The sequence below is a fragment of the Mus musculus genome, chromosome 1 (genome assembly GCF_000001635.26).
Source record: "Mus musculus strain C57BL/6J chromosome 1, GRCm38.p6 C57BL/6J".
NCBI classification, from domain to species: domain Eukaryota; kingdom Metazoa; phylum Chordata; class Mammalia; order Rodentia; family Muridae; genus Mus; species Mus musculus.
Genome location: NC_000067.6, coordinates 148,463,301 through 148,535,389, shown reverse-complemented (window position 1 = coordinate 148,535,389; position 72,089 = coordinate 148,463,301). Strand labels below are relative to the sequence as shown.

Below are 72,089 nucleotides of genomic sequence, written 5' to 3'. Positions count from 1 at the left end.
AAAGAAAAGCAAAGGAACGAAAAGAAAAGAAAAGAAAAGAAAAGAAAAGAAAAGAAAAGAAAAAGAAAAAGAAAGCAAGCTGAGCAAGCCAGAGGAAGCAAGCCAGTAAATATCGTCCCTCCCTGGCCTATGTAACAACTCCTAGTTTCTGACTTACTTGAGTTCCAGTCCTGACTTCCTTTGATGAACAGCAATGTGAAAGTGTAAGCTGAATGAAACCCTTTCTTCCCAAACTTGCTTCTTGATCGTTATGTTGGTGCAGGAATAGAAACCCTGACTAAGACAAATACATATTGTATGAAACAATTTCATTTCTTATCTGATAAAGTACATGCTTGAGTTTACAATAATAGAAATAGTTTGGAGTAATATAAAATGAAAAATATAGTCCTAGAACACAAATTCAATTTATTTTATTCTTAAGAAATTTAATGCATGTATGTAATAAAAATGTTCATAATTAATATTTATTTTACTTCTCCCACTCTTCTCCTAACTTCACAACAGTTCTTTCTCCCAAGTCTAATAATATCCCATTAAGATCACTTAGTGATGCTTACATGTTTTTGATTTTTAAGAAATCTAAAGATCTTTTTAAAATTCATTTTCTATCTTAATTTTATGGCTTTTTGAAATACTCAACTTAGTAAAGAAGTTATCCATATATATTGACTATGATTAGATATGATATAGAAATATGTGGTTTTTTAATGATTTACTGATAATGATAATGATATCTATGATTGAGTGAAACAATACTGGCATGCTTGATGGAAACTAAAATAGACAGAAAAAATACAGGTGAAGAAACATACCATGTGTGTTCAGAAAATATGACATTTACATGTTATTTTATTTGTAAGTAGACCTTTAAAGTAAAGACCAACTGCCTATTGCTAATTAAAACAAAGGGTTTTTAAATTCCTGAGAACATGAGCTCTATATAACTACAAAAGATCATTAATAGACTACTAATTATTGAGCTAAATTATATGAACAAGGCAATTTCAAGACTGAAGAATCTAATTTTGCATTCACTCAATGAAGACTATTGCAAAAATTATGAGAAACTCGCCAGGAAAATGTAGTTATGTTTGGTTCACAATTGACCACATTCACACTTTTAAAAGCAAACTTGAAATAGTAAGTAAAAAAGGGATACAATTTAATGCATACTATAATATCTTACTTTGAATTTTTTGAGAAATAACATAATTTCACTGTTGTTTCATTCTGTGCTAGCATCAGGTTTGGTATATTTACAACATGAAGTTGATTTTATGAAATAGAATTCAAATTTATGTTGCTTGTGTGCAAGAATAATGCAATTAAATTAGTTTCCTAGGATCAACTTCCATATTGCTAACACACAGAACCCAGATGTGTGTGATGTGCCAATTTACAAGCCAAATAAGACAACATAAATGGAAACCCAAACACATTTTGTTACAAATATTCTGGGAACAGCTATAACTTACAGTTTGGAAGGAATTTATTGTACTTATGTAAATGTGGTATTCTGAGTAATACTAGTCATTAAGAAGCCATGAGGCCCATAGTACCACAATTTACCAACTTTAATAGAGCATAAAATTACTAATGTAATAACATATTGTGAATATTTGTAAATAGCAGACAAAATGGCCAAACAAATACAAAAGTTATTGGTATGTGATATTCCAAGCCAGATATAGAAGGAATTTTAAGCAACATTAATGAAAATGCAAGCTAAAATTCATATATATATATATATATATATATATATATATATATATATATATAACATTTTAACATGACTTATATTAACATTAAAATATAATAAATGTGTCTATATCAGTACATAAATATTGATTCAATTCTTAGATATCTGCTTATATAAATAAATAGAAGACAGATAGGTACCAACAAATATTGATTTAATTCAAAGTGTACTCATTAACTCTAAAGTTCTGATCATATTATTAATAAATTTTGTTTTACCATTTTAGATTAACTTCAAACAAACCTTTCACTGACCTTGTGAACTACAACTTCATACACATTTAAAATTTTCTAGCATTATATTTTATCTGTTATGATACTCTTGCATTAGGAAATACATAGCCCTAATTGTTAATAGAGTCCTGTCAGAATTGATTTCTCTTAACTTAATATTAATCTAATTTTCCTCCATTTTCGCTTGTAATGGTCACTAAATATAATGAGCTCTGCACACGATAGTATGAGTTGGTGTGAAACTGCCTTAAAAGCTATTTCATTGTCTTGTCATTCATAGTAAGTAAAAGATCTTGGTTTATAGACAATTGACTGTGATAGCCTAGCCACTTTTAATCTGTCACTCAGAAGCAACTTTGCCTAGTGATCCAAGTGAAAACTGAGGTATACAATCCAGAGAGAGACAATAGGGCTTATAACCTATCAATAACCTACCTTGCCTTGAAAATGAGAATAGATTCAGAATGGTTCTAGACCTATTTTGTCTCTGTATGTGTTTCTATTTCTAAGCTGTAAAGTTGCTTTATACACCTCATGTGTAAATCAGCATATCAGTTACTTTTCTATTTATTTGAAAAATGGTCATATCCAAAGTTATCTTAGTTCCACCTAGGGTCCCAGAAGGACAAAAGACTTGTATAGTAAGATAGAGTCGTGAAAGCAGGAGACAGGCATCAAGGCAGGAGCAGAAGGCAGAATGATCATATCTTTAACAGCAAGCACTGAATAGAGAGAGGGATATGAACACTCAAAGCACACCCACAGTGACAACTCTCTCTTGCTTGGCCACATGTTGTGAACCTTTCAAAACATTACCAACAGCTCTGGGCAGTGGGAAAGTGTTTAAATATCTGAATTTATAGGTTGGATCTCTCATTAAAAACACCACATTTAGGTTTTATAAAACTCAGAATAATTGGTGATCAGTATATAGTGAAGAAAGGCAGTGGTTAAGAATGCAGAAAGTGCTGTGCTTAAACTCCTTCTCTGAGGTTGCTTAGTGAGGGTCTCAGCTTGGTTTCAGTAAGACAGATCCTCTCTTGGGTTTAGAGATTGATGTTTTTATTGGCAAGGCATGTAGTGATTGTGTGTACAGACATACCATAATTATGATTAAAAATACCAAAGAAGTATTTTCCCAATATGGAATTGTAATGTGTTTAGTTAAAAAAATTATTTGTGTACTATCAATCCATAAATTAGTTTTATTTTCATGTTTCCTGTTTTTGGAATAGGTGATGTTTATATGCAATTTAATTAGAAGCCTATTTTACATTTTTTTTTCTGTTACATTTTCAACTTTACTTCTCACTTTCCAGATCTCTTAGTTTGTGCCATGGGTGTGCTTTGTGCTTATTTCCAGGTAGAGTGAAACTATGCACTTAATGATACATATTTTAGTCTAGCTTTTAAAGATATGGAAAGTGTCTCTATATTTTACATTTCTTCTTTGCCTTTTCTAGTCTTAATTATGGTATGTCTATACCATAAACATAGTATCTTTGTACAATCACCATATGCCTTACCAATGAAAACATCAATAACTCAATATCCTCTGCTTATGAATTCGCCATTTTTCTTTGGGTGATGGCATGCTCTCCTGTTTCAAAGCATCCTCACTTCGAATTCAAATGAATATTTTAGTAAACCACGGCTGTCTGTCTAGAACATTCCTCACAGCTGTGTTTGAAACTTAACCCAGATTGTTAAGCATTTATTATGTTACACATCTCATTCCCTGAAGATTGTATAGGTTGTTTTACACCATCATTACAACATTCATATTTCAGTGGACAAAATAAAGATCACACTGTGTTTTTCACATATGAGAAGAAAATCAAATATTTTGTTCATATATATGAAATTTGAAATTTAATTGACTTACTTTATTCAGTCTGCCCAGAAAAAGAGGGGGGAGAGAGAGAGAGAGAGAGAGAGAGAGAGAGAGAGAGAGAGAGAGAGAGAGAGAGAGAGAGAAAGGAGAGGTTAGAAGGAAGGGAGAGAGGGGGCAAGCAGATAGGTATATGCAGCAGTATTGTTTATGTGGTAATCAGTTCATAATTTCTGGAGTTGGTCCTTGCTTTTGTAAACTGGTTTTCCAGTCAGAAGCTCTTTAAGTTTAGCAGATAGCTATACCTGGCTAGCTGAGTGGCAAACCATTAGGAAATTCTCTTGTTTAACTTCCTATTTTCTTATAGACCTGATGATAATGAACATGCTAGCTATCACAGTCAGAATTCATGTCAGAATTGCAGATCTAGCCCAGGTTATAAAACTTGCACAAGTACTTTTACAAAATGAACCATCTTCCTCACTCTGAATTTGCAATCTTGAAGATAAGACATAATGACAGCTTATATGTTTTACCTATGCTATTTATTTGAGTGTGTTGGATGTGCTTCCATAAGATTGTGTCCAAGACTCCAGCACTGGGGTGCCTTGTCCACAGAGTCTCTGGACACCCGCAAGGACCCACACAAGATCCCCCACTGGATCTTAAGATCTCTGGTGAGTGGAACACAGTATCTGCTCCAATCCAATCATGCCAGACCTGAGAGTGCATTAACTAGGGAAGCAGATAACCTTGCCTGATCAGGGGCACAAGTCCCTTCGGGTCCACTCCAGCACCAGGGTTCCTTGCCCACAGAGTCTCCAGACATCCACAAGGACCCACACAGGATCCCCCACAGGATCCTAAGACCTCTGGTGAGTGGAACACAACTTCTGCCAGGAGGCAGGTTCAAACACCAGATATCTGGGCACCTTCCCTGCAAGAGGAGAGCTTGCCTGTAGAGAGTACTCTGACCACTGAAACTAAGGAGAGATCTAGTCTCCCAGGTCTGCTGATAGAGGCTAAATTAATCACCTGAGGAACAAGCTCTAACCAGAGACAACTATAACAACTAGCTTCAGAGATTAACAGATGGCGAAAGGCAAACGTAAGAATCTTACTAACAGAAATCAAGACCACTCACCATCATTAGAACGCAGCACTCCCACCCCACCTACTCCTGGGCACCCCGACACACCCGAAAAGCAAGACCCGGATTTAAAAGCCTATCTCATGATGATGATAGGGGACATCAAGGAGGACTTTAATAACTCACTTAAAGAAATACAGGAGAACACAGCTAAACAGGGAGAAGACCTTAATTAGGAAACACAAAAATTCCTTAGAGAATTGCAGGAAAACACAACCAAACAGGTGATGGAATTGAATAAAACCATCCAAGACATAAAAAGGGAAGTAGACACAATAAAGAAAACACAAAGTGAGGCAACACTGGAGATAGAAACCCTAGGAAATAAATCTGGAACCATAGATGTGCATCAGCAACAGAATACAAGAGATGGAAGAGAGAATCTCAGGTGCAGAAGATTCCATAGAGAACATCAGCACAACAATCAAAGAAAATACAAAATGCAAAAAGATCCTAACTCAAAACATCCAGGAAATCGAGGACACAATGAGAAGACCAAACCACGGATAATAGGAGTTGATGAGAATGAAGATTTTCAACTTAAAGGGCCAGCAAATATCTTCAACAAAATTATAGAAGAAAACTTCCTAAACCTAAATAATGACATGCCCATGAACATACAAGGAGCCTACAGAACTCCAAATAGACTGGACCAGAAAAGAAATTCCTCCCGACACATAATAATCAGAACAACAAATGCACTAAATAAAGAGAGAATATTAAATGCAGTAAGGGAGAAAGGTCAAGTACCATATAAAGGCAGGCCTATCAGAATTACACCAGACTTTTCACCAGAGACTATGAAAGCCAGAGGAGCCTGGACAGATGTTATACAGACACTAAGAGAACACAAATGCCAACCCAGGCTAATATACCCAGCAAAACTCTAGATTACCATAGATGGAGAAACCAAAGTATTCCACAACAAAACCAAATTCACACAATATCTTTCCAGAAATCCAGCCCTTCAAAGGAAAATAACAGAAAAAAACGAATACAAGGACGGAAATCACACCCTAGAAAAAGCAAGAAAGTAATCCCTCAACAAACCCAAAAGAAGACAGCCACAGAACAGAATGCCAACTCAAAAATAATAATAATAATAATAGGAAGCAACAATTACTTTTGTTTAATATCTCTTAATATCAATGGACTCAATTCCCCAATAAAAAGACATAGACTAACAGACTGGCTATACAAACAGGACCCAACATTCTGCTGCTTACAGGAAACCCATCTCAGGGAAAAAGACAGACACTACATCAGAGTGAAAGGCTGGAAAACAATTTTCCAAGCAAATGTTCTGAAGAAACAAGATGGAGTAGCAATTCTAATATCAAATAATATTGACTTCCAAACCAAAGTTATCAAAAAAGACAAGGAGGGACACTTCATACTCATCAAAGGTAAAATCCTCCAAGAGGAACTCTCAATTCTGAATATCTATGCTCCAAATGCAAGGGCAGCCACATTCATTAAAAACACTTTAGTAAATCTCAAAGCACACATTGCACCTCACATAATAATATTGGGATTCTTCAACACACCACTTTCATCAATGGACAGATCTTGGAAACAGAAACTAAACAGGGACACAGTGAAACTAACAGAAGTTATGAAACAAATGGACTTAACAGATATCTACAGAATATTTCATCCTAAAACAAACGGATATACCTTCTTTTCAGCACCTCATGGTACCTTCTCCAAAATTGACCATATAATTGGTTACAAAACAGGCCTCAACAGATACAAAAATATTGAAATTGTCCCATGCATCCTATCCGGCCACCATGGACTTTGGCTGATCTTCAACAACAACATAAATAATGGAAAGCCAGCATCCACATGGAAACTGAACAACACTCTTCTCAATGATACCTTGGTCAAGAAAGGAATAAAGAAAGAAATTAAAGACTTTTTTAGAGTTTAATGAAAATGAAGTCACAACATACCCAAAACTATGGGACACAATGAAAGCATTTCTAAGAGGGAAACTCATAGCTCTATGTGCCTCCAAAAAGAAACTAGAGAGAGTGCACACTAGCAGCTTGACAACACATTTAAAAGCTGTAGAAAAAAGGAAGAAAATTCACCCAAGAAGAGTAGACTGCAGGAAATAATCAAACTCAGGAGCGAAATCAACCAAGTGGAAACAAGAAGAACTATTCAAAGAACTAACCAAATGAGGAAGTGGTTCTTTGAGAAAATTGACAAGATAGATTAACATTTAGCTAGACTCATTAGAGGGCACAGGGAGAACATCCTAATTAACAAAATCAGAAATGAAAAGGAAAACATAAAAACAGATCCTGAAGAAATCCAAAACACCATCAGATTCTTCTACAAAGGCTATACTCAACAAAATTGGAAAACCTCGATGAAATGGACAAATTTCTAGACAGATACCAGGTACCAAAGTTAAATCAGGATCAAGGTAATGATCTAAACAGTCCCATATCCCCTAGAGAAATAGAAGCAGTCATTAATAGTCTCTCAACCAAAAAAAAAAAAAAAAAAAAAATCCCAGGACCAGATGGGTTTAGTGTGGAGTTCTATCAGACCTTCAAAGAAGATCTAATTCCAGTTCTGCACAAACTATTCTACAAAATTGAAGTAGAAGGTACTCTAGCCAACTCATTTTATGAAGCCACAATTACTCTGATACCTAAACCACAGAAAGATCCAACAAAGATAGAGAACTTCAGACCAATTTCCCTTATGAATATAGATGCAAAAATCCTCAATAAAATTCTCGCTAACCGAATCCAGGAACACATTAAAGCAAACATCCATCATGACCAAGTAGGTTTTATTACAGGGATGCAGGGATGGTTTAATATACAGAAATCCATCAACGTAATCCATTATGTATACGAACTCAAAGATAAAAAACACATGATCATCTCATTAGATGCGGAAAAAGCATTTGACAGGATCCAATACCCAATCATGATAAAAGTCTTGGGAAGATCAGGAATTCAAGGCCCATACCTAAACATGATAAAAGCAAACTACAGCAAACCAGTAGCCAATATCAAAGTAAATGGTGAGAAGCTAGAAGCAATCCCACTAAAATCAGGGACTAGACAAGGCTGCCTACTTTCTCCCTACCTATTCAACATTGTACTTGAAGTTCTAGCCAGGGCAATTCAAAAACAAAAGGAGATCAAGGGGATACAAATTGGAAAAGATGAAGTCAAAACATCACTTTTTGCAGATGATATGATAGTATATATAAGTGACCCTAACAATTCCACCAGAGAACTCCTAAACCTGATAAACAGCTTCGGTGAAGTAGCTGGATATAAAATTAACTCAAACAAGTCAATGGCCTTTCTCTACACAAAGAATAAACAGGCTGAGAAAGAAATTAGGGAAACAACAGCATACTCAATAGTCACAAATAATATAAAATATCTTGGCGTGACTCTAACTAAGGAAGTGAAAGATCTGTATGTTAAGAACTTCAAGTCTCTGAAGAAAGAAATTAAAGAAGATCTCAGAAGATGGAATGATCTCCCATGCTCATGGATTGGCAGAATCAACATTGTAAAAATGGCTATCTTGCCAAAAGCAATCTACAGATTCAATGCAATCCCTATCAACATTCGAACTCAATTCTTCATGAATTAGAAAGAGCAATCTGAAAATTCATCTTGAATAACAATAAAACCTAGGATAGCAAAAACCCTTCTCAAGGATAAAAGAATCTCTGGTGGAATCACCATGCCTGACCTAAAGCTTTACTACAGAGCAATTGTGATTAAAAAATGCATTGTACTCGTATAGTGACAGACAAGTAGACCAATGGAATAGAATTGAAGAGCCAGAAATGAACCCACACACCTATGGTCAATGGATCTTCGAAAAGGGAGCTAAAACCATCCAGTGGAAGAAAGACAGCATTTTCAACAAATGGTGCTGGCCCAACTGGTGGTTATTATGTAGAAAAATGTGAATTGATCCATTCCTATCTCCTTGTACTAAGGTCAAACTTAAGTGGATCAAGGAACTCCACATAAAACCAGAGACACTGAAACTTATAGAGGAGAAAGTGGGAAAAGGCCTCGAAGAGATGGTTCAGGGGAAAAGTTCCTGAATAGAACAAAAATGGCTTGTGCTGTAAGACTGAGCATTGACAAATGGGACCTCATGAAACTTCAAAGCTTCTGCAAGGCAAAAGACACCATCAATAAGACAAAAAGGCCACCAACAGATTGGGAAAGTATCTTTACCTATCCTAAATCAGATAGGGGACTAATATCCAATATATATAAAAAACTCAAGAAGGTGGACTCCAGAAAATCAAATAAACCTATTAAAAAATGGGGCTCAGAGCTAAACAAAGAATTCTCAGCTGAGGAATACCGAATGGCTGAGAAGTACCTGAAAAAATTTTCAGCATCCTTAATCATCAGAGAAATGCAAATCAAAACAACACTGGGATTCCACCTCACACCAGTCAGAATGGCTAAGATCAAAAATTCAGGTGACAGCAGATGCTGGCATGGATTTGGAGAAAGAGGAACACTCCTCCCTTGTTGGTGGGATTACAAGCTTATACAACCACTCTGGAAATCAGTCTGGTGGTTCCTCAGAAAATTGGACATATTACTACTGGAGGATCCCGCAATACTTCTCCTGGGCATATATCCAGAAGATGTTCCAACTGGCAAGAAGGACACATGCCCCACTATGTTCATAGCAGCCTTATTTATAATAGCCAAAAGGTGTAAAGAATCCAGATGCCCCTCAACAGAGGAATGGATATGAAAATTGTGGTACATTTACACAATGGAGTACTCCTCAGCTATTAAAAAATGAATTTATGAAATTCCTAGGCAAATGGATGGAAATGGAGGGCATCATCCTGAGTGAGGTAACACAATCACAAAAGAACTCAAATGATATGTACTCACTGATAAGTGGATATTAGCCCAGAAACTTAGTATACCTGAGATATAAGATACAATTTGAAAAACATATGAAACTGAAGAAGAACGAAGACCAAAGTGTGGACACTTTGCCCCTTCTTAGAATTGGAAACAATCACCCATGGAAGGAGTTACAGAGAGAAAGTTTGGAGCTGAGAGAAAAGGATGGACCACCTAGAGACTGACATATCCAGAGATCCATCCTATAATTAACCTCCAAACGATGACACCATTGCATACACTAGCAAGTGTTTGCTGGAAGGACCCTGATATAGCTGTCTCTTGTGAGACTAGGCCGGGGCCTAGCAAACACATAAGTTGATGCTCATAGTCAGCTATTGGATAGATCATAGGGCCCCCAATGGAGGAGCTAGAGAAAGTATCCAAGGAGGTAAAGAGATCTTCAACCCTGCAGGTGCAACAACATTATGAACTAACCAGTACCCCAGAGCTCTTGACTCTAGCTGCATATGTATCAAAAGATGGCCTAGTAGGGCATCACTGGAAAGAGAGACCCACTGGACACACAAACTTTATATGCCCCAGTACAGCGGAATGCCAGTGCCAAAAAGTTGGAATGGGTGGGTAGGGGAGTGGGGTGGAGTTCATGGGGGACTTTTGGGCTAGCATCGGAAATGTAATTGAAAATATGTAATTAAAAAAAAAGATTTTGTCCAAGTTCATGCTTGAATATTCATTTCTACATTCATTATTTGAACTCCTAAACTTGCTTTTATTTTGGACATCAGAGACTTGATATAAAGTTGACTTTATATTTTTTATTTCCATTTTATTTCTATCTATTTTATATTGGTATTCAAAGCACATTCAAGATAAAAACCATTGTCTATAAACTAATACATTTTGTCAGAAGCTATGGGTTTGTGATACCCCATTGACTTTGGTGTCAACGAATACCAGAGTGAGGAAGAATTTTAGAAATCCAAGGAAGATCCAGCTCTCTGAATTCCTCTCAAGAAACATTAAATTCATGATGGATATGATCCAGCAGATGTTCTACTTTGCCCTAGTAGAAATCGCCACAATGGAGATTCTTAAAGTGTCCATTCACAAGCTTACGCATGTTTCAAGTTTACCAGAAAGAGAGGGTAACAAAGAAAATTTGTTTGTAACAAAGAAAATTTTCCTTTATAAGGAGTGAAGACTATGCATATTTGTAAATGTAAGAACAAATATTTATAATGTAGTTAAGGATTATGACAATTTTCAGGTTGTAGGTTCTCCTGCTAGATTCATGACTGCATTAGCCCTGGCTAGTTTAGACTAGGTTTCCAGTACCAGTTATGATTTATTTCATGTTGAGTGTGCGTTAATGCAAATTAGAGAACTGTTGTTTATTCTCAAGGTATGCATATCATTAATTTACCCCGAGGGTTGTGATGCCATGCTTATTATTGTAATTTATAGGCATCCCATCAAGGTAGGGCTGTTGGGTGTTTTTATCCATTGGAAGCCTGTTTGGAAGTTTCTGGTACCATGAAAGCTAGTCGTCATCAGAGGAGGCATCCATGATAGTTCCTTTCAGGGGCCTCTGGGCCCTTTTTCTGAAATGCATGGTGTCTTCAGCAAGAGGGACTGAAACTTTTACTCTAGTAGGCCATCAAGGCTAATACCAACTACCTCCAATGATTTAGATGTCTCTTCCACATCCCTGACACTTCAAGTTGACTAACAATTCAAATGAAGTTTCTGATATTTTGTGCTATAGAACTTTTTTTTTAAAGATGTTTTTGGGTTCTTGAATTATGCATTGTGCAATTATATCTTCTAGTTAGGGCAGAAGGTACATCCATGAAATCTTATTGTAATGTAACTGTTTAAACATGAACTGAACAAACATAACAGTAGACATGATAAGGTAGACTGGGAAAATCTCAGGAGACATCAACTCTATGCAAAGAACGATGGGTAACTAAGTAATGCAGAGAATGGGAGAAGTAGTATTCCTCAGAGAAGAGTACAGTGATAAGTTATCTAATAACAAAGAGTGAAACTTGAAAACATGCATACTAGGAACAAAGAGAATGAATAGGTTGTATTTGTATATTTAGAAATATACAAATATATGCATATATATATATATATATATACATATACACAGACATACACACACGCACACACACACACACACACACACACACACACACACACACAAAGCACATAAAACAACAGTTAATGAAAACAGATGCTATGGATTTGAAAGAGAGTAAGCGTGTATTGCAGGGCTGTGGGTGTGAGGGAAAGAGGAGGGTGGGAGAGAGAGCCTGCATCCTGCTAGAATGCTGGATGCTTTCCACTTGTCCCCCGGTGGGCATCTGGCTGTATTAGACCACTGACCCCACACGGTGGGTGCGGGACAAGGGGTAGCTCCCCGGTACCAGGTTCTCAGTCTTCAGCATCTCACACTGGATACAGCGGAGGAGATGAGAACAGAATAGGTGTCCCAGGGCAGCTCTTGCCCCAGAGATATAGGAAGAGAGGGCAGGAGGAAAAGAGGGGCACTGGGTAGTCCTGCCAACCTTGATGAACAGAGACAGCCTATGGTTTTAGAGATTTATTGTAGAAAGGCAGCCTGGAAGAGAAAAGGTAGAAAGAGAGTGACACTGACCATGGCCAAGAGGAGAGAAGTGGGAAAGAGAGAGGGGGAAGAAAGGTTAGTGTAAGAAAGTTTAAAGAGAGCTTAAGAGAGCGAGGAAGGGCCAAACAGCACCTCTTACAGTGGGATTGTTACCTTGCTATTGCTAAGTAACTATGGTGAGGAGTCTATCCATAAGGTTAGAAGCTTGCAACATTTGATGTCTACATGACTGAAATTCACATGCCTCTCCTGTGGGAGCTGTGGGGCCCATAACTTCAACAGGAGTCCAGGAGACAATGATTGAAATCCTTCTGTCCACATAGGTAGAAAAAACCCACCGGGTTTCAAGACCTCAGCTCTACTGGACACCAGGCTGTCTGTGCATAGCCCATTGCCCCACAGCATATGTGGAAGGGTTTGGTGCAAGAAAGGGAAAGGAGAAATAAAGTAATACATTTTAATTTCAAAAATGAAATAGTTATTAAAATAAAATTTAAGAATAATGGTAAAAATGGATCTTGGTCCGGGACCCGCCGAACTTAGGAAATTAGTCTGAACAGGTGAGAGGGTGCGCCAGAGAACCTGACAGCTTCTGGAACAGGCAGAAGCACAGAGGCGCTGAGGCAGCACCCTGTGTGGGCCGGGGACAGCTGGCCACCTTCCGGACCGGAGGACAGGTGCCCGCCCGGCTGGGGAGGCTACCTAAGCCACAGCAGCAGCGGTCGCCATCTTGGTCCGGGACCCGCCGAACTTAGGAAATTAGTCTGAACAGGTGAGAGGGTGCGCCAGAGAACCTGACAGCCTCTGGAACAGGCAGAAGCACAGAGGGGCTGAGGCAGCACCCTGTGTGGGCCGGGGACAGCTGGCCACCTTCCGGACCGGAGGACAGGTGCCCGCCCGGCTGGGGAGGCGGCCTAAGCCACAGCAGCAGCGGTCGCCATCTTGGTCCGGGACCCGCCGAACTTAGGAAATTAGTCTGAACAGGTGAGAGGGTGCGCCAGAGAACCTGACAGCTTCTGGAACAGGCAGAAGCACAGAGGCGCTGAGGCAGCACCCTGTGTGGGCCGGGGACAGCCGGCCACCTTCCGGACCAGAGGACAGGTGCCCGCCCGGCTGGGGAGGCGACCTAAGCCACAGCAGCAGCGGTCGCCATCTTGGTCCCGGGACTCCAAGGAACTTAGGAATTTAGTCTGCTTAGGTGAGAGTCTGTACCACCTGGGAACTGCCAAAGCAACACAGTGTCTGAGAAAGGTCCTGTTTTGGGCCTTCTTCTTCGGCCAGGAGGAGGTCCAAATACAAGATATCTGCGCACCTTCCCTGTAAGAGAGCTTGCCAGCAGAGAGTGCTCTGAGCACTGAAACTCAGAGGAGAGAATCTGTCTCCCAGGTCTGCTGATAGACGGTAACAGAATCACCAGAAGAACAATCTCTAAACAGAGTCAACTATAACTACTAACTCCAGAGATTACCAGATGGCGAAAGGTAAACGGAGGAATCTTACTAACAGGAACCAAGACCACTCACCATCACCAGAACCCAGCACACCCACTTCGCCCAGTCCAGGGAACCCCAACACACCTGAGAACCTAGACCTAGATTTAAAAGCATATCTCATGATGATGGTAGAGGACATCAAGAAGGACTTTAATAAATCACTTAAAGAAATACAGGAGAACACTGCTAAAGAGTTACAAGTCCTTAAAGAAAAACAGGAAAACACAATCAAACAGGTAGAAGTCCTTACAGAAAAAGAGGAAAAAACATACAAACAGGTGATGGAAATGAACAAAACCATACTAGACCTAAAAAGGGAAGTAGACACAATAAAGAAAACTCAAAGCGAGGCAACACTAGAGATAGAAACCCTAGGAAAGAAATCTGGAACCATAGATTTGAGCATCAGCAACAGAATACAAGAGATGGAAGAGAGAATCTCAGGTGCAGAAGATTCCATAGAGAACATCGGCACAACAATCAAAGAAAATGGAAAATGCAAAAAGATCCTAACTCAAAATATCCAGGAAATCCAGGACACAATAAGAAGACCAAACGTACGGATAATAGGAGTGGATGAGAATGAAGATTTTCAACTCAAAGGTCCAGCAAACATCTTCAACAAAATTATTGAAGAAAACTTCCCAAATCTAAAGAATGAGATGCATATGAACATACAAGAAGCCTACAGAACTCCAAATAGACTGGACCAGAAAAGAAATTCCTCCCGACACATAATAATCAGAACATCAAATGCACTAAATAAAGATAGAATACTAAAAGCAGTAAGGGAAAAAGGTCAAGTAACATATAAAGGCAAGCCTATCAGAATTACACCAGATTTTTCACCAGAGACTATGAAAGCCAGAAGAGCCTGGACAGATGTTATACAGACACTAAGAGAACACAAACTGCAGCCCAGGCTACTATACCCAGCCAAACTCTCAATTATCATAGAGGGAGAAACCAAAGTATTCCACGACAAAACCAAATTCACGCATTATCTCTCCACGAATCCAGCCCTTCAAAGGATAATAACAGAAAAAAACCAATACAAGAACGGGAACAACGCCCTAGAAAAAACAAGAAGGTAATCCCTCAACAAACCTAAAAGAAGACAGCCACAAGAACAGAATGCCACCTTTAACAACTAAAATAACAGGAAGCAACAATTACTTTTCCTTAATATCTCTTAACATCAATGGTCTCAACTCGCCAATAAAAAGACATAGACTAACAAACTGGCTACACAAACAAGACCCAACATTTTGCTGCTTACAGGAAACTCATCTCAGAGAAAAAGATAGACACTACCTCAGAATGAAAGGCTGGAAAACAATTTTCCAAGCAAATGGTATGAAGAAACAAGCAGGAGTAGCCATCCTAATATCTGATAAGATTGACTTCCAACCCAAAGTCATCAAAAAAGACAAGGAGGGACACTTCATTCTCATCAAAGGTAAAATCCTCCAAGAGGAACTCTCAATTCTGAATATCTATGCTCCAAATACAAGAGCAGCCACATTCACTAAAGAAACTTTAGTAAAGCTCAAAGCACACATTGCGCCTCACACAATAATAGTGGGAGACTTCAACACACCACTTTCACCAATGGACAGATCATGGAAACAGAAACTAAACAGGGACACACTGAAACTAACAGAAGTGATGAAACAAATGGATCTGACAGATATCTACAGAACATTTTTCCCTAAAACAAAAGGATATACCTTCTTCTCAGCACCTCATGGTACCTTCTCCAAAATTGACCACATAATAGGTCACAAATCAGGCCTCAACAGATTCAAAAATATTGAAATTGTCCCATGTATCCTATCAGATCACCATGCACTAAGGCTGATCTTCAATAACAAAATAAATAACAGAAAGCCAACATTCACATGGAAACTGAACAACACTCTTCTCAATGATACCTTGGTCAAGGAAGGAATAAAGAAAGAAATTAAAGACTTTTTAGAGTTTAATGAAAATGAAGCCACAACGTACCCAAACCTTTGGGACACAATGAAAGCATTTCTAAGAGGGAAACTCATAGCTATGAGTGCCTTCAAGAAAAAACGGGAGAGAGCACATACTAGCAGCTTGACAACACATCTAAAAGCTCTAGAAAAAAAGGAAGCAAATTCACCCAAGAGGAGTAGACGGCAGGAAATAATCAAACTCAGGGGTGAAATCAACCAAGTGGAAACAAGAAGAACTATTCAAAGAATTAACCAAACAAGGAGTTGGTTCTTTGAGAAAATCAAGAAGATAGATAAACCCTTAGCTAGACTCACTAAAGGGCACAGGGACAAAATCCTAATTAACAAAATCAGAAATGAAAAGGGAGACATAACAACAGATCCTGAAGAAATCCAAAACACCATCAGATCCTTCTACAAAAGGCTATACTCAACAAAACTGGAAAACCTGGACGAAATGGACAAATTTCTGGACAGATACCAGGTAACAAAGTTGAATCAGGATCAAGTTGACCTTCTAAACAGTCCCATATCCCCTAAAGAAATAGAAGCAGTTATTAATAGTCTCCCAGCCAAAAAAAGCCCAGGACCAGACGGGTTTAGTGCAGAGTTCTATCAGACCTTCAAAGAAGATCTAACTCCAGTTCTGCACAAACTTTTTCACAAGATAGAAGTAGAAGGTATTCTACCCAACTCATTTTATGAAGCCACTATTACTCTGATACCTAAACCACAGAAAGATCCAACAAAGATAGAGAACTTCAGACCAATTTCTCTTATGAACATCGATGCAAAAATCCTTAATAAAATTCTCGCTAACCGAATCCAAGAACACATTAAAGCAATCATCCATCCTGACCAAGTAGGTTTTATTCCAGGGATGCAGGGATGGTTTAATATACGAAAATCCATCAATGTAATCCATTATATAAACAAACTCAAAGACAAAAACCACATGATCATCTCGTTAGATGCAGAAAAAGCATTTGACAAGATCCAACACCCATTCATGATAAAAGTTCTGGAAAGATCAGGAATTCAAGGCCAATACCTAAACATGATAAAAGCAATCTACAGCAAACCAGTAGCCAACATCAAAGTAAATGGAGAGAAGCTGGAAGCAATCCCACTAAAATCAGGGACTACACAAGGCTGCCCACTTTCTCCCTACCTTTTCAACATAGTACTTGAAGTATTAGCCAGAGCAATTCGACAACAAAAGGAGATCAAGGGGATACAAATTGGAAAAGAGGAAGTCAAAATATCACTTTTTGCAGATGATATGATAGTATATATAAGTGACCCTAAAAATTCCAACAGAGAACTCCTAAACCTGATAAACAGCTTCGGTGAAGTAGCTGGATATAAAATTAACTCAAACAAGTCAATGGCCTTTCTCTACACAAAGAATAAACAGGCTGAGAAAGAAATTAGGGAAACAACACCCTTCTCAATAGCCACAAATAATATAAAATATCTCGGCGTGACTCTAACGAAGGAAGTGAAAGATCTGTATGATAAAAACTTCAAGTCCCTGAAGAAAGAAATTAAAGAAGATCTCAGAAGATGGAAAGATCTCCCATGCTCATGGATTGGCAGGACCAACATTGTAAAAATGGCTATCTTGCCAAAAGCAATCTACAGATTCAATGCAATCCCCATTAAAATTCCAACTCAATTCTTCAACGAATTAGAAGGAGCAATTTGCAAATTCATCTGGAATAACAAAAAACCGAGGATAGCAAAAACTCTTCTCAAGGATAAAAGAACCTCTGGTGGAATCACCATGCCTGACCTAAAGCTTTACTACAGAGCCATTGTGATAAAAACTGCATGGTACTGGTATAGAGACAGACAAGTGGACCAATGGAATAGAATTGAAGACCCAGAAATGAACCCACACACCTATGGTCACTTGATCTTCGACAAGGGAGCCAAAACCATCCAGTGGAAGAAAGACAGCATTTTCAACAATTGGTGCTGGCACAACTGGTTGTTATCATGTAGAAGAATGCGAATCGATCCATACTTATCTCCTTGTACTAAGGTCAAATCTATGTGGATCAAGGAACTTCACATAAAACCAGAGACACTGAAACTTATAGAGGAGAAAGTGGGGAAAAGCCTTGAAGATATGGGCACAGGGGAAAAATTCCTGAACAGAACAGCAATGGCTTGTGCTGTAAGATCGAGAATTGACAAATGGGACCTAATGAAACTCCAAAGTTTCTGCAAGGCAAAAGACACTGTCTATAAGACAAAAAGACCACCAACAGACTGGGAAAGGATCTTTACCTATCCTAAATCAGATAGGGGACTAATATCCAACATATATAAAGAACTCAAGAAGGTGGACCTCAGAAAATCAAATAACCCCCTTAAAAAATGGGGCTCAGAACTGAACAAAGAATTCTCACCTGAGGAATACCGAATGGCAGAGAAGCACCTGAAAAAATGTTCAACATCCTTAATCATCAGGGAAATGCAAATCAAAACAACCCTGAGATTCCACCTCACACCAGTGAGAATGGCTAAGATCAAAAATTCAGGTGACAGCAGATGCTGGCGAGGATGTGGAGAAAGAGGAACACTCCTCCATTGTTGGTGGGATTGCAGGCTTGTACAACCACTCTGGAAATCAGTCTGGCGGTTCCTCAGAAAATTGGACATAGTACTACCGGAGGATCCAGCAATACCTCTCCTGGGCATATATCCAGAAGAAGCCCCAACTGGTAAGAAGGACACATGCTCCACTATGTTCATAGCAGCCTTATTTATAATAGCCAGAAACTGGAAAGAACCCAGATGCCCCTCAACAGAGGAATGGATACAGAAAATGTGGTACATCTACACAATGGAGTACTACTCAGCTATTAAAAAGAATGAATTTATGAAATTCCTAGCCAAATGGATGGACCTGGAGAGCATCATCCTGAGTGAGGTAACACAATCACAAAGGAACTCACACAATATGTACTCACTGATAAGTGGATACTAGCCCAAAACCTAGGATACCCACGATATAAGATACAATTTCCTAAACACATGAAACTCAAGAAAAATGAAGACTGAAGTGTGGACACTATGCCCCTCCTTAGAAGTGGGAACAAAACACCCATGGAAGGAGTTACAGAAACAAAGTTTGGAGCTGAGATGAAAGGATGGACCATGTAGAGACTGCCATATCCAGGGATCCACCCCATAATCAGCATCCAAACGCTGACACCATTGCATATACTAGCAAGATTTTATCGAAAGGACCCAGATGTAGCTGTCTCTTGTGAGACTATGCCGGGGCCTAGCAAACACAGAAGTGGATGCTCACAGTCAGCTAATGGATGGATCACAGGGCTCCCAATGGAGGAGCTAGAGAAAGTACCCAAGGAGCTAAAGGGATCTTCAACCCTATAGGTGGAACAACATTATGAACTAACCAGTACCCCTGAGCTCTTGACTCTAGCTGCATATGTATCAAAAGATGGCCTAGTCGGCCATCACTGGAAAGAGAGGCCCATTGGACACGCAGACTTTGTGTGCCCCGGTACAGGGGAACGCCAGGGCCAAAGGGGGGGAGTGGGTGGGTAGGGGAGTGGGGGTGGGTGGGTAAGGGGGACTTTTGGTATAGCATTGGAAATGTAAATGAGCTAAATACCTAATAAAAAAAAAAAAAAAAAAAAAAAGAATAATGGTAAAAATGAGTGTGGAATCATGTGTGCTAGTACTGAAAAAGCAGAAGTTGTTTTGGAATCCAATGCAAAAATTATCAAAAATAATATCCTCCATTTTTCATTGTATTTGCATATTATAATTAGCCAAAATAATGGGTTTTATCATATTTTATACATACACACACATACATAGGCATATATATATATTATGCATCTTTAGTCTCCTATTACTATATCCTCCTTCCTCACACTGTTCCTCTGCCCGTACCTTGGACCCATTTCTACTTAAATTTATCCCTCATATCATTTATTTTATTATGTACTCATGTATTATTATCTCTTTTTCAGAATAAAGATTTATATACATTTTAAATTTTAATTATTTTTGTGTAATATACGAATCAAACAAGTCAATAGCCTTTCTGTACACAAAGGATAAACAGGCTGAGAAAGAAATTAGGGAAACAACACCCTTCTCAATAGTCACAAATAATATAAAATATCTTGGCATGACTCTAGCTAAGAAAGTGAAAGATCTGTATGATAAGAACTTCAAGTGTCTGAAGAAAGAATTTAAAGATGATCTCAGAAAATGGAAAGATCTCCCAGGCTCATGGATTGGCAAGATCAATATAGTAAAAATGGCTATCTTGCCAAAAGCAATCTACAGATTCAATGCAATCCCCATCAAAATTCCAACTCAATTCTTCAACGAATTAGAACGAGTAATCGGTTAATTCAACTGGAATAACAAAAAATCTACTATAGCGAAAAGTCTTCTCAAGGATAAAAGAACCTCTGGTGGAAACATCATGCCTGACCTAAAGCTGTACTACACAGCAATTGTGTTAAAAACTGCATGATTCACACGGCCCCCAATGGAGGAGCTAGAGAAATTACCCAAGGAGCTAAAGGGAACTGCAACCCTATAGGTGGAACAACAATATGAACTAACCAGTATCTCGGAGCTCTTGTCTCTAGCTGCATATGTATCAAAAGATGGCCTAATGGGCCATCACTGCAAAGAGAGGCCCATTGGACTTGCAAACTTTATATGTCCCAGTACAGGGGAAAGCCAGGGCCAAAAAGGAGGAGTGGGTGGGTAGGGGACTGGGGGGATGGGTATGGGGGACCTTTGGGGTAGCATTGAAAATGTAAACGAGGAAAATATCTAATTAAAAAAAAAAAGGAAAAAAAACTGCATGGTACTGGCATAGCAACAGACAAGTAGAACAATGGAATAGAATTGAAGACCCACAGTTGAACCCACACACCTATGGTCACTTGATCTTTGACAAGGGAGCAAAAAGCATCCAGTGGTTAAAGACAGCATTTTCACAAATGGTGCTGGCACAACTGGTGGTTATCATGTAGAATAATGCAAATTGATCCATTCCTATCTCCTGTACTAAGGTCAAATCTACGTGGATTAAGGAACCCCACATAAAACCAGAGACACTGAAACTTATAGAGGAGAAAGTAGGGAAAAGCCTCAAAGATATGGGTACAGGGGAAAAATTCCTGAATAGAACAGCAATGGCTTGTGCTGGAAGATCAAGAATTGACAAATGGGACCTCATAAAATTGGAAAGCTTCTGCAAGGCAAAAGACACCATCAATAAGACAAAAAGGCCACCAACAGAATGGGAAAATTTACCTACCCTAAATCAGATAGGGGACTAATATCCAATATATAAAGAACTCAAGAAGGTGGACTCAGAAAATCAAATAATCCCATTAAAAAATGGGAGTCAGAGCTAAACAAAGAATTCACACCTGAGGAATAAAAAAAAAATGTTCAACATCCTTAATCATCTGGGAAATGCAAATCAAAACAACCCTTAGATTCCACCTCACACCAGTCAGAATGGCTAAGATCAAAAATTTAGGTGACAGCAGATGCTGGCGAGGATGTGGAGAAAGAGGAACACTCCTCCTTTGTTGGTGGGATTGCAAGCTTATACAACCACTCTGAAAATCAGTCTGGTGGTTCCTCAGAAAATTGGACATAGTACTACCGGAGGATCCCACAATACCTCCCCTGGGCATATATCCAGAAGATGTTCCAACCGTTAAGAAGGACACATGCTCCACTATGTTCATAGCAGCCTTATTTATAATAGCCAGAAGCTGGAAAGAACCCAGATGCCTCTCAACAGAGGAATGGATACAGAAAACGTGGTACATTTACACAATGGAGTACTCCCCAGCTATTAAAAAGAATGAATTTATGAAATTCCTAGGCAAATGGATAGATCTGGAGGGCATCATCCTGAGTGAGGTAACTCAATCACAAAAGAACTCACACAATATGGACTCACTAATAAGTTGATATTAGCCCAGAAACTTAGAATACCCAAAATATAAGATACAATTTGTGAAATACATGAAACTCAAGAAGAACGAAGACCAAAGTGTGGACACTTTGCCCCTTCTTAGAATTGGGAATAAAACACCCATGGAAGGAGTTATAGAGACACAGTTTGGAGCTGAGACTAAAAGATGGACCATCTTGAGACTGCCATATCCGGGGATCCATCCTGTAATCAGCTTCCAAACGCTGACACCATTGCATACACTAGCAAGATTTTTCTGAAAGGACCCAAATATTGCTGTCTCTTGTGAGACTATGCTGGGGCCTAGGAAACACAGAAGTGGATGCTCATAGTTAGCTATTGGATGGATCACAGGGCCCCCAGTGGAGGAGCTAGAGAAAGTACCCAAGGAGCTAAAAGGATCTGCAACCCTATAGTTGGAACAACAATATGAACTAACCAGTAACCCCTGGAGCTCCTATCTCTAGGTGCATATGTATCAGAAGATGTCCTAGTCAGCCATCAGTGGAAAGAGAGGCCCATTGGTTGTGTGCAAACTTTATCTGCCTCAGTACATGGGAATGCCAGGGCCAAGAAGTGGGGGTGTGTGGGTGGGGGAGTGGGTGGGGGAGAGGGTTCAGGGACTTTTGGGATAGCATTGGAAATGTAAATGAAATAAATACATACATATATATATATATATATATATATATATATATATATATATATATGTGTGTGTGTGTGTGTGTGTGTGTGTGTGTGTGTGTGTGTGTGTGTGTATGTATAAAAGAATCACTGTTTTCAGTGGAATCTCACTAAGTATATGCTCTTGCCCATGAATAGTTGGCCAAAACAAAAAGAATTGAAATGACATTTATGTAGGGTTGTTTTTCCTCCTTTTGCTTTGCATATGTTTATGTTGTCCTGTTAGTTTTTTTTCTAATATGTTTTGGTTTCCATATTATGTTTTGGTTTGTGTCTCTATGTACGTGTTCCTTATTTTTGTTTTTGTTTTTGTTTTTGAAGGAGAGGGAGTACAGTCATGAACCTGGGCAGATTGGAGATCTGGGAAGAGCTGAGGGATGGTACAGCATGATCTGAATATAAGTTAGCATCTTATAGAGCACATTAAGTAACATTAACTTCTTATCTATCCATTTCCTTGCAATTCATATATACATGCATATATATATGCATATGTATATATATATATGAATCTGTCTATTTATATATTTGTATCCATGTATGTCAGTATTTATTTAAAATCATTATTGCTGAATTATTAAATATTGAAAATTTAGCTCACACAACCTTTATATTTGTAATAAATCTTTATTAACAATAATGCTGGGCAGATACCTACCCATCATGCTGTCAAACACTATTTCCTATTGATAACCCTAAGTTATTACTTACTGTCTTTCATCTAGGGTGATCTTAGCTCCAATTGTTCAACCCTCATGGCCATGGTTTCTTGACTCATAATTCATGGCATCTTTTTTTCTCCCTCAATCATCTTTCTCTCCTAATCTCCTTTTACCCTGAAGTCCAGAAACCCAAAAGCCCTCCTGTTTCTCTTTTGCCCAGCTATTGATTATAGGCATCTTCATTTATCAATCAGGGATAATTGGAGGGGCAAGTTCACATAGCGTCACTTGGGTGAATGTGTGGACTCTCTTGGGGACCCACACTTATTATTACAATACATACCAACAGACCAAACTTCAACTGGCCATCAGAAGACTTTGTGATATTGACTCATCAATATAAAACAGACTCTTTAGTATTTGTTCCATATGTTGGTTTGTTTAATTGTTGTTGTTCTAATATTTCCAACCTCTATTTTTCTGCTTTTAGCTATCAGTCAAGCAGCTGTCAGAAACAAAGAATCTAGTCCTACTATCTCTTACAGTTCACAAAAAAAAATGGTGGTTGATATATTAAAATAAGCAAACAGCAATTTACTTTATTTATTCTCATATACACATGCACATGAATATTCATATAATTCATATTTGGCTTTATCATTTTGAAGGTTCAACTTTGAATATATGTTTCCAAACAATTCCTTGTTTTCATTCATTTAATCATCAACATTGGTTCTAGGCATTTTTCTACCAAAGAAGATGTCTGCAATATCAAAATAGGATAGATTGGTATTTTAAATATATATTATTTTAGGGGACCTTCTTTAATACAAATACCCAAATATGCTTTTATGTCATGAAAACAGCCAAACATTTCTGACAGTCATTTTATTAATAGATATAGAAATCTTTATTTTTATATCTCAGTTTCTATTCTTGGTTAAATAATCAAGCTATATTTCAAATACATAAATGCTTATTAGTATGTGAACCTCAAAATGTCAAGTGCTTATGTGTTATATTTTCAAAATATGAGAGTTAATTATAGAGTTCCTTCATAGTTATGCCACGTTGAATATCTCATAAGGCATCTAGGGACAGGAGATTAAACATGAGGCATCTTCTAACTGGTCAAATGCTTAAGAGATGGAAATAAAAATTATATTAAAGAATGAACATCTATCTATCAAAATGTACAGTTTTTGAAGATGGAACGTGTATCAATTTCTGTGTATTAGAATAATCTAGAAGAACCAAACTTTGTGAAAGAGACAGATATCAGGATCTGTGATGTTCATAAGTTATTCTGTTTTTTTGTTGTTGTTTTGGTTTGTTTGTTTGGTTGGTTGGTTTTTGAGACAGTTTCTCTGTGTATCTGTATAGACCTGGTTGCCCTGGAAATTACGCTACAAAATTTGCATCAATAATGCTTAAGATACTATGAGAAACTTGTGATATATTAGTAGACTAATGAGTATTAACATTTAGGAAATGTAGAGCATGCTGAAGGTTCTAGGTAAAGAAATATTTTGGAAAAAGTTAACAGAACAGTATTTCTAAATTTAAAGAATAATACTCTCTATCAAATAAAAAGGGCAAAACTTTTAGAGAATATTAGCAGATAGAAAGTAGATGCAACAAAATGAAAGTTGAAGATTAAGTTGATTTATCCATTCTTTTTACCATACATATTACAGCAAATTGTTCATACAAATTAATGTTGTTTGCATATTAATAGAATTATTGTGAGTACAATTTGATAATATTAAATTATCAAAATTATCTTGTAACACGAGTTTTTAGCTATTATAATTTAATTGCAAAATCACAACCATTCTAAGCAGATTACTTCTATATTTGAAAGATAAATGCTTCCATTTTTTGGATTTAAGACATTGTACTAACCCAAATTCCAGGCATGAGCTAACTCACCAGGCAATTTTGATGAAAGAAAGTACAAATTCATAATGATTCCCATAAAATGAAATGCTATCTCTTGCTACCTTTACAATCATATCCATGCTCAGTTTAAGTCAGGTTCCTCTAGGTCAAATGCTGTTGCTCTATGAGGAATATAAGTTGTCACCTCACTGAGCAAAACAGAAGACAGGAATAGTGAATGGAATTTACCAAATAATTCACACTCAGACATTTGGAAATACAATTAGTCCTTCTACAAAAAAGGGACAGATGTTAGAACCATTATTTGACTGAAGGTATGTGATAGCTTGAGAAGAGGATGTCGAAGGGCATTTTAAATGTTAAAAACAATGTTCCCTTGAGAGGTGTTTTTAAATACTACCAATCTGAACATTTAACTCCTTTCTTTCTTTCTTTCTTTCTTTCTTTCTTTCTTTCTTTCTTTCTTTCTTTCTTTCTTTCTTTCTTTCTTTCTTCTCTCTCTCTCTCTCTCTCTCTCTCTCTCTCTCTCTCTCTCTCTCTCTCTCTCTTTCTATTTAGATTCCTAAAATAGATCGGTCATATGAACACCTTTTTGAGTCGTGAAATTTTAACAAGATGTTTTTCAAAAGGAGAGACTTTTTTATTTCTACATTAATCTTTGTTTCTACTGCAATGAAGCTTACAAAGGTCAGGGACAGATAGATCCTGCCTGCCCCTCCTCTTTCCGCCATACCTATGGAACAGCAGGGTCCTGCAAACTAAAGGGCAGGAGTGATGTTCCCTATAATGAATCGTGCTATTTTGTTACTTGACCTTCAAGACAGCCTGAAAATTTCAAGTCAGAGATCAGTGTGGAAAAGCAAATTGATGAACAGGAACACTGCAATTTTAGCTGATAACTCTTTAAAAGGTGGCCAGTGCTATTTCTTCACTCTCTGGATAATGGTAAACTTTTCAAAAGACTTAAAATTTGGTAAAGCAAAAGGAAAGGTGAATAGTTGAGAGACCTTTCTAGGATGATGGATCACATTAAGAAACAAAATGTAGTCTGTCCTTAGACAAGGATATGTAAAATGGTGAAAATACTCCAAGTAAAGATGCCTTTCACTCAAGAGAGTGCTGGGGCTCAATGTAAACCTATGTGAAACATCATAAGAAAAACAAAATGTTAAACAAGTAAGAGAAAGTCACATATATTCTCTCCTACCTTAGACCTTAGCTCAACTAATGAAGTCAGGCCAGGAGTATCTTCAATTATACATGCTTTAAGAGGAAAGGTGACAATTGAAAGTTTGTATGAATTTTATTGTCAAAACGTGGAGGTGGGAATAGTTTTATGAATTGGGTTAATTACATCTAATTCTCACAATTTCTACAAATTTTAATTACTTGGGTTTCATATGAATATAGAAACATTTCTAATGGTTTGAATTGGTTACAAACTTTAGGTGAACTAAAAATTATCAGTAAATAAATTATTAAAATAACTATCAAATCAAGTACTTTGCAATATAAATTGCACCTGTTTACTTTAGACATTTTTAAAAAATAATAACTCACTTACACATTATTTCTTAAATTTAAATGGCATTGTCCATGACTAATAGGAGGCAGAGGAAGTTTTCAGTAATTGAAAACTATTTTGCTTCATGTCTTATTATCTTAACATGGGTCTATTTAGCTAAAACTGGGAATATTTTAACTTTGTTGTTTAAAGAATTCATAAAAATTTTGGGCAAATGTATAGAATTAGAAAATATCATCCTGAGTAAGGAAACCCAGTCACAAAATAACACACATGTAATGCACTCACTGATAAATGGATATTAGCTCAAAAGCTCAGAATACCCAAGATACAGTTCACCAACCACACGAAGCTCAAGAATAGAGAAGACCAAAATGTGGATACTTCATGGGGATCCACCCCATATACAGTCATCAAATGCAGACACTATTGTGGATATCAAGAATTGCATGCTGACCTGATATACCTTTCTCCTAAGAGGCTTTGCCAGAACCTGACCTATGCAAAGATAGATGCTGCAGACAACCATTGAACTGATCACAGGGTCCCCAGTGGAGGAGTCAGAGAAAGGATTGAAGGAGCTGAAGGGGTTTGCAACCCCATAGGATGAACAATAATATCAACCAACCACACTCCCCAGAGCTCCCAGGGACTAAACCACCAACCAAAGAATACACATGGAAGGACCAATGGCTCCAGCCACAGATATTTCAGAGGATGTCCTTGTCAGACATCAATGAGAAGAGAGGCCCTTGGTCCTGGGAAGGCTTGATGCCTCAGTATAGGGGAATGCCAGGGTGGGGGGGGCAGGAGTGGGTACGTGGGTGGGTCAGTACCTTCATAGAAGCAGGGGAAGGGAGGGTGAAATAGGGGGGTTAGGGAAACCGGGAAAGGGGACATTTGAAAAGTAAATAAATAAAGCATTCAATAAATGAAAGAAAGAAAATATTTTGAGTGAGGCAACAGTCACAAAAGAACACATGTGGTATGCACTTGCTGATAAGTCAGTATAAGCCCAGAAGCTTGGAATACTCAAGATACCATTCTGCTTCCATCTTAAGTGTTAAGACTACAGCCCTGTGTCACTTCAGCTGCCTTCAGTATCTGTTTTTCAATATTTCAAGAAATGAAGTGCATGGAGAACATCTGGGGGGGGGGGTGGATATAAATAACAAATGACTTTCTAGTCAACCAGACATGATTTATATTCTCTTCTTCCAACTGTTATAGATAATCGCTCAGTATTCATTCAGAAAATAAAGGGATATGCTCAAGAAATGTTAAAATATCAAGAAAGAGCTAAAATTCGAAATGTACAGTTTTCTTTATTTCCTCATTTAGCCTAAATTTATTGTTTAAGTTTAAGGTATTTCTTAAATATTATGGATGAAATTTTTCAGATGAATCAGTTTTGTGTCAAAATAAAATGAAGACTGATTAAAATATGTATACTTGACCCATCATAGTTCTGAAATATGGGATGTGCAACTGCTTCATGCCTGTGAGGCCTTCAAGTTTGTGCCAGAAAGTCAACAATGGAGCGAGACCATGGAAAAAACAGGAGGATAACCTCATGTATAGTGAGTAGACCAATCCCCAATAGCAAGATTGCACTCTTATAACTACAGTATTATTACTTAATTGTCTATTGAAGACACCACCTCCAAGACATAACTGTGGCAATCAAATCCATTTATTCATTCACTTCAACATGAGGTTTGATAGGGACATAATCATATGAAAACTTTACTTGTTCATATGAAATTCCTCTATTATATTTTCCATTTCTACTCCCAATTGAACCAGAGTACAGTAACTGGCTGGCTGTGGCAACCAGTGCAAAATATAATGGTGATCTGCACAACTGGCTTCCTGTATTCCTAGTTCTACCACATGGTATATTCAGGAAATGCTGGCTGTGCCATTCTCCCTGGTAGTATGTACCTTACTCTACTATCAGAAGTTAGTTACTTTACAATTGCTATGATAAAACACCATGGCCAAGACAAGTTACAGAAAACAAAATCTAATTGGGGCTTACAAATCCAGAAGATTAAATCTATGATGTAAAACAGAGGTAGCATGTGACAAGTATCTGGGTCAGCTGTAGAGAACTCACATCTTGGACAACAAAGAAAAAAATTTACATCTTAAGGCTAGCACCCATCACCATACTTCCTACAGTAAAGATATAGCTCCTAGCCTTCCCCAAAGAGCCACCAAATATCCATAACATATGAGATTTTGCAAGACACCATCATATTTAGTAAGCAATATATTTTATATATACATTATACTAAGCTGGTGTTACAATTTTAAGGTCCTTTATTTATTGTAATATATTTGTTCTCTATTGCTTTACCATGTTCTTTTACTTGACTTTTTATTTTTATTACTTTCACCAAGATAGATAAAGAATTTGCTCACATTTTTGCTTAAAGCTTCTTAGTCATTGAGTCTTCTTCAATTGCTTTATCACAGGTTTTGGTATGTTTCTGTATTTATTTGTATCAAATTTTCTTGTTCAAAGTAAATACACTAAATTATTACATTATTTCTGCATAGTATAATGAATATTTAACACGTGGTAATGTTACTGTGAACATTGCCACCTACAATAGTTCTTTATAACACAGACTGCACCAACTCCATTCAAAATAAAAGTTTCCAGTACCATCCATTCTAAATCTGTACTTTAATTCATACAAGATATTTGCAAATTAAGTTATTTTAAGAGAATATGCACAAACATAAATCGATTTACCCATTTATTCTCCTATTTAAGAGATGTTTTCTGATTCAAATTTAGCCTTGATATCCATAGAGGTCTGTATTGCTTAAACTTTTAACAATCTGCCCCAGCTCTCTTAGAGACCAAATGACAGAGAAGATTCTAACTGTACATAGGAAATTAAAATCATCTTTTCAGTTTTTTGTATTTTTAAATATAAATTACTGATTATTCACAATTTCTTAGAATTGAAGCAGAAAGTTTGATTTGAATAACATTATTTTGATGTTTATATTAAGGTTCTAGGGATATATATGACACATTTTATTGTGGAATCAACTCTACAAACTAATGCATGTATATTGGTACTGCATTTTGAGCCCTTTGCAGAGTAAATTATTCCTGTTTAATCCAGACAGTAATTTTATTAATAACTTTGATTTTGGAAATTATTTCATTACCAAAATTGCATTGCCTTTGACTAATAATGAGAAAAGTAAGTTGTCATTAAGGAAATGCTCTTTTGATTCATGTTTAGTCTGTTCTGTGTTGCCTAAAAATATGAATATCCATACTTGGATGTTTGTAAAGAAAATGTTTATTTGCACCAGTCTGGAAGCTTGGGATGTCTCTAAGCTGTCTGCATACATAAGTTCTGCAAAGTGAATATAACTAACAGGTTTGAAACATTAAAAGTACCTCTGGATTGCATTGATAATGATGTTTTTCTTGCCATTAATCCTAAACAGTATTCAGTAAAAACTGTCTAAATTCTATGCTGCATCACAGTTGACTTGGAGTTAACAGATATATTCAATATAATATGTAGAAGCCATATGTAAATGATATACTATTTTATGTCATGGATTAAGGCTCCACTGAGGAGAGTATCCATGAATTTTCCAAGTACATACCTCCGGAAATACTGAAGGACATCTAGTTAGCATTGATTTTTGTGATCTGGCAATACTAAAGGGACAAGGCAAAACCACAAAACTGAAGTTTTTTATTTGCTCATGAATAGAAAATGTTATAGCTCTGCAAAAGGACCTCGATTTGCTTATCCATTCTAAATAGAAAACTGTCATGGGCAGGTAAGCATACTAAAAATGACTAACCATAGTATGAAAACCCCTGTTCACATCGTGCAATCCAACACCAATATATAAATGATAGAACTGGAGAAATGGTTCTGCTATAAGAAGTTTCAGAGGAAGTGGCCAAAGTGAATTTTGCATTTATTTTTGAAAGAGAATACTGGCAAATGATCTGAACTTATCTTTTACCTCAAGAAGACATTCAGAAGCTGACAAAATGAAGATATCAACTTGAAATATCTTTTTGCATCTTAGGAATCAAGTGCCTCCTTGTCAATATAGAAGCTTAATTATTCTATTCAGCAAGGAACTGGTAGAACCATGTTACTTCTATAAATGTGAAGTGAAACATTTTTCCTGTTTTTAATATCTCCTTTCTAACTAACTCATATGTTAAAATTATAAATTTAGAAAAGTCATGAATAACTATCTCTTCTAATGACACTTGCAAACTTGAAATACAGTACCAATATGTATGAAGAAATAATTATTGTAGCTTTGTCTGTATTTTCTGTGACAAATCTTGTGGAAAATTTAATTTATTCTCATTAGATTTAGAAAATGTGCCATGAAATCTTGAATGACTCAGAACTAGCAGTTGGAGTATTCTTCTTTGTTCTGGTATTAGCTGAACTCATAAGTCAGAAGCAGAAACTTTAAAAATATTTTACTTTTGTTTTCAGCTAGCTTGACTATTAGATAAATATTATACAGAAAGTGAAGCTTAAAAATTTCAAAGCTCAAAAGTACTTTTGCAGTCTTTCTCAACAGATGAATTTAGGTCCTAGCATTATCCAGGTTCTTTAAATTTCTTACATTAAGAAAGAATTAAAATATTGTTTAAGGTAAATACTGTTTTATGTCAATAATCTAACTCTCACTAAAGGTGGTGAGTCTATCATTTCATGTTTATTCCGATTTGATTAATTGGACTGTTTACTTGCAGTTGTCCAGAGTGAAATATATCTCAGGAAATATGTTCAATATTTCATAAGCTGGTAATAGAAACTACTTTTAGATTTGACCCAGGATAGAACCAAGCATAACTGGAACAATGTCCAGTAAAATGATTTCTAATGATATTCTGATATACACATAGACCAGTGACTAGCCCAACTGTCATAAGAGGTCTTATCTGGCAATGAAAGCATATACAGATACCCACACCCAAGCACATCTAGTGGACCCCCACATATGATGAAGGGGAAGGATTACAGAAGCCAGTTGGTTCAAGGACACTAGGAGAATATGGTCCATAGAGTTAACTAATCTGAGGTTATAGGTGTTCACAGAGACTGAAGGGTCAAACACAGACCTTGTATGTTCTAAGCTACGTCTTCTACATCTAGGCTGTTTGTGTAGCTTGCTGTTCTTGTTTCCCACAAAATGGAAGTGGAGTGGGTAACTGTGGTGATTTGTAGATACTTGGTCAAGGGAGTGGGAGTTGTGGCCTTGTTGGAGTAAGTGTGTCACTGTGGATATGGACTTTACTTATAGCTAGAAGTAGAGTAGAAGACTCTACTTCTAGCTGCCTGGAAGGCTGTATTCTGCCAGCAGCCTTCAGATGAAGATGTATAGCTCTCAGTTCCCCTGCACCATGCCTGCCTGGATGCTGCCATGCTCCCACCTTGATGATAATGGACTGAACCTCTGAACCTGTAAGCCAGCCCCAATTAAATATTGTCCTTTATAAGACTTGCATTGGTGATTGTGTCTGTCCACAGTAATAAAACCCTAATACAGTATCTGACTCTTCGCCTTGCTCTTTGGACCATTTTTTCTTATAGGGTTGCCATGTCCATGTTCAGCTGTGATAAGACGATTTGTCCCAAGTCTTACTCTGTTTCTTAGGCCATGATTGGTGAGTAACCCTGTGAGGCCTACCTTTTGTTCCCAAGGGAAACAGAGGAGGAGTGAATTGGGGCAAAGAGGAAGTGACTGGGAAGAATGGAGGGAAAAGAAACTGTGTTGGAATGTAATATAAGAGAGAAGAATAAACATTAAAAAGAATAAGTGTAGAGAAAGAACAAGAATAATTTAAACTTTAGTCCATCAAACTTACAAAATTAAATCTATTTTGAAAAAAAGAATTTAGATGTAGAATTCTCATGGATTCAAGAATTTAAAAAATAGTTTAGTTTGCATTAATTAGCATGGTCTATAAATTCTGTACAGTTTATATTTCATCTAATTAACTTAAATTTATGAGTTGCATACCTGTTTACTATATTACAATAATACATTTATATATTATTTGTATTAATTTAATCCTGTTTATTTTTGAGTGAGTATATGTGAATCTCTGTGTATGTATGTGAGTCTGTGTATTTTTGTGTATTTGTGTATTTATCTTTGGGTGACTATGTGGACCTGAATATATGTGATCATGTAGGTCAAAAACATGGAATTGGAGGTATAAGTGCTTATGAGTCACCTGATGTGGGTGCTGGAAATCAACCTCTTGTCCTTTGGAAGAACAGTGAATAGTGAATGCTTGTAACTCTTAAACTATTTTTCCAGAAATATTACACTTATTAATTTATTAATTGTTTCCTTCACTTTAAAATTTCTGTATTTTTGTGAATGTTTTTCCTACAAAACACTCTGTGGAAGATACTTTGGCTTGTAAAAATTAAACATTGAATAAGCATTTTGAGTTTACATTTATTAGAGGTTTTCACTGTAACATTGAATAGCTCAAGTACAGGATGCTAATAAGTGTCAAGACTGATTCTTAAATGGTAGGGCTGAGGGATAAAAATCAAACTATCATCTATCAAAGGCCAAAACAATCATGCAAAATGTAACTCCAGAGGGGGAAATTTTAATACAGTGTCTTAGACAAGATGTTACATTATCAGTTCTAACATAATTTCAGCTGTGTCAGGAATGCTTGATTTAATAATGATGAACAGCAAGTAAATAAGGATTCACTGAGATTTCTATCAGAAAACAAGAAAGTAAAAGATTCCACTGTCTAAAATAGACCATCATGATTTTGTATGGACTAATAATCCGTGATGAAGATTTCTATTTGCCTTACATTATTATAAAACCTTGCTCTACATACTAACAGGAAAAATGATTTTATCATTTTTGTTTGTTTTCTTTGTTGTTATATATGGTATAAATATTTGTGAGGTCATAGGAGTCATAGAAATTTATTCTAGGTCTGAAAAACTGTGTAACATGAGGAAAGCAGTGAACAGTGGGATTGTGAAGGCACCTGAGCTTCCTGAAGCTCATAGGACAGCATTCTCCTAATGTAGTGGGACATTAGTGTTCAGGGAAATGGTCTGGGTTAGCATGAAGAAGCAAGGGATGAGAAAGCAACAGGGATGTAATTGGTAGTTTGGTAATGAAAGGTTGACAGTGTGCCACCATTCCAAACTCTTTTGGAGTCTCTCTCTCTCTCTCTCTTTCTCTCTTTCTCTCAAAATTATTAATTAATTAATCTACCTGACATATTCTGTTCCCTCTCTTTTCCCCTTTGGAGAGTTCTTTCCCCATACCCCCTTCCCCACATATTCCCTCACCCTGGGACATCATCAAGTCTCTAAAGGGTTAGGCCCATCCTTTCCTTCTGAGGTCAGGCAAAGGTCATACACCACATATGCTTTGGTGGCTCAGTCTCTGGGAGCAGGTCAGTTGACACTGTTGGGCTTTCTATGGTGTTGACATCCTCTTCAGTTTTTTAAGCCCTTCCCCTAATTCTTCCAAAGGCTCCCCAAATCCTATCCAATGCTTGGCTGTGGGTGTTTGTATCTGTCTCAGTCAACTGCTGGGTAAAGCCTCTCAGAGGACTGCCATGCTAGGTTCCTGTCTCCAAGCACCACATAACATTAGTGATAGTGTTAGGGATTTGTTTCAGCCCATGGGATAGATACTAAGTTGGACTTCTCACTGATCTACCATTCCTTCAGTCTCTTCTGCATTCTTGTTCCTGCATTTCTTTTAGTCAGGAACAAATATGAGTTGTAAATTTAATAGGTGGGCCCTATTGGGGGTCCTGTCACTCATATTATCTTAGAATATATTTTCAGGCATTATTTAATTTGTCTCACTGAATGCAGAGCTCACTGGCTTGGCAGCTTAGGTGCCCAATGAGCCTCAAAGATCCCCCCAACCCCCAGCACTGGGATTCCAAATGCATACTGCCATGACCAGGCTTTTTGCATGGGTACTAAAGATCCAAACTCAGCTCCTCAAGTTTGTGAGACAAACACTTTCCCAGTGGAGCAATCTATCTAGGAGTTATACATCTTTCTCTTTTATTAGATATTTTCTTATTTATTTCAACTGTTAGCCCCTTTCCTAGTTTCCCCTTTGAAAACCCCCTATCCCTTCTCCCCTCCCCTTCTCACTAACCCACCACTACTCTTCCTGGCCCTGGCAGTCTCCAACACTGGGGCATAGAATCTTCACAGGGCCAAGGACTTCTCTTCCCACTGATGACCTAATAGGACATCTTCTGCTACATATGCAGCTAGAGCCATGAGTCCCACCTTGTGTTTTCTTTGGTTGGTGGTTTAGTCCCAGGGAGCTCTGGAGATACTGATTAGTTCATATTGTTGTTCCTCCTATGGGGCTTCAAACCTCTTCAGCTCCTTGGGTTCTTTCTCTAGCTCCTTCATTGTGGACCTTGTTCCATCCAATGGATGGCTGTGAGCATTCACTACTGTATTTGTCAGGTACTGGCAGAGCCTCTCAGGAGACAGCTATATGAGGATTCTGTAAACAAGCTCTTGTTGGCATCCACGATAGTGTCTCATTTTGGTGTTGTTTATGGTATGGATCCCCAGGTGGGGAAGTCTCTAGATGGTCATTCCTTTAGTCTCTGCTTCACACTTTGAAACTCCTTCCATTGAAATTCTGTTCCCCCTTTTAAGAAGGACTGAAGTATCCACACTTTGTTTTTCCTTTTTCTTGAGTTTCATGTGTTTATCTCAGGTACAGAAGATTCCTTAGAAAAACTTTTTTTTTTTAATTCTCTTTATTTACGTTTCAAATGTTTTCTCCTTTCCTGGTTTTCCCTCCGGAAACCATCCCCCTTCCCACTCCTTCTATGATGATGCTCCCCCAATCACCCACCCACCCATTCCTGCCTTCCGGCCTGGTATTCCTGTACTTGAGGGCATCCAGCCTTCACAGGACCAAGGGCCTCTCTTCCCATTGATGCCTAACAAGGCCATCCTTTGATGTATTTTGGCTGGAGCCATGGGTTCCTCCATGTGTACTCTTTGATTGGTGGTTTAGTCCCTGGGAGCTCTAGGGTATCTGGTTGGTTGATATTATTGTTCTTCTTATGGGGTTGCAAAACACTTCAGCTCTTTCAGTCCTTTTTCTATCTCCTCCACTAGGGAACCCATGCTCAGTCCAATGGTTGGCTACAAGCATCTGCCTCTGTACTTGTCAGGCTCTGGTAGAACCTCTTAGGAGACAGCTATTATCAGGCTCCTGTCAGCAAGCCCTTCTTTACGTCTATTACAGTTTTCTAGGTTTGGTGTCTGTATATGGGATGGATCCCCAGGTGGGGCAGTCTCTGGATGGCCTTTCTATCAGTTTCTGCTCCACACTTTGTCTCCATATTTCCTCCTGTGAGTATTTTGTTCCCCCTTCTAAGAAGGACTGAAACATCCACACTTTAGTCTTTTTATACACATGAGATTAACTTTACATGAACCCTATATGAACTGATCCTATTTATCGCCATTTTACACACATAAAGATAGGGTCACAGAAGAGAAGCAATAAATGTTCTTACATATTCTTTTAAAAATAAAACAACACAGAAAAAAAATAAAAGTTTAAAGTACAGAGTTTTCTCTGAGACTTGTGGTAACCTAACTGTAATATCTTGTTTTATAGAGAGCAAAATTAATTTTATTTGCTCGTAAAGTCCGATTTCAGGTTTCTTTAGCCTACTTCCGTTTTATTAAAAGCAAAGGTCAATTAGTCCTTAGACTCTGAAACATCTTCATCTTGACTATCTGGAAATAACGAAGCTCATAAGTCTCCTTATCAGATACAACCACAGGAAGCCAATCGTGGAGATTATTCTTCTTAAGGTATTTTTTTTTTTTTTTTGGAAAGATACTTCAAATACCTTTTGGAGAACTATTTCTCAGAAACAACTGTAGTTTTAGTCTTCAGGTGTTCAAATGAACATTTCCAAGATTTCCAGTTTTTCCATCGACTTCAACCTTCTCCCATGGAAATTGTTCAAATTTTCCAGAATCAAAACTTCCATCTACGACTGGATGAGTAATGTTCAAATGAAACCAGCTGCTGCTCAACATTGAACCCCAGAATAACTGTAACATCTTATAAAATCAAATTCAAAACAACAGATCACATACTCCATGCCTGCAATGGCACATAATGTGCTTAACTATCTCAAAAGAGAAGAAAAGGAATATGGTGGTTTAAATATGTATGGTCCATGGGAAGTGACACTATTGGGAGGTGTGACCTTGTTAGAATAGGTGTAGTCATGGAGAAAGTGTGTCACCATGGGGAGTAGGCTTTGAGAACCTGGTCCTTACTACCTTTGAAAGACAGAGCCAGTCTTCTCTTGTCAGCCTTCAGATCAAGATGTAGAACTCTGAGCTCCTTCTCCAGCACTATGTTGGCCTGGATGCTTCCATACTTCTATTACGGTGGTCAAAGACTGAACTGAGTCTGTAAGTCATCCCCAATTAAATATTGTCATTTTTAAGAGTTGCCTTGGTCATGGTGTCTCTTCATTACAGTAAAGCTCAAACAAAGAAGGAAGAATAGAGCAGACACACTGGACCACAGCAAGAATGAAAAGCAGCAAGGGAAACTCCAATTCTGTATCAGCATCTCCAATGTCAAAGCATGTTTCAGCTCTCAAACTCCTTTCACTTTTGTTGTCTGTAACACAATTTTGTCCCTTGGGCTGGTTGTGAAACTTATTGGTAGCTCTTCATGGCAGTTATCCCAGGACTTTGACATCTTAAACATCCTGGGATCTCCATTGGAATCCAGATTTCACCTTGCAACATTATGCAATGGCCTCTGTGGATGTCCATGAAAGGATAACCTTGAAACATTCCACAGCAGGTTTCCCTAGATGTGAAAGGATATTCTCGAAAGCTCTTTCTTATACTCTCAACTATAAGTGAGAACCACTGGGATGAAGCCACTAATTTCTTTTGCTTGTTGGGCCTAGAACATAGTCACCTTGTTCAAATACATTTTCATTAGTTACCTGTTTATAATGGCTTTCTTCACTCCTTAAGCTTTTTTTAATTGTTTCCGACAGGCTGGAATTTTAGACGTGTATGGTTGAGCGTTTTGTTTTTACAATTTAGCTTCATTCTATTCTTTAAACTTTTTATCTTCCTGAATACCTGGCTTAACTTTATTATACTTTCTGGTGTTCCTTTTCTCTTCCAACTACACATTTTGTATTTTTCCTTGCTCAACTTGCTCCTTTTCATTATGGATCTGGACAGAAGTGGCCACTAATAGTCAAATAATGCACCACTCAATACTTAATTTTCTTGAAATCCCCTTTGCCAAGACCACTAAGGCTCAGGATTTTTATTTTTAATTAATTGATTAATTAATTTTTGGAAAAAGGCAGAAAGCAGCCTCATTCTTCACCAAAATATCACAAAAATGGTCTCTAGGCCACTAACTAATATTCTTTTCCCTTGAAACCTCCTAAGCCATGCCTTTATAACCTGTATCGTTCTCAGCAGCACCATTTTTTCTTGTTCCTACTAGATTGGCAGTCCACAGTCCCAAAGTCCATATTCTGTCATATTCAGTGTATGCAATAATCCCAAATATGTAGACACTAATTCCAGGGAAGGTTCGATTTTTCTAGCAGTGTGAGAGCAAGGAGGCTAGAGCAAAAGTTTCATCTTTTATGTCAGTATATAGACTTTCAACAGAAGTGATGGTATTGATTAGATTTGGATTAAAGATTTAGATTAAAGGTGTGTCTCCCTACTTCTAAATAAGCAAAAATCCTTCAGAGTTGTGCCCACAATATTTGAGTTTTAGTTAATTGACAATATAGTCAAGTGGACAACCAAGAATAGCTATCAAAGTTTCTAAAGTAATTGAGAAATTTCTTTTTTTTTCTTTTTTTCCCCATTTTTATTAGGTATTTAGCTCATTTACATTTCCAATGCTATACCAAAAGTCCCCCATACCCACCCACCCCCACTCCCCTACCCACCCACTCTCCCTTTTTGGCCCTGAAATTTCTAAAATAATACAATTTTAAACAAAATTATCTAACTTTAATAGTTTTAACACTACAGTTCTACTGTATAAATCAAACAGAGTAGATACATAAATTTATGGATAATATCATAAAATTCTGTAGACTAATTAAGTAAACTAAGTAGAAAAAATATTGTTTTCACAAGTCTCTAAATTCAAGTTAATTAAATTATTAAACCAATCTACATTTACATATGCAGCTCCTATTTGAATGCCTTCTAGTTCTTCTTAATCATTCACAAGCCAACCTTAGTCCAAAAAAAAAAAAAAATAAAAGCAAAACGAATTTAAAATCAATTGCATTAAGTCACTGACTTGTTATGGCACCATGGGTTGGTACCGAGAGAGAGCTTCCTCCTTATCAATGGGTAATGGGAGAGGGTATGTGGAGACTGGATATGTGAAGTTGGGACTAGGAGGAGATGGGGGAATTAGGATTAGGATGTCAAGCAAATTAATAAACTAATAGGAAAAATAGAAAACAAAAAACTCAACTGCATTGATTCTTACATAATTTTAATATTTTCATTACAACTTCACTATATAACATCATACTAGAATTATTGAAAACCCATGTCCATAAATCAGTGAAATAGAGGAAAGTACCTAGAAATAGGGAAATAAATTCACTTTATTGAATTTCAAATAAAAACCAGTTGATTAAAGAACATACCAAGTAGGGAAAGCAGCCACAGAAATGTTTGCCTGATAGAGCTAGTTTTACTCAATTTTCAGAACTAAAGACATAAAATCCACTAGTACTATAATTGTAAGCTCCAGGGTATAGAAAAGCAATTGGAAAGAGAGTCAAGCAAATTAATTCTGAGACCTACAAAACTTCAACTAAGAAATTATCTAACTCTTTCTAAATGTTTTCTAAATGGGAAAGAACTTCATTCCACTCTTTCCTACTCACATCTAACTGTAGTCTAGCTATGATTAATGAGTGGTTATCATGCAACCAAGTCAATCCATTCAATCACCAAGGAAGAAACTTGAACTAAAACAATAATTTCAGGAACTCAGGAACAAGTTTTGTAAAGTCCAATCATTAAATTTCATAAAAAATAGTTAAGCTATTTGCCAAACGCATCAAAATAATTACCAAAATAATTACCAAAAATACCAAGGAAAATGGAATAAAACCCCTATTATCCTTAATATGACCGCCCGTGAACATATTTATTATAAATAAAACTTCCAGATTTTAAAAATAAAAGCTTCTCTAGACAAAATGCTATGGTAATATAATGAAAAGGAAATTTGTACATCTAACCATAATATAATTTCATTTACTTTAAATTTCCAAATTTGGTAAAAATACTTTTTAAAAATCAAATAGAAGGAATATCAAACACAATTATTTTGATATCAATATAACAACTATAATCATATTTATAAAACTTCTGTGGCCTTTAAGGCTTTATGGATGAGGACCTTGAACCATTAAATAAGTTTTTTTTTTTTAACTCTTAATGACTCTCCAAAAGAAGAGAAAAAAAACAACAGACACACACACAAAATAGTGTGTCTCCTTAAGATAATGATATAAAAAGCATTATGGTAATAGTATTGACATTCTGGACAAGGGTATTGAGGACTTGTTTTCAGAAGGCTGTAAACTATTAAGTTCATAGCATCAACATTTCTCTCTCTCTCTCTCTCTCTCTCTCTCTCTCTCTCTCTCTCTCTCTCTCTCTCTCTCTCTGTCTCTCATTTGTGTGTGTGTGTGTGTGTGTGTGTGTGTGTATGTGTGTGTAGCTCAAAAATATTAAATGGATGGCCTAAGATGTGAAAAAACTCTAACACTGCCTTAGGCTTAGAAAAATCTATAAATGTCTGAATTCAAACCAAAGAAAGTATCAGGAAACCTGTCATGTTCCAAAATCTGCATGAACTCAGATGATAAACTGTCAAACAGAGAACAGAAGGTATAAAAAGTTATGCTTAAAATAATACAACAATAAAATGCATATGAACCTAAACTTTTTTATTTCAATATCAACATCAACATGCAGTAGACTAAAAGGCAGAAGAGTCTGGACTCGTTATGAATATGCCTTATGATGAATATCATAAGAGTTATAACTAATATACACCTGGCTGTTGTACACATGAAACATCTAATTATTTTAATGATTATAAATACCTTTCCAACTTTGGTTTTGACATCTGGTTTTCACTAATTAATAAAACATCACTGAAAAAATAATGAATGCTAGTTAATGATTAAGAACAAAATTATTTTAATACCATAATTCACATCAGATCCATTTTTCCCATAGTGATTATAAAAGTCCATGTTTTTCTCTCTCTTATTCCATTTAGATATTGATTTCTTATTCCTACAAAAACCATGTACTAGAATTCTGACGAAAATAAACTACCCAATGTTATCTACTAAAAATTAAAATATAAGTTTTATCATATGTTTAAAAATACCTAAATATATTTCAGTAGGAGTAAAGTGCACATTTACTCATGCATCAGGAATTTACATCAATTACTATGTTTTTCAAAAGTACAAGCATCAAATGAGGGTCAGAAAAGATTTGGATCATAATATTAATGGGTTCATAGTCTAAGAATAATTATCAAACAGGGTTATCTAAAGAATCAACTCTAACAGAATATTATGTATTATAAAAGGAGATGTAACAGATTGGATTACACAGCACAGGCTGAGTAGCCCAGCAACAACTGTCAGCATAGTTGAACATCTGTTAACCTGGTAACTACTACTCAGTTCATGAGCACAGCGCCTCAGTAGTTCAAATATCATGCTAAAGGTTTGGAGGATTTCTAGAGAATCTCTATTTTAAACTCAAGGCAGAATAGTTGGATTCTGGCCTTAGTGAAGGGAAACAGAAGCAGCTCAGAAAGCAGCAGATACAGCAGCAACAACAACAGTAATAACAACAATAGGCTAGAGACATTCACCAGCAAGAAGTAAAGGCATATAAATAAACAGCATTGCTTTTTTCTGGAGTGTCTTAGCATATGGGCTGCCACTAGAAGATGCTGCCCATGCTGGAGGAGGGTCTTCTTGTTCTTAAGTCTCCTGGAAATTCCTTCACAGAGGGAAACAAATGTGTCTTAGTTCATTAAGGTCCAACCAACTTGGCAACCACAACTAACCACCATGGGATTCCTCTAGGAATTGTCCAGTGAAAGGAAAATAACATTGACAGAAATATTAATATATTATCAGCACTGTATTACATTGTTTAATTTATATAGAAGTATAATGTATTGAAAATATATCTAGTACTTTAATTCTGGCTTTTCTGGTTAAAGCATATTTCATTCTTACAGAGTCATATACAATGGCTATATTATTGAAATTCAGAGAACTCTGTGAAAAGGGGGAAAATTAGAATACTTGACAGAATAAAGCTAAAAAGTATAAAAATTGAAATGGATTATTCTTTGTAAAATAAAACACAGTGAAGGGAGATCACAAAATAAAAACAAACAAACAAACAAACCAAAGGTAAATAAATAGCCCATAATATGTGTGAAGTAGTGGAATACCTACATAAGAAACACTCATTCAACGTCTAATGGTTATACAAGTTTTAATGAAATTTCAACTTATAAACAATATTTTCATAGATTACTGCCCTTTGTCAGATAGGTAACTGGCAAAAAGTTATAACTGTTTTTTTGTTGTTGTTGTTGTTGTTGTTTTTTCTCTCTATGAGTTTTCTTCTATACTGTCTTAGGGTTTCAATTACAGAGAAGAGACACCATGATCAATGAAAATCTTTCAAAGGACAAGATTTAATTTGGGCTGGTTTACTGGTTCTGAGTTTCAGTCTATTATCATCTGTTGTTGAGGGTGAGGTAAACATGGTAGAGTCTAGGCAGGCATGGGCTTGAGGACCTGAGAGTTCTGTATCTTGTTCTGAAGACCGCTAGAAGACTGAGTTCCAGGCAGCTAGCAGGAGGGTTTGAAAGCCCAACTCCCACAGTGACACACTTCCTCCAACAAGACCATACCTATTTCAGCAAGGCCACCTATTCTAAAAGGGCCAAGCACATTCAAACCACAACGTATACCAACACTTTTTTTTTTCACTTGTTTTTAACACCTGGGTTACCAGGATCCTGTTCATATGTTCCATCCTGACCCCAAAGGTTTAAGCTTATTCCCTATGTTTTCGTCCCCCAGATTCAAAATATCATGTCTTTTGTTGAGAGTCTTGATCTATTTGGATTTAAGTTTTGTAAAGGTGAGAGATAAAACTCTAGCTTTGTTTTTCCATGAGGCTATCCATTTCATCCAGCACCATTTGATAAAAATGTTTCTTTCTTCCTGACTAACTTTTATAGTGTTGGAATGTGTTATCCGCACCATTGGAGCAGAAATGGAAGCATCAGTTTTATTCAGCCCCCATATAATTACACTATTTTTATAATGTAAATATATATTTTCATAAAATACCTAAATAATATATAATATACCTATGAATACATATAGGTATGTATCATGTATATTTATAGATTAATATATTAAAATATAGTTGCTTTATTTTGCCTTTTCTCCTTCCATGCTTTAGTTGATAAACATTATATATATTAAAGAATATATATGTATGTATATGTATAATGTATATACAGCTATCTGCTCAGTGTATTCTATATACTCTATGGAATACTTCCAACCAAAGAAAAAATAAAATCATTAAGTTTGAAAGTATGCAGATGAAACTACAAAATAATATAATGAATGTATTAACCTGGTCCTATAAAGACAGACACCTCATGTTCTTCCTCACCAGTGGTCCCTAGTTGCAGATCTTCTGATTTTGAGTATATAAACTGCAGTTACCTTAGTACTAGAAAAGTAAATTGGGGACAATGACAGGGCACCAGCTAAGCTTCCTTTTGTAATAGTTGACAAGTGACAACAAGACTATCAACACAGGTACAGTAAATTAATGAACTCAGAGTGCTCAGTCCACAATGTAATCGTTTAGCAGCTCTGATTCCTACTAAAATTCATGGATCCTTGCAGAAGAGGGAGTTGAAAGATGGTGAGAGCCAGATGTGGTAGATCTACAAGGAAACAGTGTTTTCAAGAAAAATAGAGAAGTTGCCCATATGCACTCACAGAGAATGCAATAGCATGAAAAGACCTTTTCAAATTAATATTAGACCCAGGCTCAGAGTGGAGAGGCAAGGTAGGCAAAATGCCTAGCTTCTAGTTCAGAAGCTATTGATAATTGATTGTTGTCTAGAGAAGGAAAATCATTTTTAAGATTGTGGCATCCTTTGTAAGTCTAGTACTTTCTAGAGGATGCTAATCCACTTAGTGATATAGTGAGCAGTTTGGGTGAGTATGAAGTGAAGGAGGGATCTGGGGGATGCAAAAGGCAAGTCAAAGTTTTCAAAAGAGAATGATGAAAATCTCAATACAAATGCTTACTTTTTAAACAAATTCACATAGGATTATTATGTTTTGTAGTATCTCCCCACTTTTTCTTTTCTAACTATATTTGTGAGACTATTCCCTGTCAAATTATTTATGTAACTGGAATAATTCACAACACATTTTCTACTCTTCCCTCTATATCTAAGGTTCAGAGAATATCACTGAAGAGGAGAAAGAGTAATTGTACAAGCCAAAGTTCCAAAATCCCTATTGTTATACAGAAAAGATATTTTATTTATTATTGTTACATATGGTGAGTGTGTGTGTGTGTGTATGTGTGTGTGTGTGTGTGTGTGTGTGTGTGTGTGTGCACATGCACATCCACCTGTATATATGGACCTATGGCATGCATTCAGTGTTGTTATTATGTACATGTGTGTTATTAGACGCGTTCTCACGACCGGCCAGGAAGAACACCACAGACCAGAATCTTCTGCGGCAAAGCTTTATTCTTACATCTTCAGGAACAGAGTGCAAGAAGCAAGAGAGCAAGAAGCAAGAGAGAGAGAAAAGCAAGAGAGAGAGAAAACGAAACCCCGTCCCTCCTAAGGAGCATTCTCCTTCGCCTCGGACGTGTCACTCCCTGATTGGCTGCAGCCCATCGGCCGAGTTGACGTCACGGGGAAGGCAGAGCACAAGTAGTCATAAGATACCCTTGGCACATGCGCAGATTATTTGTTTACCACTTAGAACACAGCTGTCGGCGCCATCTTGTAACGGCGAATGTGGGCGCGGCTCCCAACATCTCCCCCTATCCTTTTAATAAGAGCAAATAGGCCACCCATATTAATGAGAGTGGAGATAGAGGTCAAATCCCCAGTGTGTAGGTAAAGGAGCCATGTACAGGATTAGCTCTTAGGCTTACAGGCTTTTACCCAGAGCAACCCTGACCTGCTCCCGTGTCGTTTTGCCTGGGGGAAGGGAACTAGGACACTGAACCTTCATGAAAGATGACATGTCTCCCTAGAATAGGCTCATATATGCCGCAGAGCCTTTCCATTGCAGTGCTTAGCCTTGCAACTCTCTCGGGCTGCTGAAGCACACTCACTCCATCTCGTGCAATGAGTCTAGCCTCGTGGGATATAAGAGCTGAGTGGCCAGCGACCTATTGCCTAAGCATAGATAACCATATATCAGGGGGAGCTCCATGTTCTAGTCCTGCAAGCGCCTGGGCAATAACCACCTTGTCTCTCCTAGTTTAGGCCTTAAGCTTACAGACCAATCAAAGAAGCAACACTAATCCACAGCAAAGTGTATCTCCAAATAATATTAATCCCACCCATTTTTTAAAGAAAGAAAATGCTGAGGAGATCCAATTGGGTAATCCTTTGGTCAGCGACAGGTCCAAGCGCGTGGAGTTGACCTGAAGTCTCAATTCCCGAAGGATCTGTTCAAATTCAGCCATCCAATTCTGTAACATATACTGAAAAAGACTTTTTGACAAATTAGCTGCCCTAGTAAATTTAACATACTGAATGGAAATAACACACAATCCCGGAAACTTTTGTTCACATCCCTGCTGAGTTATTTGTCATAATACATCTAGTTGTATCTGGACAAGATCTATGAGTTGATTAACCAGCATGAGACCTCCCTGTATCTTGACATTAGCTGAGGCCTGTTCATCTATGACTGTAGTCACTGAGGCTGACAAAGTGTTAATGGTGTCAGTCATCTGGACCTGTCCAGACAGAGCCAAGGCTGTCTGAATTAAGGCCAAACCCAGTTCCTAGTTAGTGGTAAAAAAGCAGGAGAATACTTGAGCATTATACATCACCGTCATTGGGAGTGGAAATGTCGACATTATCCCCCAACGCTGCTCTCTCTTTATTATTGACGCCCTGGACATCACCAAGACGAGGGACATTAGTATTCCCTTGGTCAGTCTGGATTTTTCGGGTGAGTCTTTCTGGTAACCAAAATGGGTTGTCTTCATTCTGTGGGAAAACACAGATAGCTCCCCTGGATCTTATCAAAATAGGATCCGGGCCATACCATTTATTATCAAGGACATTTTTCCATTTAACCATCTCATTGGGCCTATCTGGCTCTGTACAATGACGTTCAGCCGCAGTATGGCCATGAGCATCAATATTTAAAAAATTGAGTGTAAAGAGTGCCATAGACACCGACACTCTTGGTGCTCGGGGTACAGTCTCCTCAAAAGTTCCCCTCTTCTGTTTTATAAGATAGGTTTTGAGGGTGCGATGCGCACGCTCAACAATACCCTGTCCTTGAGGGTTGTATGGAAGTCCAGTCAGGTGGGTCACGTCCATCTGACGGCAGAACTGTTGGAATTTTTGAGACGTATAAGCTGGTCCATTATCAGTCTTAAGGAGTCTGGGTTTCCCCCAAGCACTCCATGCCTCAAGACAATGTTGAATCACATGTGAGGCTTTTTCTCTGGTTAACGGAGAAGCAAACATGATGCCAGAACATGTGTCAATGGACACATGGAGATATTGAAGTTTTCCAAAGGAAGAAACATGTGTAACATCCATTTGCCAGACCTGTAGAGGTCGAATACCGCGTGGGTTAATTCCCACATGAGGAACTGGCAAGAACTCACAGCAGCTTTGACATTGAGTAACAATGTCACGGGCTTCTTTTCTTGTCAAGGAGAAACGACTGCGTAATGTTTCAGCCGTCACATGAAAATTGTTATGAAAATTTTTTGCAGCCTCTACCGGGGATGATAGGGCAGCAGCCACCACTTTAGTGGCCTTATCTGCCAAATCATTTCCCAGAGCCATGGGGCCAGGTAGGCCTGAGTGGGCTCTAACATGAGTAATATAAACAGGAGATCTTCTAGATAACAAAACTAATTGTATCTGCTGAAAAATATTGGCAACTCTACTGGAAGGCTTAATCACTCCAGCCACTTCTAAAAGATTTACTGCATTAACCACATAATAGGAATCTGACACAATATTAAGGGGTTTTAAAAAGGTTTTTAAAACTTCTAAGACCACTAAACATTCTACCACTTGAGGTGAATTTTCATTATATTGTTTGGATACCACTTTACCATTAGCCACATAGGCACCTATGCCAGTTTTTGATCCATCAGTATATACCACAATCCCATTTTTAAGTGGGTTTCTTACTGTTATTTGTGGAAACACAACAGATTGATTTTGGGCAAACTGTAAGATTGGATGTTTTGGATAATGGTTATCTATTTTTCCTGAAAAGGAGGTAACTAAAACTGCCCAATCATTAGATGCGGCTGCCAAGGTTTGAACCTGTGCAGCGGTATAAGGTACAATTAAAAGATATGGACTTTGCCCAAAGTGGGTGATTGCTGCTTTTAGACCTTTAAGGGCAAGCTGTGCAATTGCATCAGGATACCAATCTATTATTTTAGCTGGGGATACGTTTGGATGGATCCACAACAATGGCCCATTCTGCCACAAAACTGCAGTTGGCAATTGTGCTGTCTTAAAGACACACAAACTGAAAGGCTGCGAATCCTCAATACGTTGTAATTGTGCATTCTGTAAGGCCTTTTCCACTTTTTGTAAGGCCTGGTTAGCAGCTAGAGTAAGAGTCCTAGGGGAGGAGATATGAGGATCTCCTTCTAAAATACTAAACAAAGGCCTTAACTCAGCGGAAGGAATCTTTAAAAAAGGTCTGAGCCAATTAATATCTCCCAACAGCTTTTGAAAATCATTTAAGGTATGGAGGTGATCTCTTCTTATCTCTACCTTTTGGGGCACAATCTTATCTGGGGACACCACAGAGCCCAAGAATTGTCCTGTATCAGAAATTTGGACCTTTTCTGTGGCTATCTGTAAACCCCACTGACTTAAAGTTTTAAGTAGAAAAGGATATGCCTTTTGTAGCATGGTAAGGTCTTTATGGCACAGGAGGATGTCATCCATGTAAAGGAGCAAAATTAAAGAGGGGAATTGTTCCCTCACTGGCAAAAGAGCTTCTTGCACATAAAGTTGACACATAGTAGGACTATTGGACATTCCCTGTGGTAAGACCTTCCATTGATACCTCTTATCAGGTTTAGCAGAATAAGCTCTCTGACCCGTTAACAAGTCAAAAGTCCAATCTCTCTGCTCTGGAGTTAAAGCAGCAGCGTTTGCTCGGTCCTGCGCCTGTGCAGCCTCTCGCCACAGAGATCTCCATTCCAAATATTTGCCCATATTAGGGAGAGCGGCTTTTGCAATCATTTGCCAGTCGGCAGGAGTTAGTGCCATGCCGGCAAGCCTGTCTAACTGCACCAAGGTAAAATTAGCATTAATTCCATATTTACGAACCGATTCGGCAAGTTCTTTAATCTGCACATATTCTACCGGAGCGTGGACACGCCCACCCTCGGCTCCTTCAAAGATTGGAAATGCCTGTTGTATTTTCCTTTGTTCCTCTCGGGGAATGAATGAGTCTGCGCACTGCCTCTCTGCGCACTGCCTCTCTGCGCATTGCTGACGCACTACGGGCTGACGCACTACGCAGGGCGGGGACTCCGCATAGGGCGGACCTTGAAGCCGACTGCCCTGAGGCCAATTAGCAAACTGGCCTTCGCCAGCCGCTTTTGGCTTTTTCCTTAAATGACTAGTTAGCACTTTACTTGGTTGGTACTCTTTTTTCTCATAATGAACTGCTTTTTTCTCCCAGTCTGTTTCTTCAGAGCACAGGCTCCTTCTCCTAGAGACCTCCGCTAATTGATCTTTTTTCTTTTCTTTTTTCTTTTTCTTCCTTCTAATCTCTCCCCAGGTATTCCTACCTGACCTTAACTTTTCCTCGGGTTCAAGACCCTTGGAAAGGCCTGTATACTTACCGTTTCTCCTTGCTCCTACTCTCTCTCCCCGCTTTACTTCTGATAGACTGTCCTGAATTTCATCTAGAATCCTCCCTATCTTAACCACTTGATAACATGTGAAAAGGAACAAAAGGGCTCCTAACACCAGAAAAAATTCAAGGCCAAACATATTCCACTTTACTTCTGATAGACTGTCTTGAATTTCGTTAGAAAGTTCAAGGCCAGGCTTACCTCGTAAAGCTGTACTCACTGGTACTCTCGTTCCCCAGCTGAAAAGTTCTGAATTCATACAGTTGAATCCTTCTTAACAGTCTGCTTTACGGGAACCTTTATCACCGTCGTTCCCCAGCTGATGAGTTCTGAATTCGGCAGTTGAATCCTTCTCAACAGTCTGTGTTACGGGGAACCTTTATAAACGTGATCCGCAGTTCTGGTTCTGAAATGAAGGATCTTCCTTGCGCCAGTCCCGAGTTTTTTTCTCGTCCCGGAATTCGGCACCAATTGTTATTAGACGCGTTCTCACGACCGGCCAGGAAGAACACCACAGACCAGAATCTTCTGCGGCAAAGCTTTATTCTTACATCTTCAGGAACAGAGTGCAAGAAGCAAGAGAGCAAGAAGCAAGAGAGAGAGAAAAGCAAGAGAGAGAGAAAACGAAACCCCGTCCCTCCTAAGGAGCATTCTCCTTCGCCTCGGACGTGTCACTCCCTGATTGGCTGCAGCCCATCGGCCGAGTTGACGTCACGGGGAAGGCAGAGCACAAGTAGTCATAAGATACCCTTGGCACATGCGCAGATTATTTGTTTACCACTTAGAACACAGCTGTCGGCGCCATCTTGTAACGGCGAATGTGGGCGCGGCTCCCAACACATGTGTTTAGGGCTGATTTCCACACACATGGTATTGGATAACATATCAGAGAACTCATTGCTGTACAAAACCAAGTTTTCTCTCAAAAGCTGTTGATTGCCTACAGCTATTCATGCCAAGTTGAGCATCTAGATTTTTTTTTTTTGCCATGTACGTTGACTTATTGATTTGTGGTATTTCTCTAGGTAACCTATTTTTGAGATCTTATATATGCAACGTTCCCTCTCTTATTTAGAATATGCAATCTAACATCAGCCATTCTGGGGACCTTTGGCTCTCACCATTTTTCTGTATCCCACTCTGATATTTCTCCAGTCTTAGATATAGAGGATAGAGATAGAAAATATGTTCTGAATTATTTCGGTCACATGACATTTACCAAAAACTGTATAAAATGCCAAAATTATACTAACGTGGATAAAAGATATTTTTTCAAACAATGTTCTCACAGAAGTGTTTGTATGTGTGTGTGTGTGTGTGTGTGTGTGCTTTCCCTAAATTTGTTCCAAACGTTATATGACTATAATAAACAATCATATAATTTTACTTAATTTAAATATAATACCTTGCTGCACTTTGAAACTTCAATGGAAAACAATGTTTGGCAGACCATGCTGAGACATCACTGATCGTTTCCTGCTCTGCTTCTTGCATAACCTTTGTCATATTACCACAGCTGGAGTAATTTAGGAAACACCTGCTATAACCAACAGAGAATCAACTTGTTTTCCATGAGATAAATACAATGAGTGCTGCCAATGGAGTTTTTGAATTGAACTAAGGAGAAATTAGAATTAATGCCTTAGCTGGCGACAATGAAACAGATTTTGTTTTTCTAATATATGGTAAAACCACTCTTAGAGCTCACAGAAAGCTCCCGGTCATCCGTCTTAGGATTTGATTTCTTTAATATGCCATTTCTATCCACATGCAAGCTCATGCCTTAGCGTCATAGATTCTGCAGGGGATGCTGAGTTGCCTGTGACACTGACTCTCACATATAGAATCCCTAATAAATGTGCAGAATACAAAATGCTTCTCATTACCACACATACTTCTCACTTTGTTAAGTTCGATTGATCTCTTTTCTTTCTTAATAAATGAAAGTTTCAACACGAATGCCAGGAAACAAAGAATCGGCAACAGATACTTATATTTACCTTTAAATGGTCTTAATTATTTGTCTTTTTGACTGTGTGTGTGTGTGTGTGTGTGTGTGTGTGTGTGTGTGTGTGTGTGTGCTAAACTGGAGCTTGAGAATTAGCTGAAAGAATTTCAAATTTCATCTAAGGTCTGCTCAGGGCATGTAAAACTGTTTGTCTCACTCATTGACTTTTATGACCAAAGTTTGCCCTCAAGTCAAAAAAAAAAAAAAAACCAAAAAATAAATATTATGATGAGATAACATGGTGCTACCATCAAGTTTTCATTGGCTAAGTCTAGAACCCAGCACTAATGTTAGTAAAGATTGGAAAAAGGCAAGAATTTGTGTTAGGTACATCTCTTTAAAATGGTTGGATATGAAAACTAACAGCTCAGTTGCTACTTTTCTCTTCATTGGGTTTTCCAGCAATAGCAGAATTATTTTCAGAAAACAAGCTACTTTCAAAGAGTCTCCCATTTCAGGTTTCTAAAAACAACAGAAGCTTTTGTTCATTCAAGTAATAAGAGCTGAATATTATATACGTGTTTAAAAATATAAAGACAAACATCTCTATGTGATTCTACTAGTAAATACCATTTCGCTGAATTGTTCCACTTAAAAGGGTAGGGTTTTGTGTTCAAGTTTCCTCATCTGGCAAATAACATATGCCATCTCTGCCTTAAAATAAATATATGCTAAAACATACATACATATAAATACAATAAATGATTCATATATTCATAAATCTACATAAAGTGAAGAAGAACGCAAGTAAGAGAGTCAGAGAGAGAGTGCAGGGGCAAGAGCTATAGGTTGTTAGAATAATGATGTAATGGTTGTAGCTAAGGCTTCTTTGAAGATGTTGTTCCTCTTGCTTCTCCTTCTGGAGTTCTAGAACTACAGCAATACTCCTCCATGCTGATGCTCTGAAATTATTTTATTTGCTCTAACAATTTATGACAACTGTAGAATAGTAAATTGCCTAATGAAATGAACTATCTTAAATGATTTCAAGATTTAGTCACCAAGGTCAAGGATAGAGGAACAACTAAAAACAGCAAATGTGTTAGGAATTTGGGGAAAGACATTTTAATAGGCAACTAGAAATTGGGAACACAAAAAATAAGTGGCTACATAGGAAGAGAGATAACAGAAATAGATACTGTTGTTCTTGCTGATATATTAAGCTACACCATGATTCAAATATTTCTATTTTTAAAATACATTAATCTAAAAATTACCCTTTGCAAACAAGTACAATGTCATGGAGAGACATTAATATATCAAAACAATTGCAATTTATAAATATTTCTTTATGTAAATGCCATTTCAATTATTTTCATTAAGTTTATTTAGTGACAAGAATAGAGAAAATGAATTACAAAATTAATATAAAATACAGAGATGATGAAGGAATCTTTTTATTAAGTGTGCTTATATATGGAAACCTCAATTGTATGCTTCTTAATTAGTAATGCAGATAGGAATGAATTCTCCTCAAATTATTACTGCAAGTGTTAATGTGAGCATTATTCATTTAATAACAAAATAATAGTAAATTATGTACTAAAATATCTTTCAATGCTTAGGGTCTCTTAATAGTGGATATAGCAGAATATATGAAATAAACATTCTAGCCTTAGATTTAATTAAGGAATAGCTGAACTATAGCTGAACCCTGGTGTAGAACACAGTGTGAAATAGAATTTTTAGTATAAAGGTTAATGGCTTAATTAGTCACATTTCAATGTTTAATTCAAATAAATGTTCAACCAGTTGACTGTAAAGTTCAATTTTTTTTCTTTTTTCTCTTTCTTTCTTTCTTTCTTTTCTTTTTTTTTTTAATTTTTTTAAATTTTTTATTTGCCATTGGTCATTTCCTCTAGAAACCTTTTTACCACTGAGGGATCCTGAATAAGATAGCACATGATCAGAGCAGAAAAAGCATGAATTTGGCCATATTATTTACATGTTATCAGGACTTGGTAGGTGAAAATTTAATAAGCATGGTTTGATAAATGTTAAAAATTTCTTAAGAATGAAAATTGTCTCAGTAAGATTCTACAACAACTCCTATACTGTATATAATTGGTTTATAAATACTTATATTGATGTGCAAATCAACTCAAGACTAAAGAGTTCATTGTTTTTTAAGTATGTTTTTTAATTTTTGAGATTATAGTATAATTAGAGAACTTTCCCATTCTGTTTCTTTGCCAAAGCCTCTCTTATGTTTCACCACCTCCTTTCTCCTAAATCTATGGCTAATTTTCTTTATTTATATCTTTTCCTTTATAAATTTTATTTATATATTTGGTACTTATATGAATAAATGATTACAATATATGAATACAATCTGCTCTGCCACAGACTAACCTCTATTGGGTCTCCTATATGTGGGTAACGGGTTTCTGGTTGCAGGTGAACAAGGGTAGGCGAGAATTGACAAACAGACGTGGACTCAAGGGAGAGCTGAATCTGAATGTATTTTGTTCAAACAAACACAAGACTTTTAATACAGAAGAAAAACAAGAAAAGCAGGCAAACACATCTGCCAAGTAACATGGACGCAAAACAAAAAAAGAATGCATATAAAAAATGATAGTGGGAGCCAGGCCCTATTTACCACTGAGAATAGGAAAAACGCTTAATTAAAAAGTCGGCTAAACACAGGAGTCAGGTGGATGCTCTGATGCAATGCTAGTCTATTGTTAAACCCACCACCAGGGGCTCTTTAGTAAATAATACCTCTACTCACCCTTTCATCCTACAACCCACCTATTTCCTAGGCCATTGTGCATTCCTGTGTTTGAGTGTGAATCAGCTATTGTCCTAAGAAATTACTATGCAGACTAGCCCTAAGCTTTTCTAGCTCTGTTTCCAGTAAGTTGTAATGCCTAATTAGTTTCACTGTCTCTACTAGAAGTGAATTTGAATGTTACTGAATAGGTAACATTCTTACTGAATTCAAAGCTCACCATTGGCTTCAAGGATTTTCTAGGAAACATTGGAACACTGGTGGAGGCTTAGCTATATGTCGAAATCAATACTTAAAGGTACTTATAATAAAACAATACTGAAAAATAGTACAGGGATCCAAACACCAGACTAATGCAGGGACAGGTTTTTAAGTATACTGGTTATGGGAATGCCAAGGTTCCAGGTAGACCTACCAAGCAGACTGCACTGGAGTGGACATACCACTGTTCAATATCTATAATGTGTCTTATACATAGATATCTTTACTGCTGACCATTTGTTATTGGATAAGCAATTTATGTACTCTTCAAAGCATTCCTTATTACTGCTTATATTTCTCTGTCTAGGATTGAGGCCCCCTGAGCTTTTCCTCCATTTTATCATGTCAATTTGTGCAATCTTTTTTTCAGGTCTTGGTTAAGGAAGGGAGGTTTTCTGTGACAACTATGGGTGACATATCACACAGCAAACTCCCTTCTCCTCTGGCCCTTCCAATCCCATGCCCCTCATTTTTTATGATTCCTGAGCCTTACATGCAGGAGAGCTGTGATATATATATATATATATATATATATATATATATATATATATATATATATATATATGATGTTTATTTTATTTATTTTATTTTGTAGGTTGTAATTACATTGATGTTAACCGGTTGATTTTCTATTTAATGCAGTGTTCTTCAAAACAAGTATCCCCATGCCAAACTTGATGACAAAGTATCACATTCAATCTCATAAAAGACTAATGAAACTACAGCAAAAATAATGCAAAATAATGATGTCATTTAACTCTCTTCTCATTTATAAATAACCTTTACTTTTCAGAGTTAAAGTTTTATTTATAGTATGGGGGATAAAGGAATATATATGTTCAATGACTATAATTTTATATCGCTCAGATCAGTTTTAGAAATTATAAATGACTGTGTACATCTGTCTTGCATAGGGTTACTATTGCTATGACTAATCACCAGGACTGAAGCAACTTAGGGAGGAAAGGGTTTATTAGCCTTACACCTCCACAGTACTTCTTTTCATTAAAGCAGGCCTGGGCAGGAACTCAAACATGTCATTATCCTGGATGTAGGAGCTAATGAAGAAACTTTGACGAGTGCTACTGACCAGCTTGCTTCAATGGCTTTACTCAGCCAGCTGTCTTTATTTTTATTTTTACTTTTATTCTTTAAATTTTTTTTACACTCCATACATTATCCCCATCCCAGTCTTCCCTCCTACTGTTCCTCCTCCCATCCCTATCTTCACCTCCTCTCCAAGGGGAGGTCCTCACCCCACTCCCACCCTATCAGATCTCCCCACAGACTGGGGCCCCAAGATTCTTAAGGGTTATGTGTGCATCTTCTTGCACTGAGTCCAGACCCTGTCTTCCTCTGATATATATATTGGGGGCCTCATATCAACTGGCTTATGCTGTCTGTTTGGTGGTCCAGTGTCTGAGAGATCCCAGGGGTCCAGGTTAGTTGAGACCACTGGTCTTCTTATGGGGTCGCTCTCCTCTCAGCTTCTTCCAGCTTTCCCCTCACTCAACCACAGAGGTCACCAGCTTCTGTCCATTGGTTCACTGTAAATATCCACATCTGAATCTTTCAGCTGTCTGTTGGGCCTTTCAGGGCAGTCATGACAGGACCTTGTTTGTAAGTACACCACATCATCAGTAATAGTGTCAAGTGTTAGGGCCACCCCATGAGCTGGATCTCAATTTTGGTCTGTTGCTTTACCTCCTTTTTTTCAGTCACTTCTCCAATTTTGTTCCTGCAGAATGAGGAAATCATGAGTTTTGTAGGCTAATGGATGGAACTAGAAAATATCATTCTTAGTGAGGTAACTCAGACCATGGTATGTACTCACTAGTAAAGGGATTTTAGCTAAAAAGATACTAAAATCCCACAATACTGTAAGACTCCGGTGACCTTAGCTTACCGGGGACCCACTGAGTGAACCACTTGGAGCCAGGATCAATGCAAAAAGCAAGAGGAATTTATGGTTCCAGTGTACTAGGGGCGTCCCAGACCCAAAGGAGAGGCGGCAACCTCTAGTGCCCATTCAGCTAGTTTTTATATGGTTTCCAGGGGCAGAACAGAGCATCAGCAACTAGGCACAATATGCTTGGTGGAACAGTGCACCCTTTAAACTTACTGGTCTTTAGGGAATGTGGTGACATAAACTTCCCTTGTCTGAAGGTGAACAAAGGTCCTGCAGAATGTATCCCCACCAGCAGGTCCGATCCCACTCTGAGAAATGTTAACACCCCTTCTGGAGGGTTGAGTGTTTGATGACATTCTCAAAGTTCCTATGCTGACCTTTTCATTATAATCCACACAATTCAAGAAGAATAACAACCTGAAGGGTCCAAGTGAGGATGCTTCAATTCCACTTGGGAGTGAGAAGAAAGAAATCACAGGAGGTGGGGAGGAAGGGAGGGACCTGGTTGGGAAAGGTGACAGGGAGGTGAGGAGGGGAACATGATCAGGTATTAGTGAAGGTGAGGAGCTGGACTGAAGCCCTGAGGGCCAGCAGAAAGAATTGAAACAGGCAACCTTAGGAGGTAAGAAGAGGGGGAAGGGGACTTCTAGAGTGTAACAGAGACTTGGGAGGTGCGAGACTCTCAGGATTTAATGGGAGGGACCTTAGATGAAAAGCCATAGAGTGGGGAGAGGGAACTTGTAGAGTCCACCTCCAGTAAAAAGACAGGACATCAAGTGGCGGGATGTGGTTGCCATCCTGTAGTCAAAAGCTCTGACCCAAATTTCTTTCTATCTGAAAGAACTCAGTCAGCTTTCCGAAAGAGCCTAGGACGACCAGCCCAGGAAGTGTATCATCAGCTGGGCTCTTCTCCACGAATTTAAATTTAAATTAAAAAAAAAAAAAGTCTTACAGCTGGAGGCTTTTTCTGAATTGAGGTTGCCCCCTTTAGATTGTTTAAAGTTAACATAAGAGCAATGACACATTTATACTGGAATTTATTGCTTTGAACTAGTATAATAGATAAACATCGACTTTCAAGTAATGATGTTTTCAGTTTATATCTTGACAATAAATGTAGCCTCGTGTCAATATATACAGAATGTACAGAATTGTTTTAGCTGCATTGTAGAGAGCCACATGCATATTCATTCTTATACCTTGAGTATTATCTCTGTTATTTGAATTTTTGAGTTTTTAACCATGACAACCAAATATACATTTCCTTATTTAAACTGCATACAAATAGTTAGCTCTATTTCTTTCTAATATTTATAATTCTTTGATATATAAACTTTTCATACATTTCTAGCTTAAACACAGTGTGATCATCAGCATTAAGCACTCAAAATGTGCAGGGTTAGTCACGTAAAAAAAGCACTTTGCTTCCTTGCAAAAGTTATCTATTGTTTCTATATTCAATGGAGAAAATTAAATCTACACTTCTGTTATTATAACATAGGAGTCAACTTTCAGGAAGGCCATCGGGTTATATCAATAACTTTTTCACAGTGGTAAAATTAAGCTCTGAATACTCAATACTTAATGCACAAGCTTGAATCAAAAATTGTTGTTGGTGAAGTAGGTGTCAATCTATATTAAAACAGGTGTCAAATTCAAACACAGTAATAGTTGAAAGGTATTTTTATAAGTTGTCACAATTATTCATAACTGCATCTATGGCATTCAGATAACGGTATGATTTTCAGATTTTTAAATAAACACAAATATGATACTATTAGTGTGTAAAAATCTTCTCCAAATACGGAAGAACCAGTTAGTTTTTTCCTCAGCGTCTACATTTTTGTGATACTTTGAAATACACTATAGTAAATAAAATATCTCACAGTTATTTACTCATCAATAACTTTTACTATATATCCCATTAATTCTAATCTTTTACACAATATCTAAGAAACAAATCTAAATGGTGCTTTACCCAATGGATACCTATGCAAATCAATGCCAACATTCAAGTTCAAGTAAAATCATGGAAGAGAGGACAGAATAATTCCAAGAGCTAGAGGACTAGATGTCTACAGCTAGAGAATATGTCTTAGATTTGACAAGGTAACTACACTTAGGAAATTTCAACAATATGACTTCCTGAACGACGTGGAAATTATGGCAGCACCAGTTTGCTTGCCAATGTGGAAAAGGGAAATTCCACAAGGTCTGACCATTAGGTAAATGGCTACTGTGAGTGAGGCCCCACATGAGTTGTAAAGTCTCACATGTTATGCTTTAGAAACATGTATGTATAAACCATCAAGATGGATTTATTCAGTCATATGTTCATTTGTAAATATATATGAAAATGTCTGTATGTACTATAAAGATATTAACTAGAGAAAAAGTTTGGAATTTTGAAATATAAAAAGGAGGACTCAGGAATATTTCGATGCTGCAGAAGAGACAAAAATTGTGTAAATTCAATGAGCATATATTAAGTTTTAAAGAAATAAAATATATATGTAATTACAAGAAGGAGTTGATGCTCTAATGAAGGCTAGGAGTAGTGATTGTATGTGCACAAAAACACAGGTATTTTAGGTGACAGAATATGTGTCACTTATTTATAGGTCTGCATTAGTTCCTTCCTCCTTTGATCTGTCTAGATATTTTTAATCAAATTTAAAGTAGCAGTTATATTTTCCTCTTGTTGAGTGAGTCTAAAATCCAACCACAGAACAATTGTTTGTCTCCATAACAATACTACCATTAAAGTGTATTTTTATCAGTGAGAATATTTGCAAATATACCTATGGTAAGATAATGTGTAACAGAAAACTTAATTTTGGAAATATTAGTTTGAGTTCTGCTATTTCACAACTATGTCTACTAATAATAATTTTAGTTATAACTATAGATTCCATTCTAATTCATCCCAGAGTGGAAATTAATGTCAATAATTACTTTTGTTAATAAGCTTTGTGAAATTAATACAAAATGAAACAATTCCTGTTAATAAATAATTGATTGATTATATTTTTATAATAAAGATTTATTTATGAATCATCCTTATATAGTGATAATATATGCATCATTTACTATGTTAGCATAGAAAGGAATCCAAATTAGTCCTTATTTATGATATACCTTTAATAGGTGTTCAGTGCCTTTATTGATTCTATTTTCTAAAGAGCTTTTCCAGATTTAAAATTACCACATTAAGGCTGTATTGTGAATTCACCGTTAGTTAAGGATATTATGAACTACATCTTAAGGTGGGACAATGTGTTCATCTGTAGGTTGTTGGTCATAAAGCTGAGAAAATCAACTCCAGTAACTTACTTTAATTATAACTCACAAACATTATTGTTTGTGCCAAGTTTATAATTGAGGCTGTTTATTTTTGAAGATGTGTAAGAGCAGCTGTGGGCTATAAGCAAGAGGAGTATTCTTTGTGCTTTTCATTTTGCTTTTAATTGTTTAGCTTTTTTCTTTGATATTTGCTCATATGAACACTTAAAACAAATGTAATGGTTTCATTCAATCTGTGTTCTAAGTTTAAAATCACCCCCTTAAAAATTTTAACCCACAGGCATACTTTTTTGTTCCATTGAATTCTTATTAGTTAAATGCATTTATTTTTTCAAGGCAAAAATATATTAGATATGTCAAGTAATTTTTTTACTTTCAAAGGAGAGTAAGTCCAGAGAGAAAATCAGTAATAATGAATGATGATTATCATTTTCAGCAAATAACCCAATAAACATTTCAAAGAGATTATTTAAACCTTCCTTATCTATTTCCATAATTAATGTTTGAAAACACAACGTGTAAATATATATTTCAGAAAGACTGTGATAAATTCTACATAGATGATAAAACCTTATTGTCAAATTAAGAAAATCTGTTTATGAGTCAGAGTTATCAATCTTATACTGACCAGGAAATGTTCTTCCTGCTAGTTAGTTTTCATACTGCTGAAGAAGAAAAGAGATAATTGCATCAAACCCTGAACGAAACAATACTAAACTTCTGGATACGATATACCTACAGGCAATACTGGCAAGTCTATTCATGGTGTTGACCAATTACTCTTTGGTTTGAGGATTAGAGAAAACTTGTTCCTGGTAAGGAAAACAATAATGAACAAACAAAGAAAAGACTTTAAGAAGGGGGATATAAGACTTAGGATGGAATGTACTGCTGCTGTTTTCCAATAACCATACTGTTATGATACCTCTTAATTGTGCATTGTTCTGTTCATAGGTTTGTACTACTCCCATCTTTTCCCAGAGAATCTTCAAACTGCATGGGGTAGAAGTTAATACCAAATGGTGTAAATCCTCAAATTGCTGTTTCAAAGCAAATGTGAATATTCAGATATATATGTGACATTTATATAAACCAGTTATCCGTCTTCTCCAAAGCACAGAGGGTAATATGGGAGATGGGGCAGACTAGGAGAATGGGAAATTGCTGTATTCTGGACATGGCATGGATAATGCACACATATACCTTTAGAGTTTATAGTTAAATATACAAGATTGAACCAGCTAAAATATTCAGCATGGATAAGGGAGCTAAGCAAGCCTTTACACCGACCTAAGGATCTATTGGTGTTGATGAGCTTTGTGAGAGGCAGAGTCGTCATGTAGGATGGCCATTGATAGGTAAACATACACCTTTGGATAATCTCATATCTATGTATACATGGGCAATATTAATTGGATTCAGTGTATTAAAAGTCAATCAATAAATGGACATGATGTTAGAAAGGAGACATTTTGGGGACTAGGTGTTCAAGGAATAGTTGTCAAGGATTAACATGGATAGATGTTCAATATACACTATGTACATGCATGAAGGTTTAAATAATAAATTTAAACTATAATTTTAAAAGAATAAATAAAGTTCAACAGGGAACAAACAAATTGCTTGATGCAGGAGGGAGAATTACAACTAAATTTATTATTCACAAGTATGGAATTATCATGAAATTAAATATAAATTTAGATAGATAGATAGATAGATAGATAGATAGATAGATAGATAGATAGATATGATTTCAAAAAGTAATTTTGGTTGTTTTGTTTTGTTTTGAATGGAAATCTTCATTCTCTTACTTCTTTTAATCTTCATTTTTTAATTTCACTTTTCACATGCTCAAAAATTTCCTTTAAAGGGTTAGTGAAAAATTTATACAGTGTAAAAATATTCTTCAAAACTAAGTGAACTATTGTGATAATTTTCCATTCTGTTGAGGCTTGACCTGTCATAGTTATTATGTATATCTACATACAGAGACTATGAAACTTTTGAAGACACTCAGTAGAGGAGAAGTTTGCAAGAACAATCTTTCCACTACAGATAGTTTTGATGAATGCTTAATATGTAAAAAGGCACAGCCTATTCTCACTGGAATGCTCTTAATTATCATCTTGAAGATAAAGAAATTATTTCAATGTCCTCTTGCCCACAAAGCACTATTGGATAATTGTAAATAGAAGAACATACAACAGGTTCATTTCAGACTTAAGTTGTAAATCTGCACTGTGTACTGTCTTTATTTTATTTCTATTTGTACATATCCATGTGTTGACATGCATTAGTTATTAGTTTCTTTTGCTATGTTAAAACAGCATGACTAAAACAACTAATATAAGGAGGAATACAGGCTTACATATGCAGAGGGATATGCATCCATCCTGACAGGGTGGCAGGTCTGACAGCCAGTTGGCTGTAGAAACAGGAAGTGAAGATGTAACATCTTCAATTGCTAGCAATAAGCAAAGATGAGCTACTAGCAGAGAGAGACTATAAGTTCTCAAATCTGTCTCCAGAGTGCAACCAACTGGTGACTGTTTTCTAATGTTGAAAGATATGAGAGATATTTATCATCTAAGCCAACACAAATACAAAGATATATATAAAATAATTTCTGTCCTGCCAGTACTATAATTGCATGTTTTGTATGTGCCTGCTGAAAACTTAAATACATGAGGTTTACCAGAGAAGCTAAATATTTAAATTTATAATGGTTAATAAATTTCATTTTAAAAGAAGCCACGTGGTTAATAGCTAAGAATATATACCAGTTAAGATGCCCGTAGAAATTGGTAAGAGTTTGGAAGAAAACAGTCTTAACTATCACAGGGAATGATATCATTGAATTTTATAGCAACACTCAGTAGAACAGAGTAAATACATCATTTAATAAACTATGTTTTAATCAATTCTTACTCGTGATCATAGTTAATTACAAACATTACTACAAGATTAATGATAGGTTCATATTGTTATGCTTTCATTCATTCCAATATCAGAAAATTTTAGTTAATACTTGAATTAATTTTTTTATGTTGGCATACTGTGTAGATATAGAACAAATATTGTTCAGAAATAATAGAAACTCCAACACACATACATATAAAACCTGTCTGTATTTATACTTGTGAATATACAGAGAGGTAAGCATACACAAATATTTACATGTTATGTGTATGTGTATGTATATCTAGGTCTCTATATATGAGCATACATACACACACATGCACACTCACACCTATGATATCTACAGTGAGTGAAATCCATGAATTCATGATATGTATGTGAGTAATGAAGAGACAATGATGTTCCTCAATGTCTTATTTACCCTAACATGTCCATTGTACATTCACTTTGAGAAACACTTCCCAGGAAATAGTATGACATCATCACCTGATAACTACTTTTATTTTGTGTCCAGAATACAAGGATCTATTCATTGTATCATACATAGAAATTTGGGGATTAGTCTAGGAATCTCTCAATTGTATATAAAGAAATAATTCAGAATTATAAAGAATATCTTGTATGCATGATGACAATTTACACTGATTTCTTCCAGATAAATGGTCTTTTGTTGGAAGGCTTGTCTTGGAATTTAATCTAATACATAATGTATGGAAAGAAAATACAATTTAATGTTGGTACCTAGCATACAATTTTTGAATTTTTCTTGCAGAAATTGTCTCAATATCATAGAAACAACTACATTATTTGATCGATATATCAGTAATTTAGTAATAACCTTCATTTTGTATAAATTCAAACTTTTAATGTTTCCTAACTTTTTAGCATTTTACTTTTGATAGTTTGTTTTATTCATGAAATGAATTTCTTTACATTCTACAGATATATTACTTTCCCTCCTTTATTCTTTTATTTTTTCTAGTAAATAAGATTAATTGAATACAATCCTTTTCCGATTTAATAAGACAGGTCAGGTTTTGCTATGTATTTTAGGATATATTGTATTCCTTTTATAGCAACATCTCAATTACTATAATGTCAGGTAGTTGCAACTATTCCTGATATGTATGTATGTATGTATGTATGTATACATATATATAATCAGAAAGGCATATTCAAGCATGATCCTGTTAATAACAGGTGTATATAAGAAGGTATCAGTTCCAAGTAAGCCACAGATAAGAAGAGAAATAATGGCTAATTTTTGCAACAATATAAAAAGAAAATGAAACTAAAGTGTATGAAAGAACCTCTACTCTGACAGTATGGAGGAGATCTGAAAAATGCTAGCAAAACATGAAGAACATTAAGACAGCATTCTTGCTCCAAAACTATTATTAAAATATCTTAGACAACATAAAACTTAAACTCAAGTGGTTTACATTAATATCAGTGTGATATTCACTACCTTGACAACACCAAAGAAATATTAAACTTACTTTGGATTGTTGCTTATATAAGAAACATGTTTAAGTGAAACCTAATTAACATCCTATTACAATGTATTTTTAACACAAATTACTTATAAATGTTCCAATACTTTCTGAGATAGGATCTTATTAAGTTTCCCAGAATCATCTTGAACTCACTTAATAATTTAGAGAAGGTCTGAACTTGCCATCTTCTTGTATCAGCCTCTTGAGGAGCTGGAATTATAGACTTGTGCCACCAAGGCCACTGCAAGCTGAACATTTCAAGACTTTGAACTAAAAAAAAAAAATCAAGCTGAGGAATTTTGCCACCATTCATGTCAGATTGTATTATAGTCTGGAGACTTTCTTTAGCAAAATAAAAAGGATTTGAGCCTGTTATCATTGAGTTTATTGAAACAAATATAGCTTTAGCTAGAGAAGAAAGTCTATACAAATCAGTTTGATAAACCTAATTACCACTTTTTATAACACCTTTGAGCTTCTTTGAAATCGAGTTCAAACATCATATAGTGAACAGTTGACTTTCCCCAAAGGTACCAGAACATTGATCTAATTGAACATTTTTTTTGTTTTTGTTTTTTTTTTTTTTTTCCAAAAAAAAGAGAGAGATCCATCTCAATTTTTCTCAGTCTCCTAAAACATAGTCAAAGTATCTCCTGGTAGTTCTTTATTTAATCCCTTAAATCTCTCAAATTCCTTATATTAGCCGCTGTGCTTTCATTATCTAGAAGGATTAGAGACTTTACATGAAATTTGCCTTGTAGCTTAAGCTTGCTAAATTGGAGGTAGGCTCATCTGCAGATTGTCTGGCTTGAGTATATTCCCATTGCTTTTATGCTAAATTATCCCTATATAAACTATTGCTTGAACTCTTTTGAATACAGTTCCAGTGGCCAGGTGCTATCATAGTTATCCTTGCCAACTCCTATTACCTACCTTAATTTCACAGTAGTTGTGGGAGAACTAGCTTATATGTAAACCATTCTTTATGCTTTGGGATGTTGTTTTACCATAGCAAGATGTTTAAAAATTTTGCTTTTATGTATCAAAAAATTATACCTGTTTTCAAATGGGCAATCCTTATTTAGAATTTTGATTTAGTATCAATTAGTTGATGTTAAATATAATATAAAGGGTTGTTTTTAAAAGAATACTCTTTTAGTGGTTTGATTGAAAATGGCTCCCGTAGGCTTACAGGGAGTGACACTAGGAGCTGTGGACTTTCTGAAGTAGGGGTGGATTTTTTTGGAGGAAATGGCTTTGGGGTTTCAGAAGCTCAAGCTAGGCCCAGTGTTTCTCTCTTCCTATTGTTTGCTGAAAGGACCCTGATATAGCTGTCTCTTGTGAGACTAGGCCGGGGCCTAGCAAACACAGAAGTGTATGCTCACAGTCAGCTATTGGATAGATCACAGGGCCCCCAATGGAGGAGCTAGAGAAAGTATCCAAGGAGGTAAAGAGATCTTCAACCCTGCAGGTGCAACAACATTATGAACTAACCAGTACCCCGGAACTCTTGACTCTAGCTGCATATGTATCAAAAGATGGCCTAGTCGGCTATCACTGGAAAGAGATGCCCACTGGACAAGCAAACTTTATATGCCCTAGTACAGGGGAACGCCAGGGCCAAAAAATTGGGATGGGTGGGTAGGGGAGTTGGGGGGGAGGGTGTGGGGGACTTTTGGGATAGCATTGGAAATGTAACTGAGGAAAATACACAATAAACAAAAATAGAATCATGAAATAAAAAAATAATAATACAAAGCAATAGCTATTACTTCTTTAAATTTTAATATTTAATTTCATACTTAATTTGAACTTGATGTTTCATGGTGAATTTTGTCAGTTTTTTCTATTCCAAATGTACACCTTAGTGCTGGTAATAATAAAGGCTACCAATTATTTTCAAAAGTAGCAGACAAATCTTGCCAATTGAAATTATTTCCCCCTGGCTATGATATATATTATATCAGTATATGATGTATTTATAAACATAACTTTTATTTACCAGATAGAATTATCCTCTCAGAGGCTTAATGCTTAGTATGCTCACCCTGTCGAGTTCTTTTGGACCTCTGGCTGGTTCTGCTCAGCTGTGAATGCCTCTCCAAGCTGAATGATACAATCTGGCTTCTCTCAGCCTCTCAATGAATTGGTCTGCATGGCAAAACTGCCTCTGAGCAGCAGTAACTGAAGTGCACTGGCCGCACAGAACAGAACTAAATTCCACACAACTGAACTGCTCTGCACTCAACTGGACTCAACAGCGCTGACTGACTTTTCCTGAAGTATGCTTTTGAGTACCCCCTCTTTCCTGTCTTTCCTTCTTGAAGTTGGGCATATACTATCTCTGACCCATAAATTCTTTCTGATGTTCATCACTTTATCTGACCCGCAACTAGCTATTACCTGCAAACATGGCTACTTCCCTCCACAAAGTAACCTTACCTCCATTGTTAGGGATTGAAGGTGTGTACTAACAGCATGTCTGTATCCCACCCAGACCATATTGTAATCCATGTTTGCATTCCAGTCAGATCATATAGAGCTAGAAGGTTATATATGTGATCCTTTGCCAACGCAGCCATATAGGTGGATTAAAATTACTCTACATGTATTTAATACTATGAAATGAGGCAATTAATAATCACTGGAAATGATAAACAAGTTATTTTATTTTACATGGCTTCTTTAGAAGACTTGTATGACTGTGTTATAAATTTACTTCATATCTCTCTGTCAAAATTCTTCATTGGGCAATAATTTTCACCTTCAGGTAGGAATACATAAAACGAGTGCTGTCTTTTACTCACTGGCCTTTTTTTTTTTTTTTTTAGATTTATTTATTTATTTATTTATTTATTTATTTATTTATTATATGTAAGTACACTGTAGCTGTCTTCAGACTCTCCAGAAGAGGGAGTCAGATCTCGTTACAGATGGTTGTGAGCCACCATGTGGTTGCTGGGATTTGAACTCCAGACCTTCGGAAGAGCAGTCGGGTGCTCTTACCCACTGAGCCATCTCACCAGCCCCCCTCACTGGCCTTTTTTAATAAAATAGAGAAAATATTTTATTCTTGCTGTTCTCCTCTCCCTCTCCCTCTCCCTCTCCCTCTCCCTCTCCCTCTCCCTCTCCCTCTCCCTCTCCCTCTCCCTCTCCCTCTCCCTCTCCCTCTCCCTCTCCCTCTCCCTCTCCCTCTCCCTCTCCCTCTCCCTCTCCCTCTCCCTCTCCTCTCCTCTCATCATATACCTTTGAATTTTTGTCACCTTCTCCCCTCTTGTTTCTTATGATTTTTCTTCCTTCTTTCATGTCATTTCTTCCTCCCATCTTTCCTTCCAGCCTTTCCATTATATGTTTTCATTTTTTCTTCCCTTATTTTCCTCTTCCTTTCCCTCCCTCTCTGTTTTCCTTCTACCTCCATTTCACACAATCTTTTTCTCCCACCCTCCCTGGCTGTGAAGAGTATAACATCTTAACCCTACTACATGAAACTCAGGACAAAAACTCAAAGGTTTAAAGAGAAACTGTCACCCTTAGTTTACATGATAAAGTATTAGAAAGTTAGTTGAAATACAAGGAAGGAGACACTTATGCTCTTTAGTATGTGAATTGTTTAATTGTCAATTTTATTGTTTCCCCAATTATCTGAATCTTATTATGAGTGTAATGTTTTCAAAATTTGTAATCTTTCCACAGTCAAATACACTTAAAAAGAGTACTGGTCTTACTTTTTATTTTGATAATTTCCATTTTATGTTTCAGGCCACATTTCGAAAGATTTGTTTTGTTTTCTTATGTTTTGTTCTCTTTTTATAAACCATCATTCTTTCTTATTTCTTTGTATTATGTAGCATTTTTCATAAATCAAAATATTTATCCTTGAAAGAGACTCATAAGATTCAGAAAATATACAGGTTAAACTTTGGGTCAAAGTTTCTGTGGGTCAGTTGGTGTCCCTAAGGTTCCACTGGTGTTACTGCCTGGCTACAGGAGATGGCCTCTTCAGGTTCCATATCCTGAGTCCTGTGAGTCTCAGCTCAATCACCCCCATTGATTTTTGAGAACCTTCCTTGTCTTAGTCCTCTGCCAGGTCCTTGAGATGCCCCCATCCAGACAGGTCTGCAGATTTCCATTCATTCACATGGCCATTGTCTCCTGTCTCTCTGCACACCTGATCCTGAACGTCCTCCCCATTCCTCTGCCCACCACCTTTCCTACTGGGGATGGAAATAGATACTATACAGAGCCATCGCTTGGGTAAGTACCAATCCCTGGTACTATTAATGATATCTGTTATGCTATCAGACAAGAGTCTAGCATGGTTGTACTCTGAGAGGCTCCACCCAGCAGCTGAGTCAGAATGATGCAGAGACCTACAGCCAAACTTCTGATGGAGTTCATAGAAGTGTTGCAAGAAGTATTAGGAGGCCCTAAGGAGATAGTAACGCCACAAAAAGACAGAGTTAACTAATCTAGACACCTGGGTTGCTCTCTGACTGAACCACCAACCAAAGAGCATACTCAAACTGGACCTAGGTTTCCCCACACTTGTATAGCAGAGGTGCAGCGTGGTCTTCATGTGGGTCCTGAATACCTGGAGAGTGGGCTATCCCAAAAGCTGTTGACTGTCTGTGAGCTATGATCTTCTAGCTAGATTCCTTGTGTGGTCTCAGAGGGAAAGGATGTTCTTAGTTCTGTAAAGACTTGATGTGCTGTGAGGAGCAGGTGTGGCAGCAGTCCCAAGATGGCACCTGGGACTGCAGCTAAGTCTTATGATTTGCACCTGACTTCCTCATACACCTGAAAATAAGCCGCATCCATCGTGAGAACTGCGCAGGTGCACCATGATGCAAGATCGGACCATATGACGGGTGATGATTTTGGCCAATGGACTGCTGTTATGTGGACTGGGCTGATGCGGCATGGTTGAGAGGATATATAAGGGATTTCGATTGGGGGCGGGTTGTTGTTTTTTCCTGGAGAGATTGATTTCTGGAGAGAGATTCACGCATGATGTTGAAAGGTTCCTGAATAAACTGCTTTGAGAAGAATGTAGTATTGTCACTCTTTTCTGCTGGTTGGAATAGGAAGCGACAATGTGCCAGGGTGAGGCAATACCAAAGGGGTCCTCTAGTCTCTCAGAGGAGAAGGGCAGGGGACCCAGGAGGGTGAATGTGGGAGGGGGCACCTGGAGAGGGGCAGTTAGTATTCAGGATGCAATGTGATAAATGAAATGAAATGAAGTAAAATAAAATAAAATGGAATTGCATTAAAAAAGATTTAAAAAGTAAGCAACTTAAATTTTTCAGGAAAATTTCAAAATATATTTTCGGGCCTCATCGTTAGCTCAGATAAAAAATAAATTTTGCTAGGTAGAGAATAAAACCAGCTGTCATGTTCGCAAGTCATAAAGAGAGTCCTTTAGATGCAGTTTCATAAGTCTTCACACATATTAGGTTTTTCTTTACGATTATGCAGTTGTCTTTGGGTCTTTCACATTTCTGTAGGTAACACCAATCAACACAATGGCTCACGAAGCTGGACTTGTATAAAGTCACTTCATTTGTCTATTATTGGATCCCCATCTAAACTGAATACGTTTTAGCTTACTTTCCTCCAGGAATTCATGCAATACAATTTTCACCTAAACAGGAAATACTGATGATGACTTAGAAGAGTAGTGTATGGTTTTGGTAATGTATACAGTGCATAGGACTAAGGCTGTGAGTGTGTACATTCTCTCCCCAATCATGTAATCATGATTGCATAGGCCTTGCAATGGGTAACAAAATATGTAATCAAGTCAAAGTTTTCCAAGAGTAAATTATCTGGAAAAATCATGGGCTGGCTGTTTTCTTGTACTTGGTGTATATAACATGACTTACTGATGAATGGGATTCCACACACAAATGTGGGTATGTCTCTGCATCCAATAACAGAATCAAAAATTCATCACAATCATTGAAAGTAAATTATGTAGGGTGAGACTATAAGCAAATATGACATCTATAGCATAGCATTTGTTGTGAGCAATAAGACATGTAATTGTAGCTGAACTATTTTCTTAGGAAAGGTTGGAAATTGTCTATATAGGGAGTATTTACAATAAAAAATGCAGATCCTGTTCATTCCATTACCCTGTGTTTTGTCAGAGAAAGTATATTAAAATAAAGGAAGACATGGGGTTGATGGTTTGATATTTCTTATAGTTAAAAGGATTCAGAAAATAAGAATAAATTTAGACCTCAACTAAAGTATCCTGTATTGTGTGCTCAAATCTTGGAACCCAAAGAGAGAGTCTGATATTGAGAAAAGATTTATCTAAAAGTAAATGAAGACTTTTAGATCTCTTCAGGTCTGACTTTAAATAGAAAAAAGAGGGAATTTATGATTTAACATATAGTTGCAGGTATTAATGAAGATCTAGTTAAAAAATGTACAAAGAAAAATATACTAACCAGAAAATACTCATCCCATTCTCTGTTTACATTGGTGGAATCAACATAAATAAATTTAAAAAAATTACAAAAGCCATTCACACCTCGTCATAAGAGGCTGAATAACTTGTGGAAGCAGAAAATCACAGTAATACAATGACCCAGATCTCCATGAGGAAAAGGCTGTATAGCCTGAGGCACTATGAATAATACCCATTCTGGTGCATTTGGCTTTATGAAAAACTACTATTGTCTAAGGTCCCCATGAGTATCATGTATTGGAGATGATATAGGGAGAACAGATAGTGGAACTAGGTATGAGAGGCAATGTTATATGCTCAGTTCCACGGATGAGCAAGGACTGTGCTCACAAGAGAGCTAGGGAAGAAGTTGATTTACTGGGGACTATGAAACTAGTATGGAGCTTTAGTTTTGCTGATTCTCATAATGGGATCAACTCCTTATAACATAGGAGAGGTTTAGGAAGACAAGTACAATCTAGACAAAAAGTACAAAGGGGTTTTATAAGGTACTAAATCACTCAAGAATAGAAATGAATGTATGAAAGTGAGAAAACAGATGCTAAGTACCATCTGTGTTTATTCAAAAGCAAATATGGTAAGATTTGTGACAAGCTGGAGATTCTAGGGGGAAAACTGTTGAAAAACAAAAGATACGGTGTTAAGTGACTTTGGAAGTCAATAAATTGTGACCAACAAACAGTTTAACTTAACAGTTAAAAGAAGAAGCCAGACAGGGTTACAGGCAGCCCAGACTGTATCCCCTGCTGTGGAGAAAAGAGATCCACTGAGATGAGGATCAACCAAGTCATTCTTATGACTAGGTGACAAAGGTGTTCTACAAATGAGAGACATGAATAGTAACTGGAAACCTCGTGTTGTATTGTGGATTTCTTGACACCATTATAATGCATAAAATGCTTAGGTTTTAGTGCATCATGAGTCTAAATATTGCTTCATTCATTATAACCAATCTGATACAGACCTGGACCACTGGGTTGCTATTGAGTTGACATAAATCACCTTTTCTAATTTGAGATTGACAGGTAAACTTCAGGGACCTATGCTCATCAAAATAATTGCACAAATGTGGCTTCATCAATGTGTAGGCTCTCACATGAGTCTTATGAGCATACCTATTCATGCAAGCCACAAATAAAGATACCATGAAGCTTCTCCCCTACCTTAGTGTCCATAGAGAATTAACAGTAACATGAGTATTCATTACACAAATTCTAATGAATGGAACTGGTTGAGGAAATCCAAGTTCAATTATACTTCTATTCCACATATGTTATATTGTTGGGAGCCGCGCCCACATTCGCCGTTACAAGATGGCGCTGACAGCTGTGTTCTAAGTGGTAAACAAATAATCTGCGCATATGCCGAGGGTGGTTCTCCACTCCATGTGCTCTGCCTTCCCCGTGACGTCAACTCGGCCGATGGGCTGCAGCCAATCAGGGAGTGACACGTCCTAGGCGAAATATAACTCTCCTAAAAAAGGGACGGGGTTTCGTTTTCTCTCTCTCTTGCTTCTTACACTCTTGCTCCTGAAGATGTAAGCAATAAAGTTTTGCCGCAGAAGATTCTGGTCTGTGGTGTTCTTCCTGGCCGGGCGTGAGAACGCGTCTAATAACAATTGGTGCCGAATTCCGGGACGAGAAAAAACTCGGGACGAGAGTTTACCATCACCGGCACAAGGAAGATCCCTCATTCCAGAACCAGAACTGCGGGTCGCAGTAATAAAGGTTCCCGTAAAGCAGACTGTTAAGAAGGATTCAACTGTATGAATTCAGAACTTTTCAGCTGGGGAACGAGAGTACCAGTGAGTATAGCTTTACGAGGTAAGCCTGGCCTTGAACTTTCTAAGGAAATTCAAGACAGTCTATCAGAAGTAAAGTGGAAAATAG

General features: G+C 37.1%; 1 pseudogene; it reads right to left on the bottom strand.

Moving 5' to 3' along the window:
- Positions 1-36,544: 36,544 nt before the first annotated feature.
- Positions 36,545-36,891, bottom strand: Gm19891 (annotated as a pseudogene).
- Positions 36,892-72,089: the final 35,198 nt, after the last annotated feature.